Source organism: Hyla sarda, chromosome 4 (assembly GCF_029499605.1).
Source record: "Hyla sarda isolate aHylSar1 chromosome 4, aHylSar1.hap1, whole genome shotgun sequence".
In the NCBI taxonomy this organism is placed as follows: domain Eukaryota; kingdom Metazoa; phylum Chordata; class Amphibia; order Anura; family Hylidae; genus Hyla; species Hyla sarda.
In genome coordinates, this window is record NC_079192.1 from 89,424,364 (window position 1) to 89,488,242 (window position 63,879).

A 63,879-nucleotide genomic window follows, 5' to 3' on the forward strand; every position below is an offset into this window, starting at 1 on the left:
TGCTAGATATATTTGCATAGTTGCGGCATACAGCACGTGCAGCATTTATGTGCCGGCTTTCCGCTGGCATATATGGCTTTCTGTGCTGGTGAATGCAGCGGGCACTTACTGGCGGTTTTTTCCTAGCTGCATAGTTTTGCACCACAACCACTCCGGCTGGGACCAGGCTGACCGATCTAATGACCAAGATGCCGCAGTGAACGGCTTTCTTTCTGTGAAAGTTCTGGCGAACTACAATGCTCAGAAGAGGAGGAGCGCCATTGAGCTTTTGGAAAGAGAATTAGTTTGGAATGGTCAGGGCCATGTGCGTTTACAAAGCCCCCCGTGGTGCCAGAACAGTGGACCCCCCACATGTGACCCCATTTTGGAAACTAAACCCCTCACAGAATTTAATAAGGGGTGCAGTGAGTATTTACACGCCACAGCTCTTTGGAACAGTGGGCTGTGCAAATGAAAAATTTAATTTTTCATTTTTACGGACCACTGTTCCAAAAATCTGTCAGACACCTGTGGGGGTAAATTCTCAATGTACCCCTTATTACATTACGTGGCGGGTGTAGTTTCCAAAATGGGGTCACATGTGTCGGGGGTCCATTGTTCTGGCACTATGGGGGCTTTGTAAACACATGTGGCCTTCAATTCCGGACAAATTTTCTCTACAAAATCCCAATGGCGCTCCTTCTCTTCGGAGCATTGTAGTTCGACCGCAGAGCACTTTAAATTCACATATGGGGTATGTTCTTACTCAGAAGAGATGGGGTTACAAATTTGGGGGAAGCTTTTTTCCTATTTTCCCTTGTGAAAATGAAAAATTTAGGGTAACACCAGCATTTTAGTGAAAAAAAAATTTTTTTTTTCATTTTCCCTTCCAACTTTAATGAAAATTCATCAAACACCTGTGGGGTGTTCAGGCTCATTATACCCCTTGTCACGTTCGGTGAGGGGTGTAGTTTCCAAAATGGGGTCACATATGGGTATTTTTATTTTTTTTGCGTTTGTCAGAACCGCTGTACAATCAGCCACCCCTGTGCAAATCACCAATTTAGGCCTCAAATGTACATGGTGCGCTCTCATTCCTGAGCCTTGTTGTGAGCCCGCAGAGCATTTTACGCTCACATCTGGGGTATTTCCTTACTCAGGAGAAATTGCATTACAAATTTTGGGGGTCTTTTTTTCCTTTTACCGCTTGTGGAAATAAAAAGTATGGGGCAATACAAGCATGTTAGTGTAAACATTTTTATTTTTTTACACTAACAGGCTGGTGTAGCCCCCAACTTTTCCTTTTCACAAGCGGTAAAGGGAAAAAAAGACCACAAAAATTTGTAGTGCAATTTCTCCCGAGTACGGAGATACCCCATATGTGGCCCTAAACTGTTTCCTTGAAATACGACAGGGCTCCGAAGTGAGAGAGCGCCATGCGCATTTGAGGACTAAATTAGGGATTGCACAGAGGTGGACATAGGGGTATTCTACGCCAGTGATTCCTAAACAGGGTGCCTCCAGCTTTTGCTAAACTCCCAGCATGCCTGGACAGTCAGTGGCTGTCCAGAAATGCTGGGAGCTGTTGTTTTGCAACAGCTGGAGGCTCCATTTTGGAAACCCTGCCGTACAAGACGTTTTTAATTTTTTATTGGGGGGGGGGGGGGGACAGTGTAAGGGGGTGTATATGCAGTGTTTTACCCTTTATTATGTGTTAGTGTAGTGTAGTGTTTTTAGGGTAAATTCACACTGGCGTGTTACGGTTAGTTTCCCGCTAGGAGTTTGCGCTGCGGGGAAAAATTTTAAGTAGGAAATTTACTGTAAACCTGTCCGTGTGAATGTACCCTGTACATTCACATGGGGGGCAAACCTCCAGCTGTTTCAAAACTACAACTCCCAGCATGTACTGACAGACCGTGCATGCTGGGAGTTGTACTTTTGCAACAGCTGGAGGCACATTGGTTGGAAAACCTTCAGTTAGGTTATGTTACCTAACTCAGTATTTTCCAACCAGTGTGCCTCCAGCTGTTGCAAAACTACAACTCCCAGCATGTACTAATCACCGAAGGGCATGCTGGGAGATGTAGTTATGCAACAGCTTGAGATACCCAACTACAATTCCCAGCATGCCGAGACAGCTGTTTGCTTTCTGGGCATGCTGGGAATTGCAGTTTTGCAACATCTGGAGAGCTACAGTTTTTAAATCACTGCACAGTGATCTCCAAACTGTGGACCTCTAGATGTTGCAAAACTACAACTCCCAGCATGCCCAGACAACAAACAGCTATATGGGCATACTAGGAGTTGTAGTTTTGCAAGATCTGGAGGGATATAGTTTAGAGACCACTGTATAGTGGTCTCAAACTGCAGCCCTCCAGCTGTTGCAAAACTACATATTCCAGCATGCCCAAACAGCTGTCTGGGCATGCTGGGAGTTGTAGTTTTGCAACATCTGGAGGGCTACAGTTAGAGACCACAGTCTCAGACTGTAGCCCTCCAGATCAACTTACCGGCTTCCATACCATCCCGGGAGCCGTCCTCTTCAGAAGCAAGTGACGGGTAAGTGGACGTCGGCGCCCGGTCCCCTTTGGTTCCCCGTTCTGCCCCGCCTATTGTGGGTGGACAAGACGGGGAAAATGAAAGTTAACCCCCCCCGCCCCCGGTCTGCTATTGGTCGTCCCCTCTGACGATCAATAGCAGACCAATAGCAGGGATAGGAGGGGTGGCAACCCTGCCACCCCACTCCTATGCCTACAGGGGGATCGTGGGTGTCTTAGACAACCACGATCTCCCTTCTATTTCGGGTCACCGGGTCACAATAGACCCGTATGACCCGGAATCTGCGCAAATCGCAAGTGTGAATTCACTTGCGATTTGCGCCGATCACCGATGGGGGGTCATCACAAATGCACCCCTGGGCATTTGTGCGGGGTGCCTGCTGATTCATATCAGCAGTCACCCCGGCCCGGTCCCCGTCCGGCGCGCGGCGGGGACTGAAATTCCCACGGGCGTATGGATACGCCCTGGGTCCTTAAGTACCAGGACGTCAAAGCTTATCCATACGCCCTAGGTCCTTAAGTGGTTAAACACTAACCTTGAGGTTGGGGAAATTTGCCAGATTTGTAAATTATTTCTATTTAAAAATCTTAATCATTCCAATACTTATCAGCTGCTGTAATCTACAGAGGAAGTTATTTTCTTTTTGGATTTCTTTCCAGTCTGACCAAAGTGCTCTCTGCTGACACCTCTGTCCATGTCAGGAACTGTCCGGAGTAGGAGAAGTTTACTATGGAGATTTGCTCCTACTCACAGAGAGCACTGTAGTCAGACCGAAAAGAACTATACAACTTCCTCTATAGCATACGGCAGCTGATAAGTACTGTAAGGATTAAGATTTTTAAGAAGTAATTTACAAATCTGTTTAACTTTCTGGCACCAGTTGATTTAAAAAAAAAAAAAAATGTTTTCCCCCGGAGTACCCCTTTTACGTAACACCTGTAAATTCTGCACTACGAATATCAGCAGCCACTGAAGAGAGAGGTCATCCAACAACTGAAGTCCCCAAAAAATCTGCCACTAAATCCCTCAAGCAACCGTTCAGCCCCAGTCCAGAACCATCTGACCGGACCACAGGGACCAGTGTGGAGGAGAACAGAATGCCCTGGAAGGGAAAGCATTGGACTGTAGGGGCACATGACAGGGGGATTAGGCAGCGAGGAAAGGGTTAATGGGTTAGAGCGGGAGGTTCAAGGGAGGAGCTAGGTACAGGGGTCATAAGTAGGTAGGCAGGTAGTTAGGGCCAGTCGGGACACGAGGAGGAACGTGAGAAGAGCTCCCTACCTGATGGAGGACATGGACGCGATCTTGAGGCGAGTGAGGGAGGAGGCGCTGCTCCGTGGGCCCCAGTGGTTCGCGGAGCAGTTTCCGGGATTCGCGGCGCAGTCGGTGGGGGAGATCGGGCCCTGGTCCAGCAGCCGGCGCTCTCGCCCTCCGGAGCGCCTTTCACCTGCGGCCTCTCCCTCTGCTAGACGCCGGCGGGTGAGCCCTTCGGCCGTTGCCGCTGGCCTGAGGTCCGTGGCGGCCAGCGGTGTGCTGTCGGGGGGGAACGCCTGCCGGTTCGGATGCTGCGCTAGTGGGGACCGCGGGGCGTGCGGGCGGCGCGCCTCGCTCACTGCAACGGGAGCGTGGTGCGGCGGCCTGCTCCATGGGAGTGACAGTGATGGGGGAGCAGGCCAGGGGGAGGAGGACGACACGTGCCCCAGCTGACCCCGCCCCCCAGTCGGGGGGGCGGGCTCCTGCGGGCCTGGCAGTCACCCAGGCCTTGATTCATGCTGCACCTGCAACCTCCTCCTCTAGAGGGGGCAGGCGGCATACTAGATTGTCGCAGGCTGCTGCTGCTGCAGGGGGAGCTGCAGTGTACGGGGGGAATGAAATTAGCCCCGCCCCTAGCGATGCCAGCGGTGATGAGCTGCTGCTGGCTGATGGTCCTGCTGTTGCCCTGGACCCGTTGGCCAATCCCCTGCTTCCCCTCGGGGTCGCAGGCACGGAGGTTAGCGGGGGCCGGAGTTCTTCGGCACATCGCAGACCGGGTTGACAGGTTGCTGGGCGGGGCTGGAGAGGACCCAGCAGTCATGGTACATATTGGCACCAATGACAAAGTAAGAGGTAGGTGGAGTGTCCTTAAAAATGATTCCAAGGACTTAGGCGGCAAGCTTAAGCTTAAGTGTTTTCTGAAATACTACCAGTACCACGAGCCGCACCAGAGAGGCAGCGGGAGATCAGGGAGGTAAACAAGTGGCTCAGAAGCTGGTGTAGGAAGGAAGGGTTTGGGTTCATGGAGAACTGGGCTGACTTCGCTGTCGGTTACCGGCTCTACCGTAGGGACGGGCTGCACCTCAATGGGGAGGGTGCAGCTTTGATTGGGGAGAAGATGGCTAGAAGGGTGGAGGAGTGTTTAAACTAGGGACTTGGGGGGAGGGAACCTACAGCAAAGAGGGGGAAGATAGTGTAGATAGAGAGGTGGGAATTATAAATGTACCTGGGGGTGGAGCGGAGGGAGAGGTTAGAATAGTTAATAGGAATAGGCTTCATAGGAAAATAAAACTTACACTCTTGAATCCCATTAACCCCAATAACATAAAGGATGGAAATGTAAAGTGTATGTTCACAAATGCCAGAAGCCTAGCAAATAAAATGGGGGAGCTTGAGGCCTTGATACTGGAGGAACATATTGATATAGTTGGGGTCTCTGAGACATGGCTGGACTCCTCGCATGACTGGGCTGTCAATCTGCAGGGGTTTACATTGTTTCGCAAGGATAGAATGAACAGAAAAGGTGGTGGAGTCTGTCTGTATGTAAGAAGTGGTATGAAAGTCAGTGTGAACGATGCCATAGTGTGTGATGATTCTGAGGAGGTGGAATCACTGTGGGTAGAATTACAAAAGGAGGGAAATACTGAAAAAATTATATTTGGTGTAATCTACAGACCCCCTAATATCACTGAAGAGATAGAAGGTCGGCTGCATAAACAAATAGAGAGGGCCGCCCGGGCAGGTACAGTGGTAATAATGGGAGATTTTAACTAACCAGATATAGATTGGGGTCCGGGGTTGGCTAAAACTACAAAGGGGCGACAATTCCTAAATTTATTGCAGGATAATTTTATGGGCCAGTTTGTGGAGGACCCAACAAGAAGTGATGCCTTGTTGAATTTGATCATTTCCAACAAAGCAGAGCTGGTTGGTAATGTAACTGTGCGGGAAAACCTTGGTAATAGCGACCACAATATAGTTACTTTTGACTTAAAATGTAGAAAACAAAGACAGGCGGGGAAGGCAAAAACATATAACTTTAAAAAGGCAAACTTCCCTGGGCTGAGGGCTGCACTACAGGACTAGTGTTGCTCGCGAATATTCGCAATTCGAATATTATTCGCGAATATCGCATATTCGCGAATTCGCGAATTTCGCGAATATAGCGCTATATATTCGTAATTACGAATATTCGTTTATTTATTAATTTTTTTCTTCACAGCACACATCACAGTGATCATCCCTCTCTGCTTCCAGCTTGTGTGGTGTAAAGAAGGCTCTAATACTACTGTGCGAGACTGCCGGACGAAAATTTGCATATGCGAAAATTTGCATAAGCTACTTTTCGCATATGCGAATTTTCGCGTATGCTAATTTTGGGTATGCTAATTTTCGCATATGTTAATTTTCGCATACGCGAATGTTCGTATATGCGAAAATAAAACAAGATTATTACGAATATGCGAATATTCGCGAATATATGACGAATATTCGTCCATATATTCGCGAATTCGAATATGGCCTATCCCGCTCAACACTATACAGGACATAGACTGGGGGGAGGTGTTCTCAAATACTGATACAGAAGGTAAATGGGACATCTTTAAATCAACTCTAAATAACTATACAGCTAAATATATACCAAAGGGGAACAAATATAAACGATTAAAACTAAATCCTACATGGCTGACAAATTATGTTAAAAGAGCAATAAACAACAAAAAAATAGACTTCAAAAAATTCAAATCTGATGGGTCAGCTATAACATTTAAACAGTACAAGGAGCTTAATAAAATCTGTAAAAATTTAATAAAAACAGCAAAAATTCAAAACGAGAGACAGGTGGCCAAAGAAAGCAAAACTAATCCTAAATATTTTTTTAGATATATAAATACAAAAAAATCAAGGACATAGCATGTAGGACCCCTTAATAATGATAATGGGAAGGTTGTCACGGGCGATCAAGAGAAGGCGGAGCTACTGAATGGGTTCTTTAGTTCTGTATACACTATGGAAAAAGGAGCTGACATTGGCCAGGTCAGTGCTGGTAACACATCATGTAATGTACTGAACTGGCTTAATGTAGAGATGGTACAAGGTAAGTTAAGTGATATAAATGTAAGCAAATCTCCAGGGCCAGATGGATTGCACCCAAGAGTTCTTAGAGAGGTAAGTTCAGTAATATCTGTACCCCTGTTCATGATATTTAGAGAATCTCTGGTGTCTGGTATTGTGCCAAGGGACTGGCGCAAGGCGAATGTGGTGCCAATCTTCAAAAAGGGCTCTAGGTCTTCCCCAGGAAACTATAGACCGGTAAGTTTAACGTACATTGTGGGTAAATTGTTTGAAGGACTTATAAGGGATTACATACAGGAATACATAGGGGATAATTGTATTATAAGTGATAACCAGCATGGGTTTACTAAGGATAGAAGTTGTCAAACCAATCTAATTTGCTTTTATGAAGAGGTGAGTAGAAGCCTTGACAGAGGAATGGCTGTGGATATAGTGTTTCTGGATTTTGCTAAAGCATTTGATACTGTCCCTCATAGACGTCTGACAGGTAAGTTAAGGTCTTTGGGTTTGGAAATTTTAGTTTGTAACTGGATTGAACACTGGCTCATGGATCGTACCCAGAGAGTGGTGGTCAATAATTCATACTCTGATTGGTTCACGGTTATTAGTGGTGTACCCCAAGGTTCAGTACTGGGACCGCTGTTGTTTAATTTATTTATCAATGATATAGAGGATGGTATTAACAGCTCTGTTTCTATCTTTGCAGATGACACCAAGCTTTGTAGCACGGTACAGTCTATAGAGGATGTGCATAAGTTACAAGATGACTTGGATAGACTAAGTGTCTGGGCATCCACTTGGCAAATGAGGTTCAATGTGGATAAATGTAAAGTTATGCATCTGGGTACTAATAACCTGCATGCGTCATATGTCTTAGGGGGGGATTAAACTGGCAGAGTCACTGGTAGAGAAGAATCTGGGTGTACTTGTAGATCACAGACTACAGAATAGCATGCAATGTCAGGCTGCTGCTTCCAAAGCCAGCAGGATATTGTCATGTATCAAAAGAGGCATGGACTAAAGGGACATGGACATAATACTGCCCCTTTATAAAGCATTGGTACGGCCTCACCTGGAGTATGCTGTTCAGTTTTGGTTGCCTGTACATAAAAGGGACACTGTGGAGCTGGAAAGGGTGCAGAGACGCGCAAATAAACTAATATGGGGCATGGAACATCTTAGCTATGAGGATCGATTAAAGGAGTTACAATTGTTTAGTCTTGAGAAGAGACGTTTAAGGGGGGATATGATAAACGTATTTAAGAATATTAATGGCCCATACAAAAAATATGGAGAAAAACTGTTCCAGGTTAAACCCCCCCAAAGGACGAGGGGGCACTCCCTCCGTCTGGAGAAGAAAAACTTTAGTCTCAAGGGGCGACACGCCTTCTTTACCATGAGAACTGTGAACTTATGGAACAGTCTACCTCAGGAACTGGTCACAGCAGGAAAAATTAACAGCTTTAAAACAGGATTAGATACATTCCTGGAACAAAATAACATTAATGCTTATGAAGAAATATAAAATCCCATCCCTTCTCCAATATCGCGCCACACCCCTACCCCTTAATTCCCTGGTTGAACTTGATGGACATATGTCTTTTTTCGAATGTACTAACTATGTTACTATGTTACTATGATGCCGCTGTTGGGGGTGATTTGACTGGTGTTGCTGCATTCCGCACGGAGGGGGTTCTTCGGGTCCAGCCTCCTGTCGTCGATGTGAGCCGAGTCCGTGATGTCCGGAGCCGTCCCGCAGCTGGAGTTACGGCCGCTGGTCCAGAGCCAGTGAGGTCGGGTGAGTACACCACTGTCTCCACTGCTGCGGGTTCAGGGGGGTGGGGGGGTTGGAGGGTTTGCAATATTTCGTAGATGGGTTGCAAGCGTTGCTGCGCAGTAGCGGGTTGTCTGCGGGTGGGTCGCCGGTACCTGTGTGGGGCGCAGCGACTTTGTCCAAGGGGCTGGCGGATATAGTCGGGGTCCTGGTGTTGCTCGGGCGAGCTCACCCCAGGTGGTGGGGGCGTCGGGATCCGGTGGGGGGGTTCGTTTGGCTGCTTCTGCTCGGGGGGAGGTGTACGTGTGTTTCGAGGGCCCCTTGGGCGCGCACCTTAAGGCTGAGGTGCGGGAAAGGATTTGGAAGCGGGAGTATGTGGATATTTTTTCGCTACTCCTGCTTGAAAAATTTAATCTGGACAGGGTTAGGCCGGATGAGTCGAAGCGTATGGAGAAGGTTGAGGAGGAGGAGCGCCGGCGGTATCGGCTGATACCGCGGACCTTCTCCAACTGGCTTCAGGCGTTCGCTATTTTGGGCAGCGTTGTGGGAGAAAAGTCGCCAGAGCATTGCTCTGGTCTCTTTTGTTATTTGGACGCTGTTGGGGAGGCGTATTGGGTGTATGGGGGTTCGGCGTGGCTTTGGTACGATGAACAGTTTAGGCAGCGGATGGCGGTGCGCCATGATTTGAGGTGGGACCATAAGGACATAGGGCTGTGGATGCGGCTTATGGCGGCTCCACGCAGTGGGGGTGGCCTGCAGTCCTTTCGGGACAGCGCCGGAGGTGCAGGGCCGGGGTCAGGGTGTTTGCTGGCAATTCAATAAAGGGAATTGCAAGTTCGGAGCAGAGTGCCGTTTTAAGCACGAATGCTCCGGGTGCGGAGTGGGTGGCCACGGGCTGTCGTACTGTTTCTGGCGAGGTAAAGGCAAATTGGGGGAGGTTGATGCGAAGAGGGGCGACCCCGGTGCAGGTGGCAAGGATGGAGCCTTTCCTCGCCAAGTACCCAAATAGGGTGGCGGCGGAATTTTTGAGGGCGGGGTTTACGGACGGATTCCGTATCACCTTTGAGGGGGTTCTGGATGGGAATGGGGAGGTTAGGAATTTGGTCTCGGCTCTTGTCCGGCCAGATTTGGTGGAGGAGAAACTGATGAAAGAGGTGTCTTTGGGTCGGATGGCTGGTCCTTTTGACTCGCCTCCGTTGGTGGGCCTAATAAGTTCCGCCTGTTTCACCACCTTTCACATCCTTCTGGAGGGTCGGTGAATGATGGCATTGACCCAGCTATCTGTGCTGTGACTTATACTTCTTTTGATGCGGCATTGGCGTGGGTCCGGAGGTACGGCCAGGGGGCCTTGTTGGCCAAGACGGATATTGAGGCCGCTTTTCGTCTGTTGCCGGTACACCCGGACAGTTTTGCGTTATTGGGGTGCTGTTTGGGAGGGCGTTTTTTTGTAGACATGTGTTTGCCCATGGGCTGCTCAGTTTCATGTGCGTTTTTTGAGCAGTTTAGCTCCTTTTTGGAGTGGGTTGTGCAGGTAGAGTCGGGTTTGGATTCGGTTTTGCACTACCTTGATGACTTCCTGTTTTTGGGCCCGGCGGGGTCTAGGGTGTGTGCTATTTTACTACAGGAAATGGAGAGGGTGTCGGGCTGGTTTGGCGTTCCGTTGGCGCCTGACAAGACTGAGGGCCCGTCTACGTCGGTGAAGTTTTTGGGCATAGTGATCGACACTGTGGCCATGAAGTGCCGGCTGCCAGAAGATAAGCTGGGCGATCTGAGGGAGGAGGTGGCGAGGGCGTGTCGGGTTCGGAAGCTGCAGCTGCGGGAGGTCCAGTCTTTGCTGGGGCGTCTCAATTTTGCGTGCCGGATCATGCCTATGGGGAGGGTTTTTTGCAGACGTCTCGCGGCGGTCACGGTGGGTGTTTCTCGGCCTAATCACTATGTGCGGTTGCCAGTGGGGTTGCGTGAGGACCTGAGGGTGTGGCAGGATTTTTTGGGTCGGTATAATGGGCGCTCTGTGGTGATGGGGAGGCCGGTATCGAGCGTTGACCTGGATCTGTATACCGATGCGGCTGGGGCCTGCGGGTTTGGGGCTTACCTTCAGGGTCAGTGGTGTGTGGAGGTATGACGGGAGACGGGGCTGACTAGAAACCTTGCATTCCTGGAATTGTTCCCGATCGTGGTTGCAGTGTTTGTATGGGGGGAGCTGTTTCGCAATAGGAATGTGTGCTTCCATTGTGACAACCTGGGGGTGGTTTTGGCTATCAACAACCAGACGGCAAGTTCTCCGCCAGTGGTCACGTTGCTGAGGCGATTAGTGTTGAGGGTGCTAGAGCTTAATTCTCAGGTGGTGGCGTTGCATGTGCCTGGGGTGGATAATTCGGTGGCTGACACTCTCTCTCGCTTACAGTGGGACCGTTTCCGGGAACTGGCGCCGGAGGCCGAGGTGACCGGCCTCCCGTGTCCGGAATGGCTGTGGCATCTGGTTTAGAGTTGGCGCTCGCTTTAGTCTGTCGGTCAGTAAGCCAGGCTACTTGGGCTTCTTATCAACGCTGGTGGTCGGACTGGGAGACGCTACTGGGACAGTTGTCGTTTATGGGCGCCCCTGCAGATTGGGAGGCGGCCTTATTGTATTATGTTGGTAGGCCGTTTTGCGAGGACGTGTCTCCGGCGGGGATTGGCCGTCGGATGTCGGCTTTTGCGTTCTGGTTCAAAGTTCGTGGTTTGCCGGACGTCTCTAAGTCGTTTTTGGTGCGTTAGGCACTGCGGGGGTTTCGGAGGGGGGCGGTGTCCAGGGATTCGAGGCGTCCGGTGACTTTTCCGCTTTTGTGTCGGTTGGGGACGGCGTTGGATGGGATTTCTATTTCGGATTACGAGCGTTGTTTGTTTTGATTGGCGTTTGTTTTGGCGTTTTTTGGGGCATTTCGGATGTTAGTTTGGAAGGTGGGGTTTTGCGTTCTTTGCTGCGCCCTTCCAAAACGGATCAGGAGGGTCGTGGGGTTACTGTGCGTTTGGCGGCCTTACGGGGCTCGGCTATGTGTCCGGCTTTTTGCTATGCGGCTTTTTTGGAGGTGAGGGTGGGGGTTGTGGGTCCTTTATTGGTACACGCAGACGGGAGTTTTTTATTGCGTTTTCAATTCGTGGGTTTTTTTTGGAAGTGTTTGGCGGTGGTGGGTTGTGTGGCACGGGATTATAGCTCGCATGCGTTCCGCATTGGGGCGGCTACCGAGGCGTCTCGTTGGGGCTTGGGACCCGAGATCATTAGGCGGATTGGGAGGTGGGAGTCGGAGAGGTTTCAGTTGTATGTTCGTCCTCATTTGCTGTGATTGTTGTGTGTTGGGGCAGTGCGGTTTGTATTTTGTTATTGTTTTTTGTCTTTCAGGTGGCGGCCCGGGACTTGTGTGGATTATCGGCCACTCCTATGTGGTGAGGAGTGGGGTGCGGGCTGGTGTTCGTCCAACGGGCCGGCAGTTGGGCTTGACGAGTTCGGCAGGTCAGGTCCACTGGTTGGGGAAGAGCGGAATGCGGAATTGTTGGCCAGGGTTCAGTTTTTTGTACACTTGGACAGAGCCCCCAACGACCTTGTCATACACCTAGGAGGGAATGATTTGGGTGTGAGGAGATCCCGGGATCTGACCTGGGACATCAAGCTGGACTTGATGCGATTGTGGTCGTCCTTTCCAGGCCTGATCATCGTGTGGTCTGAAATGGTGGCCAGGAGGAAATGGAGGCAGGCCAGGTCTGTGGTTGCCATTAATAGAGCACGGATTAAACTCAATAAGGTGGTGGGCAAATTCGTGGCCCGTAATGGGGGCCTGGTGGTGCGTCATAGAGAATTGGAGGGGAGCTCTTCGGAGTTCTTGGATGATGATGGCGTTCATCTGAATATTTTTGGTATGGATCTGTGGATCTTGGAGATTCGGGAGGTGGTGGAGCGAGCACTTAGTCTGTGGTGGAACGGGGACAAGTGAGGAGTCACTTGTCGCCATTGTGGCGGTGGCAGGAGAGAGACCTGGAGGTACAAGTGGATGGCATGGAGGTGATGGGATACAGTGTGGAGGTGGGCTGGGAGCGGTCCCATTTTCCCGATGGAAAATTCTGCAAGGGAACATGGGTTCCCAGGATTGTTGGGGGGCCTCACAAAATGGTGCTCCTGTGCAGGCGCTAACGGCTAGGAGCAAGTTAGGCCCCATTCTAGCTTGGGCTCGGTAACAGTGCCTTCAGGTCCTCCTCCTGTATTAGGGACATGTTAATTGGTTAACTTATGTTAAGAATGTTTTATTCAGGGCGTGACTGGACTCGCTAGAGAGAGGAAGCATGGTGTGAGAGCTCCCGCCGGACTGGACTGAAAACGGGCTAATCTGAAGGTTATGGGTGGTAGATCTCTTGCCAAACGGAAGAAGAAGCAACCTGCACCCACTGTGCCTCCTCTGAGCGGTATCGCCCGCTATTTCGCATCTCAGCCATCCGATCGGACCGACCAACCTGTGGTGCGGCCTTCAGACGCCATTCCCCAACAACAGCAGTTCGAGGCGGGGAGAAGGAGTGAGCAGGCGCTCCACGCGGCGTCTGCAGCAAGTGACCCCGCTGACAGTGCAGCTCACACGGCCTGCAGACAGAGAGAGACCGGCGACAATACACAGGACTCTGCTCCGGGCTTTGACAACGCGCCGTGCGCGATACTGGAAGTAAGTGCCGCCGCCTCCCTCCAGCACCAGTGCTCGGCTACCTCACGGCCTCCACTGCTGCCATCTCCTGCTGCGCCACAGCGTCCGGCACAGACCTGTGCCGTCCAGCACCCGGTCACCTACTGGTGCGGAACTGCACTTAACTTAGAGACTCCTTCCCCACTTACCTCCATATCCCTACCTGAGTGCTTATCTGCCTCTGTCAGACCACCAATGCCCGGGCATCAACCTGCTAAGAAGCTAGGCCCTGCCATACAGCCTATATCCACCAACCTCTATGTGACACAGATAGGGATGGGATCCTCACAGTCTACTGATGACAAACCAGTAGGGCAGTCTGCAATACCTGCCTCCCCGGCTCCTGACCACAGCTTGATGCCACAACCTGAACATCAGGTACTTCCTGCAACTGAATTTCACCAGGGCTTGCAGCCTGAGTCCCCAACTCCCAATAATACATCACCCGACACAATAGCCTCCTCCATGGCTGCCGGTCCTGCCGCAATGAATCCACAGGCTGCTGGCCCCTCGCCATCCTTGCCGTCTCCTGCCACTGGCCAACACGTTTCACGTGAGATCCAGTATACGAATCCTGCATCTATGACACCTTTATTACCTACCTTCCAGGACTCGGGGAATGCCCAGCAGTCACAAGATGGCGATTGGAGGCTGGTTGAGAAACGACATAAATCGCAAGGGACTTTACGTACACCACCTGTACGCGGAGCGGCTGCGCCACCCCAGCTACCTGTGCTCCCAGAAAAGGTTCCTGGTCCTCCGGCATGCGACATAACTGACTGGGCCAATGAAATGTACTCTGATGGCTCCAACTCTGATAGAGACTCTCAAGACTCATCTGTGGATAGTGACGCCCCTGAGTACTGGGGTAAAAGTCCCCCTGCAAAGAAAAAATTATTCAAGACCCCGATGAAAGTGAGACATAATAAACGCCGCTCCCGTGACCATTCATCCTCTGAGGACTCTCATACTCCAACGGAGGATGCCCCTCATAGGTCTGCACCCTCTAGACAGCAGATGCCAGCCATAACTGCCACGCTTCAGTCACATGTGCCGCCTCCTACCTTTCCACTTACTCCTGAGATGGCGCTCTCGACATTGCAGGGACACCCTGAATTGCAAGCACTCTTGACCCTGATCCCCACTAAAGCTGACTTGGCAACGCTGGCGACCGATCTCAAACTTGCTTGGAACCGTGACCTGGAACCCGTTAAGGCTGAGGTGTCTAACTTACATAAGAAGGTCCAGAGACTGGAGGATTTTTGCTCTACTACTACAACCCACCTCCAGAAACTACAGGAAGCCACAGAGAAATTGACATTACAGCAAATCCACACAATTGATCACTTGGACGTTCTTGATAATAGGAATCGGCGCAATAATCTTAGGATCAAGGGCCTTCCGGAAACAGTTCTACCTCAGAACTTGCCAGATACATTGCAACGTCTCTTTAATGAACTACTAAAGAAACCGCCGTATTCGAACATAGAACTGGATCGTGCTCACAGGGCTCTCAGAGCGAAACATCCTGATCCGAAAAAGCCCCGTGATGTTGTCTGCAGAGTGCATCATTTTCTCCAGAAAGAGGCAATCCTGAGAGGTGCTAGACAGGTTAAAAACCTTTCCTATAATGGTTCCCCTATACAGATATACCCAGATCTTTCTCTACGGACCCTCCGTTTGAGAGCCTCCTTGAAACCGTTGCTGACTCTGTTACAAAATGCTAAAATTGTTTACAGATGGGGCTTCCCCTTCTCTCTGATTGCAAAGTATGGATCCAATATCTCTACGCTCAAGAGACCGGAAGATTTGCCTGCCTTCCTTGAAGCCTTCCGTATCCCCCATGTCAGTCTGCCTGAGTGGGAAGCCTTGTTCTTATATCCCCTTCCTGCTGCACCGCAAAACCGTCCTGATCGATCTCCGAGAGACCGTCCATCCGAGGTCACCACAAGTGTCCCGCTGCAGCAAAGATCGAAACGTAAAACCTGAGCTGCCTATCTGAGATATTAGTGTATTACCTCATATGTAGTTTAACACTGTCAAATGTGGTTGCATTATGTCACCGCAGATAGATTACTGATATTTCTTGTCTTTTATAGCTTGTCCTCATATGGTCACTGTTTCCTGGCCTGTTAGTCTTATATTCTTAACTTGTTTATTTTATGTCTCCTTTGCTCCCATGGTACCCACTCTTCCTAAATATAATTTACTACCTGCACACATAATGCCCATAACCTACCAACTACCATTGTTCCCCTAATTTAGTTGCTACTGTTGTCACACTTAGCCCGTTTCATACTCGCCTCATCCCCTTAAGCGGGGATGAAGCTCTGACCTGTTACTCATAAGTCCAACCCAGGACCACTAAATGCTGTCCTTTCTGGCTTGTCTATCACGTTACCCCACTAGTATGTACATCGGACTGGTTCTGTTGGTACCTCTGACCCTTATGGTCTATTCCTATAGTCCCTTTGCTTCTGTGTCTGTGCAGAAGCTTCTCTTCCCTTGCTTTCCTCCCTTTTCCCTTCCTCCCCACTTACTTGTGCTCTCTTCTATACGCAGACTTGAATCCTCGGACACTTGCCTGACTGATGGGCTGGACCCTCCACCTGTCTACCAACGGTGTGGTGAATATTGGCATTTACACATTACATCTGATGGCGGTTGAACTTCACATTACTACCCTTAATGTCAAGGGTTTCAACACCCCCGAAAAGCGTGCCCAGACGTTGTTCTCCATTCATAAGCAAAGATCCCATATCATAGCTCTACAGGAAACACATTTTAAAAAAGGTCACCTCCCTACCATACCAACCAGGCACTACGATAAATGGATACATAGTGTTAACCCTGATTCCGGGACTAAGGGTGTATCTATAGTTTTTCACAGGACGCTTCCCATTACGATCCAGACCTCCTTAGTTGACACAGACGCTCGATTTGTCTTCGCCAATTGCTTCCTTGCGGGACGTAATCTGACGGTGGCCTCTATATACGCTCCGAACCATAACCAAATTCAGTTCTTACTGAAGACTTTGGAGAGACTCTCCTCCTTTGCCAGGGGTCAGATTCTCCTGTGTGGAGACTTTAACACACCTCTATTCCCTCAGGTGGACACCTCATCAGGACACTCATACATCTCTCATAGTAAACTCAGGGCCCTTAGGCATAAGCTACATCTATTACAATTAATTGATACCTGGAGAGCCTTCCATCCACAAGGACGAGATTATACCTTCTTCTCACACCCTAGACAAACATACAGTAGAATAGACTACATTCTCTGTTCACACTCCCTCCTCCCCTCTTTTACTTCTGTTACGATTGGTGTTGTCTCTATGTCTGATCATGCCCCAGTTCAGGGTACATTTACGCTTCCGACCTTGGCCAAGCCACATGCCTCTTGGAAGCTTAATGAGTCATTGCTTTCTGATGCTCTTTGCATTCAGGAACTGAAATCGACGATTCCCCATTTTATTCAAGACCACTCGTCAGATCCGTCGTCACCGCTAATCAAGTGGGAAACATTGAAATGTGTCTTGAGGGGAGTTTTGATGAGGCATGGGGCTCGGCTGAAAAGGGAAGCCTCAGCTAAGCTGATGACATTATACCGAGAGCTGAACATCCTAGAGACACGGCACAAACAACACCAACAGGACTCAACTTACCGTGAACTCATCAGAGTCAGGAGTGATCTGTTAGAGACGCTCTACAAAAAACACTGCCACTATAGACAACTAACGGGTAGACTGTTCTACGAGTGGAGTAATAAATCGGGGAAGATGCTGGCGAGGGCCCTTAGGGCGACACGCTCGACCCTCTATGTCCCCTCCATTCGCACTCGATCAGGCACCCCTTCTTCCCTCACGCCGGAAATACTGGAAACTTTTCAGAAATATTATACAGACCTATATAACCTCCCTAAACCTACCGCTCTCTCCTCTCACACTGACACTCAACCCTCCTTACAGAATTACTAACATGAAACGGCATTGCCCATCATAACTGCTGAATCTATCTCGGACTTGGAGGCTCAGTTCACCCCTGAGGAACTCCACCTGGCGATATCGGCCCTACCTGCTGGTAAAAGTCCGGGACCAGATGGCTATACTGCCAAGTTCTATAAGACCCTCAGGGATGACCTGTCCTCCACACTCCTGCTGACTTTTAATGCTATCAATGGACAGCTGTCGGCTCCCTTTAGCATTCGCAACGGTACGAGGCAAGGCTGCCCATTATCACCTATCCTTTATGTCCTATGCATGGAGCACTTGCTCAATGCAATACGCTCGAATCCAGATATAAGAGGCCTCTCCTCTCCCTCGTGCAGTTGCAAATGCTCAGCGTTCGCTGACGATGTCCTTCTATTTCTCTCCTCCCCGCTCACTACCCTCCCTTCCCTCCTCTCCACCATAGCACAATATTCGGCTTATAGTAACTATAAACTGAACCCATCCAAAAGCGAAGCTTTGAATATCACACTGCCCTCCCAAATGGTCACTCACATTTCTTCCACTTACCCTTTTAAATGGTAGAGGTCATCACTGAAATATCTTGGGATCCTAGTCCCTAGTGATCTGGCTAGCACTTTTCAATTAAATTTTCCCCCATTGTTCCACACCCTGAGAACTGACTTGTCGAAATGGGACAATAAAAACTTCTCATGGATTGGCAGGGTAAATATTTTTTAAATGAACATCCTACCCCGCTTACTCTATCTCTTTGCCTGTATCCCCTGTCATATCCCCCGTTCTTTCTTTAAGGACCTCTCTGCAATGCAGTCTCACTTTGTTTGGAGTAAGAAACATCCCCGCTTGGCAGGGAAGGTGCTTTATAGACGCAAGAGGGAGGGTGGCTTCGCACTGCCAGACTGCCTATCGTATTACAAGGCGAGCATATTAGCCAGAATACTAGACTGCTACCACAGTCAGACTGCTAAGCAATGGGTTGTCTTTGAAAGAAATCTCTGTGGTGTGGATGCTAGGTCTACCTTGTGGACCAAAAGACTGCCCGCCCCCTTGCACCCACCTGACCATTTACCCCCGGTAACACATTCAATACTGCAAGCACATCAGTCTTACCTGAAAAATACATCTCACTATTTCCCGGATGGCCCCCTTATGCCCCTGTTTGGCAATGTGCTCTTCCCTCCAGCGCAGACTTCTGCCACTTTCTTAACGCGTAAAAAGTCTGATTATGTCCTATTCTCTTCCTTACTGCAACCCACAGGCTTGAAATCCCTCTCCGACCTTTTGGGTGGAACTCAGCCTTCAACTATACATAGGTTCCAATATAGTCAACTTCTACACTTCTATAACACCAACAAAGCCGCACTCCGTCTTCATAGACAACTGACCCCCTTTGAAACCCTTTGTGCGGCCTCCGCTCCTGTCCCCCATGCAATCGGAACTCTCTATGCCCTGATCATAGGGGAACGCTTTGAAATTCCCCTGCCCTATCGAGTGGCATGGGAAAGGGAACTACAATGTTCTATTCCTGACAATGACTGGTCTCGTGCCCTGCTACATTGTCGCAAATCTAGTATCTCATGCAAGGCACAAGAAACTAACTATAAAATCATCACAAGATGGTACAGAGTGCCGTCTCTTTTGGCGCAGATGTTCCCACAGGCTTCTGATGCATGTTGGAGGTGCGGACGCTCAAAAGGGACAATGTCCCATATCTGGGTGACATGCCCGACATTGAATACGTTTTGGACACAAGTTTTATCTACCGTAAATAGGCTGACGACCCTTTCCATCGATAAGGACCCACGACCTATCCTCCCTTAACACATGCCCCCGTCTGTCAGCCACTTTAGCACACTATTTACTTATCTCGGCTAGAGCTGTGATCCCTCGCCTTTGGAAATCTCCACTACCCCCGACCTACTCCTCATGGCTGAGAGAAGTTACCTATACTTGTAGGATGGAAGAACTCCGGGCAGACTCTACCCGACAGTTCGATAAATACCATGCTGTTTGGTCGCCTTGGCTATCCTATGTTGCCTCTCAGGAGTTCACTGATGATAACCTGGATCTGTCACCACGCACGCTCATCCCCCTCTGTCCAACTCCGCAATAGCTCACCCACAGTTGCTGTTTACTGCTTAGACAGGTGGAGAGGTTCAGTCCGAACAGGTAAGACTCTCTGCCATATTACACTAAGTCTGCTGCATCCTATCTCCCCCTCTTCGATTCTTCTACACCCCCCCCTCCTTCCTCTATCCCCCCCTGTATCTTTTCCTCTCTCTCCCTCCTCTCCTATCTTCCAGTTCCCTCTACCGCTATTGTGTTTCCTTTGTCTGCCCTGGTTCGCTGCTTCACTACTGGCGATGTTTGAATTTTCGCTATAGTTATCGAATTTATACGTAGTTCTGAATCCTGTTAGCTACTCACAACCTCTGTTCTCTGCAGTTCATTTATGATGTGAGGCTCGGACTGCTGTAATGTTTAACTTCGCTGAGTGACCCAAACTCCTTGTTTACTTGAGCCATGTGGGCTTTGTTGCCTGACCAGTGTAGACACTTCTCATGTTGTAATTTTCATTTTACCTTGTATGTTGAAAACCTTAATAAAACTTTACTTTGAAAAAAAAAAAGAATGTTTTATTCAATGTTATGTATGATGTTCATACAAGGTTGCCTTACAATGTTTTATTGTTTGATATTTAATAAAGGGGCTGCTGTGGCCTTGTTACCACCAACACTGTGTCTGTCATGTTTAAGGTAAGGGATTCCTCGTTACAAAGGGGGCTTTTGGGGGTTGGTGGATGGTAGGTTTTAGCAGCTATAATATCCCCTAGTCAAGGGTCCAGGCTGTAAAATAGAAGAACACCGGAGCAGCCAGATACACTGACTCTAAGGCTGAGCCTCATACTTCTACCGAAGCTGCAGAGTTATAGGGGAACTGTAAAAATGAAAGTACTACAACCTCCAGTGTGGCCAGTCTGTGCCCCCCTAAGTGTCAGGGTTGGAGGAGGCACAGGTTGAACAGACACACTACAATGGGAGTTGTAGTACTGTAGTTGTTAAAGAAAAAAAAAATGTTTTCATCAGGTTGCCCATAGCAACCAATCAGATTGCTTCTTTCATTCTTGAGAAGACCTCTGAAAAATAAAAGAAGTGATCTGATTGGTTGCTAAGAGCAACTGGACAACATTTCCTCTCCACAGGTACATTTCCCCGATTGTCTTCATATTTAGGATGAGAATCTACTGACAAAGTGAGTAGCCAACCATTTCTGGGCATAAAACTCTGTAAGAGACAGCAGTCTGGGGGCGTCTGTGGTGGACATGAAGGAAGGGGGGGATCCAGGGAAATTGAGATTTGACGTCTGCAGCGAGCACTTCTCACTGAGCGACGGGTCTCATCCCAGGTATTGCAGGGGGACCCCCCACGATCAGCTACTTATCCCATAACCCATGGATAGGGTGATAAGTTAATTTTTGCCATAGTTCTCCTTTAATTGGCCAGAACACACCCAAAATCAGTCCCAGCCAAACATTGCTTTGTGTCCTGTCATTTCTCCCAGCTGTTCTTTTTCTACCTGCTTGTAAGGCATGCCTACACTCTCTAATTCCTTAAAGTGGTACTCCGCCCCTAGATATCTTATCCCCTACCTTAAGGATAGGACAAAAATGACTGATCACTGGGACCCCCGCAATCTTCATGCAGCACCCGGCGTTCCAAATAATATATTTAGAACTCTGGGTTCTCGTGGTGCGGGTCGTGACCTCCCGCCACGCCCTTTCCATTTATGTCTATGGGAGGTGGTGTGATGTCACAAGAAGGTGTGGCATGATGTCACGAATCCCACCACAGGAACCAGTGATCTAAACATACTATTTAGAATTTTGGTTGCTGCATAGAGATTGCTGGGGTCCCAGCAGCAGGATCCCCTTGATCAGACATCTTATCCCCTATCCTTTACATAGGGGATAAGATATCTAGAGGCGGAGTACCCCTTTAAGGGACAGTTCATGTACCCAAAAGTTGATCCTTTGCAACCGTATGACCCCTAGCAAGTTCCCTGCATGAGTCCCATTCATCAGAAAAAGGCTTGTGCATGGAACTTGCTGGGTGTTCTACGTTTGCCTCATAAACTGCACCACCCAGCACCAGTTGCCTCTCTCCGCACCGCATTATGCAGATCGTGCAGGAGAGCAACTTTGGTCATCCATGTTTTGCTAACTCTATTTTCACACACAGAAATAAATAAATGAGTCGAACAAGTCAAAGAACAGTTTAAAAAAAGGGGAACTTTATTTATTATTTATTAAAATGTTTGTGTAGGGGACTTTTTGTAACCTCCCATCACTCACAAAGAGCGTACAGTAACTAATACTCAGGACAGGAAAAACCTCCAGAGGGGAGGAAACCTGTAGGGAATCCATGGCTACTGTATGGCCCTTCCTCTGGGCATACTAAAGGAGGTTACCTCTAGAATTTGGGCAAATGTTTCTGTGTATGTGCATGATTCCTAGGCCTGTGCCTTCATCCAACGTCTTGCTGTAGGTCCCGAAATGCTACTCCATGTCCTGGAAATAGTGCATCTAAGATAGGGGACAAAAAAAGATAGATTATTTACATGTTTATCATAGAAATACACATGGAACTGCACTAAAGACCTTTTGGACAAAACAATGTAACACTTACCAGTCACAGTCATGTGCATGACTTTGCATTCCCGTGTCCCTACACAATGTCCAGCACCGGCCCCTCACTGATGAACAGGACCAGTGTTATTTCTGGGGCTATGCCTTCATCCAACGTCTTGCTGTAGGTCCGGAAATGCTACTCCATGTCCTGGAGATAGTGCATCTAAGATAAGAAAAAAAAGATAAATCATTTACATGTTTATCATAGAAATACACATGGAACTGCACTAAAGACCTTTTGGACACAACAATGTAACACTTACCAGTCACAGTCATGTGTATGACTTTGCATTCCCGCGTCCCTACACAGTGTCCAGCACCGGCCCCTCACTGATGGAGAATGAACAGGAGCCGTGTTATTTCTGCTCAGTGCTGCCCTTTGGTGGACAATGGTTATGACATCACATGTGTGACACGCTGTTACCTCCTGGGAGTTCTATTTCAGTAGTGCTGCTCTCTGATTGGCTGAAAATCAAAAAAGCTTTCTAATATATTCTGTATGACTGTTATCTAAGGTTTTTGACAATTTTTATTAAAATGGCGCCACTCCCTGTGGGTGCGTTATATTTGTTTCTCCTAACCAGACATTCTGTATATGTAATATCATTTGGTGGCCCCAACAGCCTGGGCCCATAGGTTTCTTACATAGATCAATGCTACTCCGGTAGGCTCAATGAGCAGCGCTGGCCGCCGGGACGTCTGACGAGTGACGTCCCTGACGTTGCGGTCTGGAGCGAAGGATGTCACTAGTCAGACGTCCCAGCAGCCATTGATTTAAAGTGGTCGTGGCTCCTGCTGCCAGTTCAAGATCAGACACCATGGCCCTAGATTGACATACTGCAAAACCGATCCCCTGTGGCTGCCCACCTGTTGCAAAACTACAACTCTCAGCCTTCGGCTGTCAGGGCATGCTGGGAGTTGTAGCTTTGCAATAGCTGGACAGACGTCTGTCGAAAGGGGGGGAAAGGCACCAGAAATAAAGCAATGTGGGCTTTGAAAAACACCATTTATATGTTGTTTTTAATCACAGCCTAAGCCTAGGAACAAACACAATTCTTGTTTGATGTTTTTTTTTCTTTTTGCAAAAAACAAACAAACATCAAAATCTTCCCCCTCATTTCTTTTCTCAGCTATCTTTGTGTTATTTTTGCTAAAAGCACTGGGGTGGGGGGGGGGGAGGGGGAGGGGTTGTCTTAGAGATTTATCAAAACCAGGGATGAGGGAAACTGGACCAGTTGCCCATAGCAACCAATCAGGTAGTTTCTTTCTTTTTTAAAAAGGCCTCTGAAAAGTGAAAGAAGCGATCTGATTGGTTGCTATGGGCAACTGGTCCACTTGACCTCTGCACAGGTTTTTATACATCTGTCCCAATGTGTATTATAATTATTATTGTCATCATCATCATCATCATCATCATCATCATCATCATCATCATCATCATTATTATTATTATTATAGGAAGTGTTTTTTCTTTGGTGTTTTTTTTCCCTCTGGCTTTTCTCATTTCAAGTCATGTGATTCTTTCTTCATTTGACTGAAGGATTTCTATAAAAAAAAATTGTGAGAAAATACCCCCCCCCCCAAAAAAAAAAAAAACATGCTCTCGGCATCCCACAGATTTGATGGCCAAAAAACACCATAAAAGGATGAAGAAACCCCCATTAGTGTCTGGTGTTTCATATTACCCTATTGATTCCAACCTAACATGTGCCCGCAGCGAGCATGGTGTTTTTTATGACAAACACGCCAAGTGTAATCCCAGCTGAAATGAATGTTTTCACAATAGGTGTGAACAGACTGCAGGATGTGCTAGATATATTTGCATAGTTGCGGCATACAGCACGTGCAGCATTTATGTGGCGGCTTTCTGCTGGCATATATGGCTTTCTGTGCTGGTGAATGCAGCGGGCACTTACTGGCGGTTTTTTCCTAGCTGCACAGTTTTGCACCACAACCACTCCGGCTGGGACCAGGCTGACCGATCTAATGACCAAGATGCCGCAGTGAACGGCTTTCTTTCTGTGAAAGTTCTGGTGAACTACAATGCTCAGAAGAGGAGGAGCGCCATTGAGCTTTTGGAAAGTGAATTAGTTTGGAATGGTCAGGGCCATGTGCGTTTACAAACCCCCCGTGGTGCCAGAACATTGAACCCCCCCCACATGTGACCCCATTTTGGAAACTACACCCCTCACAGAATTTAATAAGGAGTGCAGTGAGTATTTACACCCCACAGATCTTTGGAACAGTGGGCTGTTCAAATGAAAAATTTAATTTTTCATTTTTACGGACCACTGTTCCAAAAATCTGTCAGACACCTGTGGGGCGTAAATTCTCAATGTCCCCATTATTACATTATGTGAGGGGTGTAGTTTCCAAAATGGGGTCACATGTGTCGTGGGTCCATTGTTCTGGCACTATGGGGGCTTTGTAAACACATATGGCCTTCAATTCCGAACAAATTTTCTCTACAAAATCCCAATGGCGCTCCTTCTCTTCTGAGCATTGTAGTTAGCCCGCAGAGCACTTTAAATTCACATATGGGGTATGTTCTTTCTCAGAAGAGATGGGGTTACAAATTTGGGGGGGGGCTTTTTTTCCTATTTTCCCTTGTGAAAATGAAAAATTTAGGGTAACACCAGCATTTTAGTGAAAAAATATATATTTTTTCATTTTCCCATCCAACTTTAATGAAAATTCGTCAAACACCTGTTGGGTGTTCAGGCTCATTATACCCCTTGTCAAGTTCGGTGAGGGGTGTAGTTTCCAAAATAGGGTCACATGTGGGTATTTCTTTTTTTGCGTTTGTCAGAACCGCTGTACAATCAGCCACCCCTGTGCAAATCACCAATTTAGGCCTCAAATGTACATGGTGCGCTCTCATTCCTGAGCCTTGTTGTGAGCCCGCAGAGCATTTTACGCTCACATCTGGGGTATTTCCGTACTCAGGAGAAATTGCGTTACAACTTTTGGGGGTCTTATTTTCCTTTTACCGCTTGTGGAAATAAAAAGTATGGGGCAACACCAGCATGTTAGTGTAAATTTTTTTATTTTTTTTTACACTAACAGGCTGGTGTAGCCCCCAACTTTTCCCTTTCACAAGCGGTAAAAGGAAAAAAAGACCCCCAAAATTTGTAGTGCAATTTCTCCCGAGTACGGAGATACCCCATATGTGGCCCTAAACTGTTTCCTTGAAATACGACAGGGCTCCGAAGTGAGAGAGCGCCATGCGCATTTGAGGACTAAATTAGGGATTGCACAGGGGTGAACATAGGGGTATTCTACGCCAGTGATTCCCAAACAGGGTGCCTCCAGCTGTTGCTAAACTCCCAGCATGCCTGGACAGTCAGTGGCTGTCCAGAAATGCTGGGAGTTGTTGTTTTGCAACAGCTGGAGGCTCCGTTTTGGAAACCCTGCCGTACAAGACGTTTTACATTTTTTATTGGGGGGGGGGGGGGGGCAGTGTAAGGGGTGTATATGTAGTGTTTTACCCTTTATTATGTATTAGTGTAGTGTGTTGTAGTGTTTTTAGGGTACATTCACACTGGCGTGCTACGGTGAATTTCCCGCTAGGAGTTTGCGCTGCAGGGAAAAATTTGCCGCAGCCCAAACTTGAACTAGGAAATTTACTGTAAACCTTTCCGTGTGAATGTACCCTGTACATTCACATGGGGGGCAAACCTCCAGCTGTTTCAAAACTACAACTCCCAGCATGTACTGACAGACCGTGCATGCTGGGAGTTGTACTTTTGCAACAGCTGGAGGCACACTGGTTGGAAAACCTTCAGTTAGGTTCTGTTACCTAACTCAGTATTTTCCAACCAGTGTGCCTCCAGCTGTTGCAAAACTACAACTCCCAGAATGTACTAATCACCGAAGGGCATGCTGGGAGATGTAGTTATGCAACAGCTTGAGATACCCAACTACAATTCCCAGCATGCCGAGACAGCTGTTTGCTTTCTGGGCATGCTGGGAATTGCAGTTTTGCAACATCTGGAGAGCTACAGTTTTTAAATCACTGCACAGTGATCTCCAAACTGTGGACCTCTAGATGTTGCAAAACTACAACTCCCAGCATGCCCAGACAACAAACAGCTATGTGGGCATACTAGGAGTTGTAGTTTTGCAAGATCTGGAGGGATATAGTTTAGAGACCACTGTATAGAGGCACACTGGTTGGAAAACCTTCAGTTAGGTTCTGTTACCTAACTCAGTATTTTCCAACCAGTGTGCCTCCAGCTGTCTGGGCATGCTGGGAGTTGTAGTTTTGCAACATCTGGAGGGCTACAGTTAGAGACCACAGTCTCAGACTGTAGCCCTCCAGATCAACTTACCGGCTTCCATACCATCCCGGGAGCCGTCCTCTTCAGAAGCAAGTGACGGGTAAGTGGACGTCGGGTGACGAAACGCACGTTGGGACGGTGGTTACAGGCTTCCATTATGGGTAAGTGAGGTTTTTTTCACTAATCATTATTGTTATACTTTGGGCCCATTCTCTATACCAATCATGTGATATAGCAGTTAGCTTCTCATTACTACTGGGGCCCTTTCTGGACCCCTGTTACTTCTTTTTGAATAGGAGCCATATTACATAATTTGCTGACCTCACTATATATACATCCATTGTGATTTTTACTTCTACTGTACCTGATCCACCTACGTGTTTTCTGGTTGTATCTGAGACATCTCATTTTGTATTGCTTTATACATACACACCTGGTATTTTATCCTTATTGAAATTAGTCACATATGTGTGACGCTTTTTAACATTTTGGATATAATAATAAAATGTTGCATATTTATCAGTAGCAATTGCTCTTTGTTTGAGTTTTTTCTCTTTCTTGTATAAAATAGTTTATGGAGCTATACTGATTTACGACTTATAGACCCCTTGCACCTAGTACATATCATGAAAAACAGAGTACAATATATACCTATTTGGTGCAGTTTATCCTTTTTGTGTTTAATTACCTTTTATTCTGTGGTTTCCACAGCTGAAAAAGTTGGGTCAGAGATGGATTTTAAAGCACGTGAGTTGGTGTGGCTCACTCAGATTAATGAGGTGTTCAGTGACAACCCTGTGATTTTAAACGCAAATGGTCAGAATGTACAAAAACAAATTATAAAGTTGAAAAACCTGCTGTATAAGAGAACGAAATTATGGTGGAACAAAAATTTTCTAGAGAACTATCTTTCTAAAGGTATTATCCCTCGAGGACTGAGAGTCCAGGTGTTCCCGTCCTACCCAGTGGATGACCCGATCTTTAAGAACAAATGGGAGGAACATGCCAACAAATGCTCTAGAGGGTTCATGAAACTCCTGGTACTCGCTAACTCATCCTCATTGAATGACTTGGAGAAAGAAATAGAAGTACTCCAAAACGACATTAAAAAGAACCTATCTTCGGCTGAATTAGAGAAAGTTAACATCGAATTAGAACAACAATATCTCAAATGGGAAACTGAAATTAGTGCCATGAAAAAGAAAAAATATCAAAGAGATAACATGGATGTACAACAAAATAGAGTATATAGATGGCGACAAGTTAGAGATAGAACACAAATACCACTGAGGTCAAGATCATCATCTGTTGTCTCTCTGTCGTCAACTGACGAGTCACAGAGTTCTGTGGATATAAGACCTAGAGTCAAAACCAACTACAGACAACATAACCCCCAACATCGGGCTGCTGAACTACGCAGGGAAAAAAGGAAAATGTCCCCACCAACCACAAGGGGCAAAAAAACAAAAAATAATGAGCTAATTAACCTTTCTACCCATATTCTCTCCGAGGAGCAACAGTACATACTAAGTAAAGGTCTTAATTTCTCACCAACTAATAGTTTTGATTATTTTACAGCTTTAAAGGACCTAAATTTATTTTCATGCAAATTACTATTGAGGAGACTGCATGCAAAGAGGGATCAATTACTTTCTACCCCAGAGGAAAGAGAAGCGATCCAAATTTTGGAGGAGCTTCTGGCAGAGCAGGGGGGAGAACAAGGTAAGCCATCATACGTAGTGCCTACGAAATCTACCACGTTTCCTCCCTTGTCATTATGTCCAGCCATCGAGGTCTTCACTAAAGCGTCAAGTGAGGACCTCAAACAGATATCATCCATAGTTGTCCAGGACAATCTAACCAAAAAACAGAGAGGAGCTTTAAATGAACTTATGGAATTGAAAGATGTAGTATTTAAACCAGCAGATAAGGGGGGAAACGTGGTAGTGTGGCCCATCAGTAAATATGAACGTGAGGTATTCAGACAATTAAAGGATAAGGACACATATGCTAAATTAACCTCTAACCCCATTACCCAGTTCTCTATAAGGCTTGGCCAGATACTTGATTCGGCTTTCAAATCCGGCATCATTGACAAAAAAACACATAGTGGTTTGATGTTACCATATCCTCAAACCCCTACCTTTTATATAATTCCTAAAATACACAAGGATCCCCTCAATCCTCCGGGGCGCCCGATCGTGTCAGGCATTGATGGTATATGCGATCCTATATGTAAATTTATTGACTACTATTTACAACCGCTAGTAGAATGTTTACCCTCTTTCATCAAAGACACGACGGGAGCCCTGGCACGGATTGATGGAATCTCCTTGGAACCAGATATGTGTCTGGTAACTGCAGATGTAGAGAGTCTTTATACATGCATAGACCATGTGGACGGCTTGAGGGCTATCAAATTTTATCTAGACTCTGGTCCGTGGGATGCCGACACCTGCCAATTAATCCTCGAATTATTGGAGTTTGTTTTAACTCATAATTTCTTTACGTTTAAAAACCAATTTTACCTTCAGAAACGCGGCACTGCCATGGGGGCCGCCTGCGCCCCTTCGTACGCAAACCTCTTCCTAGGGTACTGGGAGAGGGGTTTGTTTCAGTGCGGAGGGGCGGAGGCGGGCTCCCATGTGCAGTGCTGGATTAGATATATCGATGATATTCTCTTCGTTTGGCAGGGGTCGGCTTCCCAATTGAAGGACTTCATGACAATACTCAACACTAACAATATTAATGTGAAACTTACCTATAAGACAAGTAGAGAATGCATAGAATTTTTGGATATACTTATAAAATGTAACACCCATGGTTCTCTGTCAACAGACGTATACCGTAAGCCCACTGCCACCAACCTTCTTTTGCATGCAGCCTCCTCACACACTCCATCAACTATCAAAGCCATACCAACAGGACAATTCCTGAGAATACGTAGAATTTGCTCCTCGGATGATGATTTCAAGAAACAAAGTGCAATACTTACGGAACGTTTCCTCCAGCGTGGTTACAGCAGACGATCTCTCAAAAAGGCCTATCAGAAAGCTCAACATGTACATAGAGAGGACCTCTTACAAGGTAGGAAAAAGGTCACAAATAAACAAAGTGACAATGTGAGATTTATCTCTACATATAATTGTAGGTGGGAACAAATGAGATCTTGTATTCAAAAAAATTGGGCTATCTTACAGACAGATTCTTTAGTGGCAGCGACTTTCCCCCCCCGGGTCCAAATGACAGCTAGACGTAGTCGCAACTTACGCGACATGTTGGTTAGAAGTCACTATATAGCTAATACCCCCAATCTTTTTGGGTCAAAAGGACCCAGAGTTGGATGTTATCCCTGTGGCTCCTGCCGAGCCTGTACAAACATACAGCGAGCCACAGATTTCCTGTCTGCAGATGGTTCTCGTCGCTATCAAATTCGCCAGTATATCTCGTGCACCAGTACCTTTGTGATCTATTATGCCACATGTGGCTGTTCAAAAATTTATATTAGACTTACGTCCAGAGAATTACGTATAAGAACAAGGGAACATGTACGAGATATACTGGCAACAAAAGAAGAGGATGATGTTACGCATCTGAAAACGCTCCCTAGGCACTTTAAGGTATCCCATAATTCAGATCCAATGACCTTGAAAATTAAAGGGATAGAAAGATTGAATATGAACATCAGAGGGGGCAACTATAAAAAACTCCTGGCTCAAAAAGAAGCCAGATGGATAGTTAAATTGGGCACAATGGTGCCCAATGGTTTAAACGAACAACTTAGTTTTGCACCATTTTTGTAGGATCCTCTTGTCTCTGTACCAATATTTGGCTTGATTTTAATGCTATCTTTTCTTTTTCTAAGATTTTAACAGTTGGGAATTTTTTCCAGTAACATCAGTCAGCTCCCTTTATACCTCGCACAACAGCTGATGCACCTACTTCATGAAGCACTATACGTTGGTGAAAGATGAAGCCAATAAATAGTATTATTATATAATGCTATTCTAGTTGTTATTATGATTTTGCTAACATTGTTTATTATTTTTTGATATCTATCTTTTGACTTATCTATATACTAATTGAGGAATATACCTATATAGCTACTAGGAGATACTTTGTATTTATGCAATATAATTAGCGCCTTTGATATACAGTGTACATGCTGTTACTATATAGGTTATTGAATAATTCCCTGCTACACCATACATGGCTACTTTCATTGTCACTTTATTTACAGGAATAATTTGTTTGTTTTTAAGTACACTCCTCACTTTTTGTTATTATTTCACACTTTTTAGTTGTTACCATCCCTAAGATGGTCCTAATATTATTTTTATTTATTCACAATTATTTTTATATTAAATTGAGGGTCACATTATTATTATTATCACTATTTACACACCATCACCAGTGTCACTTTAACTTCACAAAATGTATATATTTATTTGTATACATATATATTCCATATATATATTCACTATATCGATTTTTTATTATTTACTTATTTTAGTATTTTTTATCTATTCTCATACACTTTACCAATAATTTTTAATTCTTAATCTTTCATATATCACACTTACTGTTATGATCATGGTAATGAGTACACTCCATTTACACTTGATGCTTTTTATTATTATTATGCTAATTCCCCAAGTGTATACACTTTTAAATAGCAACCACGTGTGGCTATATGCAGGGGCCTATAACCAATAAGTGCATATAGATTGAGCACCTTTATTCATCATTTAAATTAACGCTGTAATTATTTTCCCATCTATACCTTATGAGTTGCTGTTTGTCATTATAAGTACATTCGTCTATATGTATATCATGACGCATGTTATTGGTTGCTATTAGTGTTGCTCGCGAATATTCGCAATTCGAATATTATTCGCGAATATCGCATATTCGCGAATTCGCGAATTTCGCGAATATAGCGCTATATATTCGTAATTACGAATATTCGTTTTTTTTTTTTGTTTTTTTTTTCTTCACAGTACACATCACAGTGATCACCCCTCTCTGCTTCCAGCTTGTGTGGTGTAAAGAAGGCTGTAATACTACTGTGTGAGACTGGCGTACGAAAATTCGCATATACGAAAATTCGCATATGCTACTTTTCGCATATGCGAAGTTTCGCGTGCATTCGTTTTGTATTTGCTGATATTTCACATATGCTAATTTTCGCATATGTGAATATTCGCATATGCGAAAATAAAACGAGACTATAACGAATATGCGAATATTCGCGAATATATGACGAATATTCGTCCATATATTCGCGAATATTCGCGAATTCGAATATGGCCTATGCCGCTCAACACTAGTTGCTATGTGAGGCTATATTGATGTCAGGATATTGATGTCATAAGGCTCGTTTGGTTATATTGCTAAGTATAGGTGCAGACAGGGTTATATACATATTGTCTATTGACTTTGTGCAATTTCTAATGCAAGGCGCCGATTTCTGATTGTGCGCATGCGCGGGGCCCTTTTCCTGGCACGGACTCCCCGGGCGTCAATAGGCCGTGCGCGCAGGTCCGGAAGTGATGCTTTCGTGACCTGCGGGTATTGGCTGTGACGCGGCGGTGAGCGCCGATTCCATCCGGGTCGGGACCCTGCGCATGCGCCGCACGGCACAAATCGGCGCACAATATCCATAACAAACACAGTATAAAAGGGAGCCACATACATAGTCGGGTAGCGTCCCTTGAGAAAGTCGGGTGACGAAACGCACGTTGGGACGGTGGTTACAGGCTTCCATTATGGGTAAGTGAGGTTTTTTTCACTAATCATTATTGTTATACTTTGGGCCCATTCTCTATACCAATCATGTGATATAGCAGTTAGCTTCTCATTACTACTGGGGCCCTTTCTGGATCCCTGGTTACTTCTTTTTGAATAGGAGCCATATTACATCATTTGCTGACCTCACTATATATACATCCATTGTGATTTTTACTTCTACTGTACCTGATCCACCTACGTGTTTTCTGGTTGTATCTGAGACATCTCATTTTGTATTGCTTTATACATACACACCTGGTATTTTATCCTTATTGAAATTAGTCACATATGTGTGACGCTTTTTAACATTTTGGATATAATAATAAAATTTTGCATATTTATCAGTAGCAATTGCTCTTTGTTTGAGTTTTTTCTCTTTCTTTGTATAAAATAGTTTATGGAGCTATACTGATTTACGACTTATAGACCCCTTGCACCTGTTACGCCGAGCGCTCCGGGTCCCCGCTCCTCCCCGGAGCGCTCGCTACACTCCTCTCACTGCAGCGCTCCGGTCGGTTCCACGGACCCGGGGCGCTGCGATACCGCCTCTGGCCGGGATGCGATTCGCGATGCGGGTAGCGCCCGCTCGCGATGCGCACCCCGGCTCCCGTACCTGACTCGCTCTCCGTCAGTTCTGTCCCGGCGCGCGCGGCCCCGCTCCCTAGGGCGCGCGCGCGCCGGGTCTTTGCGATTTAAAGGGCCACTGCGCCGCTGATTGGCGCAGTGGTTCCAATTAGTGTTACACCTGTGCACTTCCCTATATCACCTCACTTCCCCTTCACTCCCTCGCCGGATCTTGTTGCCTTAGTGCCAGTGAAAGCGTTTCCTTGTGTGTTCCTAGCCTGTGTTCCAGACCTCCTGCCGTTACCCCTGACTACGATCCTTGCTGCCTGCCCCGACCTTCTGCTACGTCCGACCTTGCTTCTGTCTACTCCCTTGTACCGCGCCTATCTTCAGCAGCCAGAGAGGTTGAGCCGTTGCTAGGGGATACGACCTGGTCACTACCGCCGCAGCAAGACCATCCCGCTTTGCGGCGGGCTCTGGTGAAAACCAGTAGTGACTTAGAACCGATCCTCTAGCACGGTCCACGCCAATCCCTCTCTGGCACAGAGGATCCACTACCTGCCAGCCGGCATCGTGACAGTAGATCCGGCCATGGATCCCGCTGAAGTTCCTCTGCCAGTTGTCGCTGACCTCACCACGGTGGTCGCCCAGCAGTCACAACAGATTGCGCAACAAGGCCAACAGCTGTCTCAACTGACTGTTATGCTACAACAGTTACTACCACAGCTCCAGCAACCATCTCCTCCGCCAGCTCCTGTACCTCCTCCGCAGCGAGTGGCCGCTTCTGGACTACGACTATCCTTGCCGGATAAATTTGATGGGGACTCTAAGCTTTGCCGTGGCTTCCTTTCCCAATGTTCATTACACTTGGAGATGATGTCGGACCAGTTCCCCACTGAAAGGTCTAAGGTGGCTTTCGTAGTCAGCCTGCTGTCTGGAAAAGCCCTAGCTTGGGCCACACCGCTCTGGGACCGCAATGACCCCGTCACTGCCTCTGTACACTCCTTCTTCTCGGAAATTCGAAGTGTCTTTGAGGAACCTGCCCGAGCCTCTTCTGCTGAGACTGCCCTGTTGAACCTGGTCCAGGGTAAATCTTCCGTTGGCGAGTATGCCGTACAATTCCGTACTCTTGCTTCTGAATTATCCTGGAACAATGAGGCCCTCTGCGCGACCTTTAAAAAAGGCCTATCCAGCAACATTAAAGATGTTCTGGCCGCACGAGAAATGCCTGCTAATCTTCATGAACTTATTCACCTAGCCACTCGCATTGACATGCGTTTTTCCGAAAGGCGTCAGGAGCTCCGCCAAGATATGGACTCTGTTCGCACGAGGCGTTTCTTCTCCTCGGCTCCTCTCTCCTCTGGTTCCCTGCAATCTGTTCCTGTGCCTCCCGCCGTGGAGGCTATGCAGGTCGACCGGTCTCGCCTGACATCTCAAGAGAGGACACGACGCCGCATGGAGAACCTCTGCCTGTACTGTGCTAGTACCGAACACTTCCTGAGGGATTGTCCTATCCGCCCTCCCCGCCTGGAAAGACGTACCCTGACTCCGCACAAAGGTGAGACAATCCTTGATGTCCACTCTGCTTCTCCACGTCTTACTGTGCCTGTGCGGATGTCTGCCTCTGCCTTCTCCTTCTCTTCTGTGGCCTTCTTAGACTCTGGATCTGCAGGAAATTTTATTTTGGCCTCTCTCGTCAACAGGTTCAACATCCCAGTGACCAGTCTCACCAGACCCCTTTACATCAATTGTATAAACAATGAAAGATTGGACTGTTCCATACGTTTCCGCACGGAGCCCCTTCTAATGAGCATCGGATCTCATCACGAGAGGATTGAACTTTTGGTCCTCCCCAATTGCACCTCGGAAATTCTCCTTGGACTTCCCTGGCTTCAACTTCATTCCCCAACCCTGGATTGGTCCACTGGGGAGATCAAGAGTTGGGGGCCCTCTTGTTCCAAGGACTGTCTAAAACCGGTTCCCAGTAACCCTTGCCGTAACTCTGTGCTTCCTCCAGTAACCGGTCTCCCTAAGGCCTATATGGACTTCGCGGATGTTTTCTGCAAAAAACAAGCGGAGACTCTACCTCCTCACAGGCCTTATGATTGTCCTATCGACCTCCTCCCGGGCACTACTCCACCCCGGGGCAGAATTTATCCTCTCTCTGCCCCAGAGACTCTTGCCATGTCTGAATACGTCCAGGAGAATCTAAAAAAGGGCTTTATCCGTAAATCCTCCTCTCCTGCCGGAGCCGGATTTTTCTTTGTGTCCAAAAAAGATGGCTCTCTACGTCCTTGCATTGACTACCGCGGACTTAATAAAATCACGGTTAAGAACCGCTACCCCTTACCCCTCATCTCTGAACTCTTTGATCGCCTCCAAGGTGCCCACATCTTTACTAAATTGGACTTAAGAGGCGCCTATAACCTCATCCGCATCAGAAAGGGGGATGAGTGGAAAACAGCATTTAACACCAGAGATGGACACTTTGAGTATCTGGTCATGCCCTTTGGCCTGTGCAACGCCCCTGCTGTCTTCCAAGACTTTGTTAATGAAATTTTTCGTGATCTGTTATACTCCTGTGTTGTTGTATATCTTGATGATATCCTAATTTTTTCGGCCAATCTAGAAGAACACCGCCAGCATGTCCGTATGGTTCTTCAGAGACTTCGTGACAATCAACTCTATGCTAAAATTGAGAAATGTCTGTTTGAATGCCAATCTCTTCCTTTTCTAGGATACTTGGTCTCTGGCCAGGGACTACAAATGGATCCAGATAAACTCTCTGCCGTCTTAGATTGGCCACGCCCCTCCGGACTCCGTGCCATCCAACGTTTTTTGGGGTTCGCCAATTATTACAGGCAATTTATTCCACATTTTTCTACCATTGTGGCTCCTATTGTGGCTTTAACCAAAAAAAATGCCGATCCCAAGTCTTGGCCTCCTCAAGCGGAAGACGCCTTTAAACGACTCAAGTCCGCCTTCTCTTCGGCTCCCGTGCTCTCCAGACCTGACCCATCTAAACCCTTCCTATTGGAGGTTGATGCCTCCTCAGTGGGAGCTGGAGCTGTCCTTCTACAAAAAAACTCTTCCGGGCATGCTGTTACTTGTGGGTTTTTTTCTAGGACCTTCTCTCCGGCGGAGAGGAACTACTCCATCGGGGATCGAGAGCTTCTAGCCATTAAATTAGCACTTGAGGAATGGAGGCATCTGCTGGAGGGATCAAGATTTCCAGTTATTATTTACACCGATCACAAGAACCTCTCATACCTCGAGTCTGCCCAACGGCTGAATCCTCGTCAGGCCAGGTGGTCTCTGTTCTTTGCCCGATTTAATTTTGAAATTCACTTTCGGCCTGCTGATAAGAACATTAGGGCCGATGCTCTCTCTCGTTCCTCAGATGCTTCTGAAATTGAACTCTCTCCTCAACACATCATTCCTCCTGACTGCCTGATTTCCACTTCTCCAGCCTCCATCAGGCAAACTCCACCAGGAAAGACCTTTGTTTCTCCACGCCAACGCCTCGGAATCCTCAAATGGGGTCACTCCTCCCATCTCGCAGGTCATGCGGGCATCAAGAAATCTGTGCAACTCATCTCTCGCTTCTATTGGTGGCCGACTCTAGAGACTGATGTGGTGGACTTTGTGCGAGCCTGCACTATCTGTGCCCGGGATAAGACTCCTCGCCAGAAGCCCGCTGGTTTTCTTCTTCCTCTGCCTGTTCCCGAACAACCTTGGTCTCTGATTGGTATGGATTTTATTACTGACTTACCCCCATCCCATGGCAACACTGTTATTTGGGTGGTCGTTGATCGATTCTCCAAAATGGCACATTTCATCCCTCTTCCTGGTCTTCCTTCAGCGCCTCAGTTGGCTAAACAATTTTTTGTACACATTTTTCGTCTTCACGGGTTGCCTACGCAGATCGTCTCGGATAGAGGCGTCCAATTTGTGTCTAAATTCTGGAGGGCTCTCTGTAAACAACTCAAGATTAAATTAAATTTTTCTTCTGCATACCATCCTCAATCCAATGGACAAGTAGAAAGAATTAACCAGATCTTGGGTGACTATTTACGACATTTTGTTTCCTCCCGCCAGGATGACTGGGCAGATCTTCTACCTTGGGCCGAATTCTCGTATAATTTCAGAATCTCTGAATCTTCCTCCAAATCCCCGTTTTTCGTGGTGTACGGCCGTCACCCTCTTCCCCCCCTCCCTACCCCCTTGCCCTCTGGTCTGCCCGCTGTGGATGAAATTTCTCGTGATCTCTCCATCATATGGAGAGAGACCCAAAATTCTCTCTTACAGGCTTCTTCACGCATGAAGAGATTCGCGGATAAGAAAAGAAGAGCTCCTCCCATTTTTTCCCCTGGAGACAAGGTATGGCTCTCCGCCAAATATGTCCGCTTCCGTGTCCCTAGCTATAAGTTGGGACCACGCTATCTTGGTCCTTTCAAGATTTTGCGCCAGATTAATCCTGTCTCTTACAAACTTCTTCTTCCTCCTTCTCTTCGTATTCCTAATGCCTTTCATGTTTCTCTTCTTAAACCACTTATCATTAACCGTTTCTCTCCCAAATCTGTTCCCCCCACTCCTGTCTCCGGCTCCTCGGACATCTTCTCCGTCAAAGAAATTTTAGCATCTAAAAAGGTCAGAGGGAAAACCTTCTTTTTAGTGGATTGGGAGGGTTGTGGTCCAGAAGAGAGGTCCTGGGAACCTGAGGACAATATCCTGGACAAAAGTCTGGTCCTCAGGTTCTCAGGCTCCAAGAAGAGGGGGAGACCCAAGGGGGGGGGTACTGTTACGCCGAGCGCTCCGGGTCCCCGCTCCTCCCCGGAGCGCTCGCTACACTCCTCTCACTGCAGCGCTCCGGTCGGTTCCACGGACCCGGGGCGCTGCGATACCGCCTCTGGCCGGGATGCGATTCGCGATGCGGGTAGCGCCCGCTCGCGATGCGCACCCCGGCTCCCGTACCTGACTCGCTCTCCGTCAGTTCTGTCCCGGCGCGCGCGGCCCCGCTCCCTAGGGCGCGCGCGCGCCGGGTCTTTGCGATTTAAAGGGCCACTGCGCCGCTGATTGGCGCAGTGGTTCCAATTAGTGTTACACCTGTGCACTTCCCTATATCACCTCACTTCCCCTTCACTCCCTCGCCGGATCTTGTTGCCTTAGTGCCAGTGAAAGCGTTTCCTTGTGTGTTCCTAGCCTGTGTTCCAGACCTCCTGCCGTTACCCCTGACTACGATCCTTGCTGCCTGCCCCGACCTTCTGCTACGTCCGACCTTGCTTCTGTCTACTCCCTTGTACCGCGCCTATCTTCAGCAGCCAGAGAGGTTGAGCCGTTGCTAGGGGATACGACCTGGTCACTACCGCCGCAGCAAGACCATCCCGCTTTGCGGCGGGCTCTGGTGAAAACCAGTAGTGACTTAGAACCGATCCTCTAGCACGGTCCACGCCAATCCCTCTCTGGCACAGAGGATCCACTACCTGCCAGCCGGCATCGTGACAGCACCTAGTACATATCATGAAAAACAGAGTACAATATATACCTATTTGGTGCAGTTTATCCTTTTTGTGTTTAATTGTATTCTACAGAGGAAGTTATTTTCTTTTTGGAATTCTTTCCAGTCTGACCACAGTGCTCTCTGCTGACACCTCTGTCCATGTCAGGAACTGTCCGGACTAGGAGAAGTTTACTATGGAGATTTGCTCCTACTCACAGAGAGCACTGTAGTCAGACCGAAAAGAACTATACAACTTCCTCTATAGCATACGGCAGCTGATAAGTACTGTAAGGATTAAGATTTTTAAGAAGTAATTTACAAATCTGTTTAACTTTCTTGCACCAGTTGATTTAAAAAAATAAAATAAAAAAATGTTTTCCCCCGGAGTACCCCTTTTACGTAACACCTGTAAATTCTGCACTACCAATATCAGCAGCCACTGAAAAGAGAGGTCATCCAACAACTGAAGTCCCAAAAAAATCTGCCACTAAATCCCTCAAGCAACCGTTCAGCCCCAGTCCAGAACCATCTGACCGGACCAGTGATGGGACCAGTGTGGAGGAGAACAGGGTCCAGGCTGTAAAATAGAAGAACACCGGAGCAGCCAGATACACTGACTCTAAGGCTGAGCCTCATACTTCTACCATAGCTGCAGAGTTATAGGGGAACTGTAAAAATGAAAGAACTACAACCCCCAGTGTGGTCCGTCTGTGCCCCCCTAAGGGGCAGGGTTGGAGGAGGCACAGGTTGAACAGACACACTACAATGGGAGTTGTAGTACTGTAGTTGTTATAGAAAAAATATATGTTTTCATCAGGTTGCCCATAGCAACCAATCAGATTGCTTCTTTCATTCTTGAGAAGACCTCTGAAAAATAAAAGAAGTGATCTGATTGGTTGCGAAGAGCAACTGGACAACATTTCCTCTCCACAGGTACATTTCCCTGATTGTCTTCATATTTAGGATGAGAATCTACTGACAAAGTGAGTAGCCAACCATTTCTGGGCATAAAACTCTGTAAGAGACAGCAGTCTGGGGGCGTCTGTGGTGGACATGAAGGAAGGGGGTCCAGGGAAATTGAGATTTGACGTCTGCAGCGCGCGCTTCTCACTGAGCGACGGGTCTCATCCCAGGTATTGCAGGGGGACCCCCCACGATCAGCTACTTATCCCATAACCCATGGATAGGGGATAAGTAAATTTTTGCCATAGTTCTCCTTTAATTGGCCAGAACAAACCCAAAATCGGTCCCAGCCAAATATTGCTTCGTGTCCTGTCATTTCTCCCAGCTGTTCTTTTTCTACCTGCTTGTAAGGCATGCCTACACTCTCTAATTCCTTAAAGTGGTACTCCGCCCCTAGATATCTTATCCCCTACCTTAAAGATAGGACAAAAGATGACTGATCACTGGGATCCCCGTGATCTTCATGCAGCACCCGGCGTTCTGAATAATATATTTAGAACTCTGGGTTCTCGTGGTGCGGGTCGTGACCTCACGCCACGCCCTTTCCATTTATGTCTATGGGAGGTGGTGTGATGTCACAAGAAGGTGTGGCATGATGTCACGAATCCCACCACAGGAACCAGTGATCTAAACATACTATTTAGAATTTTGGTTACTGCATGGAGATTGCTGGGGTCCCAGCAGCAGGATCCCCTTGATCAGACATCTTATCCCCTATCCTTTACATAGGGGATAAGATATCTAGAGGCGGAGTACCCCTTTAAGGGACAGTTCATGTACCCAAAAGTTGATCCTTTGCAACCGTATGACCCCTAGCAAGTTCCCTGCATGAGTCCCATTCATCAGAAAAAGGCTTGTGCATGGAACTTGCTGGGTGTTCGCTTCTCGGCCTTTTGGCTAAGATCAAGTGTAGTATCTGTTCTTATCAGTTTTTCATGTCGGTGTACGGTGACGCCGGTATGGGGCTGGTGGGGATGGGTGCTGCATGAAGGATGCAGGTGTACCAGGGCTTTCCGGGGCTGGTTCTGAGGAATCAGCTCGACGGCTGCCCCGATGTGACCTGTTCCCTCCGGGTCTCGCCATGAGGCTGAGAGGGTCTAGAGCCGAGGTACTTTTGTGCCTCGGGGAGTGGTGACCCCGAGGTGCCGAAGCTCACTGGGAGGATAGGCTCACTGAGTTGAAGCACGGGCACCATAATCTCTTCACCTTGTGGTAGACATGTGCAATTCGGTTCGGCACGAATGTCTAATTTACCGAATTTTACCGTTTTCGTGCATTCGGACCGATCCGAATGCACGAAAACATATTTTGAACATTCCCGAATTGCCACGACAATACGAATAGCAAAGTAACGAATACATTCGTTATTTCCAGAACATTCGGTAAATCTTTTTATTCTTTTTTTGGACTTTAGCGATCCTAAAAAATTATGGAGATACCTTTTTTTATTAAAATTTCGTAGGGTATCATAAAAAAATCATAATAAAAAAGATACAGTAGTGATGAAAAAAATTGTATCTAACGAAATGTATCATTTTTATTATGAAATGTTTATTCATTTTTAAACAGGGATCAATTTATGTGAGCGGGTAAAGCACTAAAAATGTAGCCGACAATAGTAAAAATGTAGTGTGTGCGTGTTTTTCACTTTAAAAAAAAATATTTTTTAGGTAGTACTACTACTCCCAGCATGGAACACACTGTTCCATGATGGGAGTAGTAGTTACCTGTACTAATTGACAGATCGCAGGGGTCCCTTGCGATCCTCTTGTATAATGTATAGATGCGGCGGCTGCTCTTCTATGGTCCCCTGCACTCACGTATATATACCCATATATACCCATAGTGGGTGTCAGAAGTTACACTTGCTGCGATATGTCTATTAATGCAGGTACTACAGCTCCCAGCATGGAGCAGAGTGTTCTCCATGTTGGGAGTATTAGTACCTGCAGTAAGGGACAGATCCCAGGGATGTCACTCCTCCTGACACCCGCTGCGATCCTCCTGATGTGAATGTCGGGATCAGCTGTTCTCAGGGCTACAGAGCCGGGAGAACAGCTGACGCTGAGCCGTAGGTATACATCGTATATCTACTGCCCAGCAAAAACTTACAGTGAGCCTGCAATGTGTATATAGTATACACATTGCTGGCTCACTTAACCCCTTGCTGAGCTGTGCACTATGCGCAAGCCCAGCAAGGGAAGAGTTAACTTACACTGCTGGACAGTGTAGGTTAACCCTTTGGGCGGTATACACTATATACAGCTATCTATAGATAGCTGTATACAGAAGACGAAGTCCAGCTTACTTCCCTCGAGTCCCGGGCATACTGGGAGTTGTAGTTTTGCACCAATTGGTGGCTCCCTGTTTGGGTAGACATTGCATCATGGGTGCTCTCCCCAGCAGACAGCGCCAGAAATGTCATAACCATTTTTTTTGTGTTTTTTTTCGTTTCAGATCCGTGTATGCAGAGGATTACTGCGGATTCCATGGATTATGGCGGATTATTTTTTTTTCCTTTAATAAAATGGTTAACGAGGGCTGTGGGGGAGTGCTTTTTTAAATAAAATTATTTTTCCAATGTGTTGTGTTTTTTTTTTTTTTATTGGATTTTCAGGGTTAGTAGTGGAAGCTGTCTTATTGACGGAATCCATTACTAGGCCAGGGCTTAGTGCTCGCCACAAAAACAGCTAGCGCTAACCCCCAATTATTACCCCGGTACCCACCGCCACAGGGGTGCCGGGAAGAGTCGGTACCAACAGGCCCGGAGCGTCAAAAATGGCGCTCCTGGGCCTAGGCGGTAACAGGCTGGCGTTATTTAGGCTGGGGAGGGCCAGTAACAATGGTCCTCGCCCACACTGGTAACGTCAGGCTGTTGCTGTTTGGTTGGTATTGTGCTGAGAATGAAAATACGGGGAACCCTATGCGTTTTTATTTTTTATTTTTTTTTATTTAAATAAAAAAAAAAACGCATAGGGTTCCCCATATTTTCATTCTCAGCACAATACCAACCAAACAGCAACAGCCTGACGTTACCAGGGTGGGCGAGGACCATTGTTACTGGCCCTCCCCAGCCTAAATAACGCCAGCCTGTTACCGCCTAGGTCCAGGAGCACCATTTTGGATGCTCCGGGCCTGTTGGTACTGGCTCTTCCCGGCACCCCTGTGGCGGTGGGTACCGGGGTAATAATTGGGGGTTAGCACTAAGCCCTGGCCTAGTAATGGATTCAGTCAATAAGACAGCTTCCACTACTAACCCTGAAAATTCAATAAAAATAAAAAAAAACACAACACATTGGAAAAATTATTTTATTTAAAAAAAACACTCCCCCACAGCCCTCGTTAACCATTTTATTAAAGGAAAAAAAAAAAAAAATCCACCGTAATCCATCGAATCCGCAGTAATCCTCTGCATACACGGATCTGAAACGAGAAGAAAAAAAACACAAAAAATTGGTTATGACATTTTTGGCGCTGTCCGCTGGGGAGAGCACCCATGATGCAATGTCTACCCAAACAGGGAGCCACCAATTGGTGCACAACTACAACTCCCAGCATGCCCAGACAGCCTTTGGCTGTCTGGGCATGCTGGTAGTTGTAGTTTAGCAACAGCTGGAGTCTCCCTGTCTGGGTAGACACTGCCAGAAGGGTCTGTTCACATTATACAAAACGTACAATGTGAACAGAGCTTCAGATAAACTAGCCCTGTTCCCTTCTGTAGCTCCGCCCCCTAATGACGTCATCACTAGGGGGCGGAGCTACACGGACCTGCCCGGGACTCGAGGGAAGTAAGCTGGACTTCGTCTTCTGTATACACTGTATACAGCTATCTATAGATAGCTGTATATAGTGTATACCGCCCAAAGGGTTAACCTACACTGTCCAGCAGTGTAAGTTAACTCTTCCCTTGCTGGGCTTGCGCATAGCGCACAGCTCAGCAAGGGGTTAAGTGAGCCAGCAATGTGTATACTGTATACACATTGCAGGCTCACTGTAAGTTCTTGCTGGGCAGTAGATATACGATGTATACCTACGGCTCAGCGTCAGCTGTTCTCCCGGCTCTGTAGCCCTGAGAACAGCTGATCCCGACATTCACATCAGGAGGATCGCAGCGGGTGTCATGAGAAGTGACATCCCTGGGATCTGTTCCTTACTACAAGTACTACCACTCCCAACATGGAGTACACTCTGCTCCATGCTGGGAGCTGTAGTACCTGCATTAATAGACATATCGCAGCAAGTGTAACTTCTGACACCCGCTGCGATCTGTCTATTAATGCAGGTACTACAGCTCCCAGCATGGAGCAGAGTGTACTCCATGTTGGGAGTGGTAGTACTTGTAGTAAAGGAAAGATCACTGCGGGTATCAATCCTGACAGCCGCTGCGATCCTCCAGTATAATGTATGAATGCGGCGGCCGTTCTCCTATGGTCCCCTGCACGGCCGTATATATACACATATTCCTATTTCTCACAGAGAGCTGTGATTGGCTGGAACCATTTGGCCAATCACAGCTCTGCGGGAAATATGAATATGTGTATATATACGTGAGTGCAGGGGACCATAGAAGAGCAGCCGCCGCATCTATACATTATACAAGAGGATCGCAAGGGACCCCTGCGATCTGTCAATTAGTACAGGTAACTACTACTCCCATCATGGAAGAGTGTGTTCCATGCTGAGAGTAGTAGTACTACCTAAAAAATGTTTTATAAAAAAGTGAAAAACACGCACACACTACATTTTTACTATTGTCGGCTGCATTTTTAGTGCTTTACCCGCTCACATAAATTGATCCCTGTTTAAAAATGAATAAACATTTCATAATAAAAAAGATACATTTCGTTAGATACAATTTTTTCCATCACTACTGTATCTTTTTTATTATGATTTTTTTATGGTACCCTACAAAATTTTAATAAAAAAGGTATGGCCATATTTTTTTAGGATCGCTAAAGTCCAAAAAAAAAATAAAAAATTTACCGAATGTACCCGAATACCGAATGTATCTGAAAAAAATCAACCCGAATACCCGAATACCGAATGTATCCGAAAAATCTAAACCGAAAATATTGCCGAACCAAAATTTTTTTCCAAAACGAAAAAACGAAACGAAATGAAACAAAACTTTTTCTAGTGCACAAGTCTACCTTGTGGCACTCACCTCTTGATTCCCGGCCTTCTGGCTAGGATCAGAGAAATTTTTATAGATCCGGCCGGATGTCCGGGCAGTATATCTGCACACATTCACTTATTTATTTCTTTTTGTCTCACTGTGTCACTTTTTGCGTGTTGTGTGTTCACAGGATTTGTCAGGATGCGGTAGCCCTTCTGGGTGTCCCTCCTGGCGGTCTAGGGGAGGTGTGTGGCCATTAGGTTCCACACCTCCCTGCAAACACCCCGGGTACTACTGCTTTGGCAGGGTACCTACCGTTATCGGCTCTGCGGGCAAATACCTTGGCTAACGCCAAGGGGGATGCCGGGAGCATTTGTGGTCCCCTAGTAGCTTCGGCGAAAAGGGACATTGAACCTGGAACGTCGCAGGTACCTTTTGGTCCGGAGGCGAAGGGTAAGGTTTGTTGGGGGGCCTCTCTCCTATCGGAGAAGGGCTTGCGATAGACCGCATCCTTTGTGCACGTTTTTTTAGTGTAACACGTTTGCACTTTTTCTTGCACTTTGGGTGAATCGAGAGCACGTTCCTCGGCTTTAAAAAAAAAAAAAGTAAGGCATGCCTACACTCTCTAATTCCTTAAAGTGGTACTCCGCCCCTAGATATCTTATCCCCTACCTTAAGGATAGGACAAAAGATGACTGATCACTGGGACCCCCGCGATCTTCATGCAGCACCCGGCGTTCCAAATAATATATTTAGAACTCTGGGTTCTCGTGGTGCGGGTCGTGACCTCACACCACGCCCTTTCCATTTATGTCTATGGGAGGTGGTGTGATGTCACAAGAAGGTGTGGCATGATGTCACGAATTCTGCCACAGGAACCAGTGATCTAAACATACTATTTAGAATTTTGGTTGCTGCATAGAGATTGCTGGGGTCCCAGCAGCAGGATCCCCTTGATCAGACATCTTATCCCCTATCCTTTACATAGGGGATAAGATATCTAGAGGCGGAGTACCCCTTTAAGGGACAGTTCATGTACCCAAAAGTTGATCCTTTGCAACCGTATGACCCCTAGCAAGTTCCCTGCATGAGTCCCATTCATCAGAAAAAGGCTTGTGCATGGAACTTGCTGGGTGTTCTACGTTTGCCTCATAAACTGCACCACCCAGCACCAGTTGCCTCTCTCTGCACCACATTATGCAGATCGTGCAGGAGAGCAGCTTTGGTCATCCATGTTTTGCTAACTCTATTTTCACACACAGAAATAAATAAATGAGTCGAACAAGTCAAAGAACAGTTTAAAAAAAAGGGGAACTTTATTTATAATTTATTAAAATGTTTGTGTAGGGGATTTTTTGTAACCTCCCATCACTCACAAAGAGCGTACAGTAACTAATACTCAGGACAGGAAAAACCTCCAGAGGGGAGGAAACCTGTAGGGAATCCATGGCTACTGTATGGCCCTTCCTCTGGGCATACTAAAGGAGGTTACCTCTATAATTTGGGCAAATGTTTCTGTGTATGTGCATGATTCCTAGGCCTGTGCCGTCATCCAACGTCTTGCTGTAGGTCCCGAAATGCTACTCCATGTCCTGGAAATAGTGCATCTAAGATAGGGGACAAAAAAAGATAGATTATTTACATGTTTATCATAGAAATACACATGGAACTGCAATAAAGACCTTTTGGACAAAACAATGTAACACTTACCAGTCACAGTCATGTGCATGACTTTGCATTCCCGTGTCCCTACACAGTGTCCAGCACCGGCCCCTCACTGATGAACAGGACCAGTGTTATTTCTGGGGCTATGCCTTCATCCAACGTCTTGCTGTAGGTCCGGAAATGCTACTCCATGTCCTGGAGATAGTGCATCTAAGATAAGAAAAAAAAGATAAATTATTTACATGTTTATCATAGAAATACACATGGAACTGCACTAAAGATCTTTTGGACACAACAATGTAACACTTACCAGTCACAGTCATGTGTATGACTTTGCATTCCCGCGTCCCTACACAGTGTCCAGCACCGGCCCCTCACTGATGGAGAATGAACAGGAGCAGTGTTATTTCTGCTCAGTGCTGCTCTTTGGTGGACAATGGTTATGACATCACATGTGTGACACGCTGTTACCTCCTGGGAGTTCTATTTCAGTATTGCTGCTCTCTGATTGGCTGAAAATCAAAAAAGCTTTCTAATATATTCTGTATGACTGTTATCTAAGGTTTTTGACAAATTTTATTAAAATGGCGCCACTCCCTGTGGGTGCGTTATATTTGTTTCTCCTAACCAGACATTCTGTATATGTAATATCATTTGGTGGCCCCAACAGCCTGGGCCCATAGGTTTCTTACATAGATCAATGCTACTCCGGTAGGCTCAATGAGCAGCGCTGGCCGCCGGGACGTCTGACGAGTGACGTCCCTGACGTTGCGGTCTGGAGCGAAGGATGTCACTAGCCAGACGTCCCGGCAGCCATTGATTTAAAGTGGTCGTGGTCGTAGAGATTTATCAAAACCAGGGAAGAGGGAAAGTGGACCAGTTGCCCATAGCAACCAATTAGGTAGTTTCTTTCATTTTTAAAAAGGCCTCTGAAAAGTGAAAGAAGCAATCTGATTGGTTGCTATGGGCAACTGGTCCACTTGACCCTTGCACAGGTTTTCATACATCTGTCCCAATGTGTATTATTATTATCATCATCATCATCATTATTATTATTATTATTATAGGAAGTGTTTTTTCTTTGGTGTTTTTTTCCCCTCTGGCTTTTCTAATTACAAGTCATGTGATTCTTTCATCATTTGACTGAAGGATTTCTATAGAAAAAAAATAGTGAGAAAATACCCCCCCCCCCCCCCCCCCAAAAAAAAAAACAAAAAAAACATGCTCTCGGCATCCCACAGATTTGATAGCCTAAAAACACCATAAAAGGATGAAGAAACCCCCATTAGTGTCTGGTGTTTCATATTACCCTATTGATTCCAACCTAATCTGTGCCCGCAGCGAGCATGGTGTTTTTTATGACAAACACGCCAAGTGTAATCCCAGCTGAAATGAATGTTTTCACAATAGGTGTGAACAGGCTGCAGGCTGTGCTAGATATATTTGCATAGTTGCGGCATACAGCACGTGCAGCATTTATGTGGCAGCTTTCCGCTGGCATATATGGCTTTCTGTGCTGGTGAATGCAGCGGGCACTTACTGGCGTTTTTTTCCTAGCTGCACAGTTTTGCACCACAACCACTCCGGCTGGGACCAGGCTGACCGATCTAATGACCAAGATGCCGCAGTGAACGGCTTTCTTTCTGTGAAAGTTCTGGTGAACTACAATGCTCAGAAGAGGAGGAGCGCCATTGAGCTTTTGGAAAGAGAATTAGTTTGGAATGGTCAGGGCTATGTGCGTTTACAAAGCCCCCCGTGGTGCCAGAACAGTGGACCCCCCCACATGCGACCCCATTTTGGAAACTACACCCCTCACAGAATTTAATAAGGGGTGCAGTGAGTATTTACACCCCACAGATCTTTGGAACAGTGGGCTGTGCAAATGAAAAATTTAATTTTTCATTTTTACGGACCACTGTTCCAAAAATCTGTCAGACACCTGTGGGGCGTAAATTCTCAATGTACCCCTTATTACATTACGTGAGGGGTGTAGTTTCCAAAATGGAAATCACATGTGTCGGGGGTCCATTGTTCTGGCACTATGGGGGCTTTGTAAACACATGTGGCCTTCAATTCCGGACAAATTTTCTCTACAAAATACCAATGGCGCTCCTTCTCTTCTGAGCATTGTAGTTCACCCGCAGAGCACTTTAAATTCACATATGGGGTGTGTTCTTACTCAGAAGAGATGGGGTTACAAATTTGGGGGGGCTTTCTTCCTATTTTCCCTTGTGAAAATGAAAATTTTAGGGTAACACCAGCATTTTAGTGAAAAAATATATATTTTTTCATTTTCCCATCCAACTTTAATGAAAATTCGTCAAACACCTGTGGGGTGTTCATGCTCATTATACCCCTTGTCACGTTCGGTGAGGGGTGTAGTTTCCAAAATAGGGTCACATGTGGGTATTTATTTTATTGCGTTTGTCAGAACCGCTGTACAATCAGCCACCCCTGTGCAAATCACCAATTTAGGCCTCAAATGTACATGGTGCGCTCTCATTCCTGAGCCTTGTTGTGAGCCCGCAGAGCATTTTACGCTCACATCTGGGGTATTTCCGTACTTAGGAGAAATTGCGTTACAAATTTTGGGGGTCTTTTTTTCCTTTTACCGCTTGTGGAAATAAAAAGTATGGGGCAACACCAGCATGTTAGTGTAATTTTTATTTTTTTTTTTACACTAACAGGCTGGTGTAGCCCCCAACTTTTCCTTTTCACAAGCGGTAAAAGGAAAGAAAGACCCGCAAAATTTGTAGTGCAATTTCTCCCGAGTACGGAGATACCCCATATGTGGCCCTAAACTGTTTCCTTGAAATACGACAGGGCTCCGAAGTGAGAGAGCGCCATGCGCATTTGAGGACTAAATTAGGGATTGCACAGGGGTGGACATAGGGGTATTCTACGCCCGTGATTCCCAAACAGGGTGCCTCCAGCTGTTGCTAAACTCTCAGCATGCCTGGACAGTTAGTGGCTGTCCAGAAATGCTGGGAGTTGTTGTTTTGCAACAGCTGGAGGCTCCGTTTTGGAAACCCTGCCGTACAAGACGTTTTTAATTTTTTATTGGGGGGGGGACAGTGTAAGGGGGTGTACATGTAGTGTTTTACCCTTTATTATGTGTTAGTGTAGTGTAGTGTTTTTAGGGTACATTCACACTGGCGTGCTACGGTGAATTTCCCGCTAGGAGTTTGCGCTGCAGCGAAAAATTTGCCGCAGCCCAAACTTGAAGCAGGAAATTTACTGTAAACCTGTTTGTGTGAATGTACCCTGTACATTCACATGGGGGGGGGCAAACCTCCAGCTGTTTCAAAACTACAACTCCCAGCATGTACTGACAGACCGTGCATGCTGGTAGTTGTACTTTTGCAACAGCTGGAGGCACACTGGTTGGAAAACCTTCAGTTAGGTTCTGTTACCTAACTCAGTATTTTCCAATCAGTGTGCCTCAAGCTGTTGCAAAACTACAACTCCCAGCATGTACTAATCACCGAAGGGCATGCTGGGAGATGTAGTTATGCAACAGCTGGAGGTACCCAACTACAATTCCCAGCATGCCGAGACAGCTGTTTGCTTTCTGGGCATGCTGGGGATTGCAGTTTTGCAACATCTGGAGAGCTACAGTTTTTAAACCACTGCACAGTGATCTCCAAACTGTGGACCTCCAGATGTTGCAAAACTACAACTCCCAGCATGCCCAGACAACAAACAGCTATGTGGGCATGCTAGGAGTTGTAGCTTTGCAAGATCTGGAGGGATATAATTTAGAGACCACTGTATAGTGGTCTCAAACTGCAGCCCTCCAGCTGTTGCAAAACTACATATTCCAGCATGCTCAAACAGCTGTCTGGGCATGCTGGGAGTTGCAGTTTTGCAACATCTGGAGGGCTACAGTTAGAGACCACAGTCTCAGACTGTAGCCCTCCAGATCAACTTACCGGCTTCTGTAGGATCCCGGGAGCCGTCCTCTTCAGAAGCACGTTACGCCGCCCGCCGATCAACGTCGCCGCAGCCTCCGGACGGGTAGGTGGACGTCGGCGCCCGGTCCCCTTCGGTTCCCCGTTCTGGGTGGGCAGGACGGGGAAAACGAAAGTTAACCCCCCTGCCCCCGGTCTGCTATTGGTCGTCGCCTCTGACGATCAATAGCAGACCAATAGCAGGGATAGGAGGGGTGGCAACCCTGCCACCTCACTCCTATGCCTACAGGGGGATCGTGGGTGTCTTAGACAACCGCAATCCCCCTTCTATTCCGGGTCACCGGGTCACAATAGACCCGTATGACCCGGAATCGGCGCAAATCGCAAGTGTGAATTCACTTGCGATTTGCGCCTATCACCGATGGAGGGGGTCTGATGACCCCCCTTGGCATTTGCGCGGGGTGCCTGCTGATTCATATCAGCAGTCAACCCGGCCCGGTCCCCGCCCGGCGCGCGGCGGGGACTGAAATTCCCACGGGCGTATGGATACGCCCTGGGTCCTTAAGTACCAGGACGTCAAAGCTTATCCATACGCCCTAGGTCCTTAAGTGGTTAAACACTAACCTTGAGGTTGGGGAAATTTGCCAGATTTGTAAATTATTTCTATTTAAAAATCTTAATCATTCCAATACTTATCAGCTGCTGTATTCTACAGAGGAAGTTATTTTCTTTTTGGATTTCTTTCCAGTCTGACCACAGTGCTCTCTGCTGACACTCTTTTTATTAGAAAAATACAAAACTTATTAAATACAAAACACAAAGCAAGCTTAACCAGCTATAACATAAATAAGAAATACTCTAGAACCAAAAACAAAACCTCATAAACAAAACCCTGCCTAACCGGCCAGCCCAGCTTTACTAAGATACTAAAATACTAAGATATTAACCCCTTCCCGCAGAATGTCATATACAAACGTCGGGTTGTGCAGTGCGTTCGCGCATCCCAACGTTTATAAATGACATTCAGTTAACCCGGCGATGCGCAGCATTGCACGGGTTAACTGGCAGAAGTCCCGCTGTTTCCAGCAGGGGACAACTTCTGCTTCACCCCCAGGACCATCCATTGATGGTCCTGGTCAGCGATCACTGTGATTGGTCCAATGTGGACCAATCACAGTGATCTAGGGTGAAAGTTCAGATCCCCCGCGGCATTGGTGGGGGTACACGCGGGGACCGGCGGCCTTACCCGAACCAGCAGCGGGACCGAGGAGCAGCGCGGGACCGGCCACGTGGACGAGCAGCGACAGGACCGGCAGGTAAGTACATGGTCCTCAGAAGCAGCAGTGAAGATCTTCACTGCTGCTTCTAGGAGTCTGAAAACTACAACTCCCAGCATGCCTAGACAGCCTTTGGCTGTCTGGGCATGCTGGGAGTTGTAGTTTTGCAACATCTGGAGGGCCCCAGTTTGGAGACCATTGTATAATGGTCTCCAATCTGTGCTCTTCCAGCTGTTGCAAAACTACAACTCCCAGTATGCACTGACTGTCCATGAATGCTGGGAGTTTTAGTTCAGCAACATCTGGCCCTTCAGATGTTGCCGAACTACAACTCCCAGCATGCCCTTCAGCTGTCTGGGCATGCTGGGAGTTGTAGTTTTGCAACAACTGGAGACACACTGGTTGGGAAACATTGTCTGTTTCTAACTCAGTGTTTCCTAACCTGTGTGCCTCCAGCTGTTGCAAAACTATAACTCCCAGCATGCAGTATGCAACAGACCATGCATGCTGGGAGTTGTGGTTTTGCAACAGCTGGTGCACCCCCCCCCCCCCCCCAGTGGGTTTCTCGCTGCAAGTTTGAGATGCAGCAAATTTTGTGCTGGGAAACTCGCTGTAATCCCCCGCCCATGTGACTGTACCCTAAAAACACTACACTACACCAACACAAAATAAAATAAAAAGTTAAAAACACTACATATACACATACCCCTACACAGCCCCCCTCCCCCGATAAGAACGTCCAGTACACCACTGTTTCCAAAGCAGAGCCTCCAGCTGTTGAAAAACAACAACTCTCAGTATTGCCGGACAGCCGTTGACTGTCCACGCATGCTGGGAGTTTTGCAACAGCTGGAGGCACCCTGTTTGGGAATCACTGGCGTAGAATACCCTATGTCCACCCCTATGCAAATCCCTAATTTAGGCCTCAAATGCACATGGCACTCTCACTTTTGAGCCCTGTCGTATTTCAAGGCAACAGTTTAGGGTCACATATGGGGTATCGCCGTACTCGGGAGAAATTGCGTTACAAGGTTTGGGGGGTATTTTCTTCTTTAACCCTTCATGAAAAGGAAATGTTGGGGTCTACACCAGAATGTTAGTGTAAAAATTTTTAATTTTTTACACTAACATGCTGATGTTGCCCTATACTTTACATTTTAGAGGTAAAAGGGAAAAAAAAAAACCAAAATTTGTAACTCAATTTCTCCTGACTACGGAGATACTCCATATGTGGGCGCAAAGTGCTCTGGGGGCGCACAACAAGGCCCAGAAGGGAGAGCGCACCATGTACATTTGAGGTGATTTGCACAGGGGTGGCTGATTGTTACAGCGGTTTTGACAAAGGCAAAAAAAACAAAACCCCACATGTGACCCCATTTCGGAAACGACACCCCTTAGGGAATGTAATGAGGGCTGCAGTGAGAATTTACCCCCCACAGGTGTCTGACGGATCTTTGGAACAGTGGTCCGTGAAAATGAAAACTTGTACAGCCCACTGTTCCAAAGATCTGTCAGACACCAGTGGGGGGCAAATGCTCACTGTACCCCTTGTTACGTTCCTCAAGGGGTCTAGTTTCCAAAATGGTATGCCATGTGTTTTTTTTTTTGCTGTCCTGGCACCATAGGGGCTTCCTAAATGCGACATGCTCCCCGAGCAAAATTTGCTCTCAAAAAGCCAAATATAACTCCTTCTCTTCTGAGCATTGTAGTTCGCCCATAGTGCACTTCAGGTCAACTTATGGGGTACCTCCATACTCAGAAGAGATGGGGTTACAAATTGTGGGGGGTATTTTCACATATTAACCCTTGCAAAAATGTGAAATTTGGGGGGAAACACATATTTTAGTGTCAAATTTTTTTTTTTTACATATGCAAAAGTCGTGAAACACCTGTGGGGTATTAAGGCTCACTTTATTCCTTATTACGTTCCTCAAGGGGTCTAGTTTCCAAGATGGTATGCCATGTGTTATATATTTTTTGCTGTTCTGGCACCATAGGGGCTTCCTAAATGCAACATGCCCCCCGAGCAAAATTTGCTCTCAAAAAGCCAAATATGACTCCTTCTCTTCTGAGCATTGTAGTTCGCCCGTAGTGTACTTCAGGTCAACTTATGTGGTACCTCCATACTCAGAAGAGAAGGGGTTACAAATATTGGGGGTTATTTCCTGCTATTAACCCTTGGGAAAATGTGAAATTTGGGGGGGAAACACACATTTTAGTGAAAATTATTATTTTTTTTTTTACATATGCAAAAGTCGTGAAACACCTGTGGGGTATAAAGGCTCGCTTTATTCCTTATTACGTTCCTCAAGGGGTCTAGTTTCCAAAATGGTATGCCATGTGTTTTTTGGAAAAATTAGAAATTTTGGGGGAAATACACATTTTAGTGATAAAAAATTATAATTTTTTTACATATGCAAAAGTCGTGAAACACCTGTGGGGTATTAAGGCTCACTTTATTCCTTGTTATGTTCCTCAAGGGGTCTAGTTTCCAAAATGGTATGCCATGTGAGGGTTTTTTGCTCTTCTGGCACCATAGGGGCTTCCTAAATGCAACATGCCCCCCAAAAACCATTTCAGAAAAACATACTCTCCAAAATCCCCTTGTCGCTCTTTCCCTTCTGAGCCCTCTACTGCGCCCGCCGAACACTTTACATAGACATATGAGGTATGTGCTTACTCAAGAGAAATTGGGCTACAAATATAAGTATACATTTTCTCCTTTTACCCCTTGTAAAAATTCAAAAATTGGGTCTACAAGAACATGCGAGTGTAAAAAATGAAGATTGTGAATTTTCTCCTTCACTTTGCTTCTATTCCTGTGAAACACCTAAAGGGTTAAAATGATGACTGAATGTCATTTTGAATACTTTGGGGGATGCAGTTTTTATAATGGGGTCTTTTGTGGGGTATTTCTAATATGAAGACCCTTCAAATCCACTTCAAACCTGAACTGGTCCCTGAAAAATAGTGAGTTTGAAAATTTTGGGAAAAATTGGAAAATTGCTGCTGAACTTTGAAGTCCTCTGGTGTCTTCCAAAAGTAAAAACTCGTCACTTTTATGATGCAAACATAAAGTAGAGATATTGTATATGTGAATAAAAATTTTTTTTATTTGTAATATACATTTTCCTTACAAGCAGAGAGCTTCAAAGTTAGAAAAATGCAAAATTTTCAAATTTTTCATCAAATTTTAGGATTTTTTCACAAGGAAAGGATGCAAGTTACCACAAAAATTTACCACCATGTTAAAGTAGAATATGTCACGAAAACACAATCTCAGAATCAGAATGATAACTAAAAGCATTCCAGAGTTATTAATGTTTAAAGTGACAGTGGTCAGATATGCAAAAAACGCTCTGGTCCTTAAGGCCAAAATGGGCTTGGTCCTGAAGGGGTTAAAATATGCCCAAAATATCTAATCAAACACTCACACGCTTACCGAAAATGAACATAAGAAAAATAAATAAATAAATAAAATAGCACAACTTGGCTTGTCAAAATATAAACATACAAGTTATCATTACCCGACTATAACTCAAAACCATCTATACTTGGGAACACGCAACAAGAAAACTAAACAGAAAAGTAGCAAGCACACCTAAAAAATAAATAAATAAATAAATAAAATAAAAAAGAATTATTATATGTTTTTTTACATTTTATTTTTTTATATATTTTTAATTTATTTTTTACATTTTTTATATTTTTTTAATCTATATATATATATATTTTTTTTATCTTCTCATATATTAAAATAAAAAATAAATAAATAAATTTAAAAAATTACAAACATTTTTTTTTTATATCGTAATAATAATAAAAATAATCAAAATAATCATATCACACATACATTCACTTACAAAACGTCCAAATTAACTGTATCCTCTATCCAGGACTAATGAAAATACCAAAGAAAACATAAAACAGACCAAATAACTGAAATAAACAAAAGAAACCACATATCAACACAACAACTGATCCGGCTACCATAACGGTATAACATGAAACAATATAGATATAACACAATATAGGTACAAAATTACTAAATCTACTATATAAATAAAATATAATATAAACAAAATATATGCAATACAGAAAACACCTACAAAATCAATAGAAAACCCTAGGAAAAACCCTACACTAAAACTGTACCCTCACCCACACCACCCCTCCTGTACATTGGTCAGAGTCCATACCGTTCTTACAGTTCACAAAGTCCAGTCCTTAACTGACCCATGTCAGGTCCCCCAAAGATGAACACCACCACCCACAAGCACACCCTCCCCACCTAGCACTCCTCCCAACCAACTTATACACAAACTTATACTCACTGAACCACAACCCACTTTAGGCCCAAGTTTGGTCGCCTGTAAGCCCTTCATACCATATCAGCTTAAAAACAAAACAAAAAGCTAGCGTGCACATGCATTAGCCCTCCACCAGGAAGAAGGATGGCAGACTTGATACATTCAAAATAATTTTACACTCTTTCCCTAACTCCCCCTACAATTCTCCCTAATCCTATCCCTCCATTCTCATCCTATCTCTATCCCTATAACACTGTCCCTAACCAAAATAAAGGTACTCTACCTAAAAGGTCTAGTACCTAGGGCACATCAAAAGAAAAACCTCTCCATAGGAGAGAAGCCCTACTGGTACCAAGACTGCCATACTCCAAAGACCTGATCTTCCCGAGGTCACCGGTGATATTCCTACAGACCTCCACCTCGGAGAGGATTTTCTGTTGGGTCGACACTAAACACCGTGCACTCCACGTGTAGTACCTAACCACTAAGCTAACTAAGAATAAAGTGCCCCGGTCTCGGCCACCCAGGGACCTGAATGCCCCATAAGCCCACTCCGGATATGTAAGGCCGGCAAGTTGACTCCAGCCGATGGAAGCGCCCACCCGGTTGTAAACCCCTATATTAAAGGGACAATGAAGCAGGAAGTGGTCCATGCTTTCCAGCGTGTCCCCGCACTCATCTCGGGGACATTCCCGGTCATCAGAGTTCCTACACTTCAGGTTGTCCCTTACATATAGCTTCCCCTGAAAGCAGCGCCAGGCCAAGTCCCAAAACTTCTGGGGGATCCTTTTCATGTTCAAAAGATACAACCCCACCCTCAGATCCCGACCTGGGCAGTCCCTGAGCGCCAGAGGCTTCTGAAAGTGGGTCAACAGAACCCGTTTGTCAAAGAACTGCCTTGACTGGGTCCTGATCTCCCACACTCCCAGACCCCACCGACGTATCGCCTTCAGAGTCGGGGTAGCGTAAGCCGGAAGATATCCATGGGGCGTACGGAGGTCCTTCACTTGCCCTCCTGTCTCCCATTCCTGGAAGAAAGGCCGAAACCATTCCCTGCAGGAGAGTACCCACGGAGGAGCCCTCTCTGACCAGAGGTTTGCGATGTTGGCTTTCAAGAAGGTGTTCGTAAAGAACACCACAGGGTTTACCATAGATAAACCCCCTAGTCTCCTCGTGCGGTACGTAACCTCCCTCTTGACTAGGTTCATCCTGTTCCCCCATAACAGTTGGAAAAACAGGCTGTAGATCCTAGTATAGTAAGCCTCTGGCAAGATACATACGCTGCCCAGATAGATAAACAAGGGGAGCAGGTACGATTTGATCAGGTGTACCCTTTCCCTGAGGGTCATAGACCAACCCTTCCACTGGTTCACCCTCTGAGTGGCATCCTGGAGCTTACCATCCCAGTTTTTGGTGGGATAATTATCCTGGCCGAATGTGATGCCTAAGACTTTTGCTGATTCTTGGGGCCCTGGAAGGGTGTCCGGGAGATCAAACGTGGGATCTCCCCCTCCCAGCCAGAGACTCTCACACTTATCCCGGTTGATCTTAGACCCGGATGCCTCCGAGTAGCGTTCCACCTCCGACATCACCACATCGACCTCCTCTCTCGAGGAGACGAAAATAGTGACATCATCAGCGTACGCCACCACTCTCTGGGTGACAGGCGGTTCCGCCAGACTCATCCCGACCCCCGCCAATGGCCCACAATCTACCCTCCGGACGAAGGGATCGATTGCGAACACGTATAAAAGCGGGCTCAAAGGACAACCCTGACGGACTCCGGACCCCACCTCAAAAGAGCGGCCAGACCACCCGTTCACAAGCGGGAAACTCTCTGCCCCTGCATACAAGATCTTAAGCCAATTAACAAAAGTAGTTGGTAAGCCATATCTCAGGAGGACGGACCAGAGGTACTCGTGGTTCACCCGATCAAATGCTTTGGCCTGATCCAAGGACAGCAAGTACCCCTTCCAGAGACCTGCACTACTCCGCTCCACTGCCTCCCTGACACTAAGGACAGCACTTAAGGTGTTTCGGCCTGGAACAGAGCAGTGCTGAGCCCCCGAAAGGAGCCGGGGTGCAAACTTCACCAGCCGATTAAACAATATCTTGGCCAGAAGCTTCCTGTCCGTATTGAGAAGAGCTATGGGCCTCCAATTCTCAACACGGCTAGGATCTTTACCCTTTGACAGAAGAATCAGGGCTGACCTCCTCATTGACTTCGGCAGAGTGCCCGAGGAGAGACACTCATTAAATACCTCAGTCAAGAGGGGAGCTAAAGACTCCTTAAAGGTCCTGTACCACTCAGATGTTAAGCCATCCGGGCCTGGCGACTTCTTGGGGGCGAGCCCCTCGATCGCCAGTCTCACTTCCTCTTCCCTGATTTCTTCTGCCAAAACATCAAGAGAGGGGTCTACCCCTGGCTCAGGAATGGTTTCAGTCAGGAAAACCGACATCCTGTCTCGATCTAGATCCTTCCTCCCCAAGAGGTGCGAGTAGAAGGATCTGACGACCTCCAAGATCCCTGATCTGGACCGATTCAGAGATCCTGTACTATCAATCAGTCCTGAAATGACTTTACTACTCACTGACATCTTGCAGTTCCTGTAAGGGTCGGGCGAGCGGTACTTCCCGAAATCCCTCTCAAAAACCAAAGATGCGTGCCTATCGTACTGACACCTCATCAGCAAGGATTTCACTCTGGAGATATCCTCTCGGCTACCTCCAGTCGAGACAAGAAGCTCGAGTTTCCTCCTCAGACCCTGATACAGGCGCTACCTGTTCAGGGACCTGAGGCTCGAGAGCTGGCGGAAGAACCCCGCAACCCTCTTTTTGAATATCTCCCACCACTCTGACTTACTACTACATAGGTCCAGTAAAGGTACCTGACTCTGAAGAAAATCCTCAAAGGACTGTCTTACCTCCACTTCCTCCAGGAGGGACGAATTCAGCTTCCAATAACCTTTTCCCATCCGGGGAGTCTCTGAAACATTCAGGGAAAACAAAATCATACAGTGATCGGAGAATTCCACCTCAACCACGGACACTGCGGAAGAGACGGCTTCCTCCTTCAAATAAAACCTATCTATCCTAGACCTGCGACTACCTTGATGATAGGTGAAACCCGCGTGGCCCGAGGGGCTCCGGATGTGGGCGTCCTCTAAGCGAGCTTCTCTAGTTATGCTAATCAGTGCCACACTATCACAAGTCAGCGGACCATTGGAGCCTCTCCGATCTTGGGACCTCGTGACATTATTGAAGTCCCCTCCAAAGATCACTTGCCGACTCGTAAAAAGAAAGGGCTTAATCCTCATAAAGAGATCTTTACGGCCCCGCTTAGTTTGCGGGGCGTAGATGTTAATGAGCCGAAGCTCTTGTCCCTTCATGAAGACATCTAAGATCAGGCACCTCCCCATTTCTAATTCAATAACCCGTCGGCATTCAACAGGAGTGGTAAAAAGTACCGCCACCCCACTATACGGCTCAGCCGCAAGAGACCAGTGGGAGGGACCACACCTCCACTCTCTTCTGGCTCTTACTCAACCTGGTCTCCTGTAAAAAGAAAATGTCAGCTTCAACGCGGCCGAGAAAATCAAAGGCTGCGAATCTAGCCGTATCTGACTTTATGCTGGCACAGTTAATAGATGCCAGCGTCAATGGGGTGAGTGCCGCCATACAGGGTGATTAAATTAGACGACCACACCCTTTACTTTTTCTTTCCCTTCTTTTTAGCCCCCTCATCCCCCGAAGAAGATGAGAGGGCAGGACCACTCTTAGTTCTTTTTTTTTATTCAGTTTGGTCCATTTGATCCCCATCTACGTCCGGCCCCGGTCTAGCCCTGCCCTCCAAGGAAGGAGCCTCAATAGGACAGGGCCCAGTTCCCCCTGGAGGCTCCTTCTTCCTAGGCACCTGGCCCTCACCTTCCCCCTTCAAGGAGGGGGAGGAGATGGTATCGAGGACGAGGTACCGGTTTGACAGGTCAATCAGAGGGGGGGCAATCAGGCTTCCGTTTTGGACCTGGCCCGTAGTACAGGGAACAGAGGGCTCTGACCTCTTCTTTCTCCCTTTTCTTTTGCCCTTGTCTTTCTTTTTAGGCCTCTCTCCACTCTCCTCATCAACACTTTCATAGTGGGAGGAATCGAAAGTGTCGGCCATATTGCCCTCCTCTTTGCGCAGCCTCCTGACCTCCTCATCCAGCACGTCCTCCTCCTGGGCTTCAGTGGTTACAGGGCCAGCTTCAGGAGCAGGGGCCGGAGCTACCCCCGCCACCTGGGCACTCTCCAGCTCCCTACTCCTCCTCCGATTTTCCTCCCGCCTTAGTTTGGCGGGGCCCTTTTTCCTCCTCACTAGCCCTGTTGCACCCCCATCCCTGCCCGTGCCCTCCCCAGCCGAGGCAACTTCACAGCTCTCCTCAGCCGGAGCGGCCGCTGCACGGGCGAAGGTGCTAGGACAACGGCTGAAAGGGTGCCCGAGGACACCACACAGGTGGCACCGGATCTGCCTACAGGATGCGGCCAGATGACCCACCCCACCACACAAAGCGCAGACCTGCACAGTACAGGCTGCGCTAAAGTGGGTGGGGCTGCCACACCTGTGACAGACCTTAGGCTGCCCCTGGTAGAAGACCTGGATCCTATCATGTCCAAGGAAGGCGGCTGACGGAATGTGGGCAACTGTACTCCCTGAACGCTTGAGTTTGATGGAAAACGTCCAGGCCCCGGACCAGATCCCGTGCTCATCAAAGTTTTTCTTGGGCATGTCCGTCACATCCCCATACCGTCCGAGCCAGGTCATGATGTCATAACAAGAAAGCGACTCGTTACGGGTCAAAACGGTCACTTTCTTGACAGAGTTCTGACGGGAAATCGCCTTTACGGCGAAATCCCGCCAGCCGGGCTCGTTCTTCGCCACTTCGTAGTTCGACCAGAAGAGTTCAAGACCCTCTGGCCGAACGAAACTGACGTCAAACTCAGACGAACCATAGGGGTGAATCAGGGCAAAGATGTCGCTCGCCCTGAATTCCATCTGAAGGAGGAGCTCAACCACTTTTGCGCGAGGTGGGCACGCATCCTCGCCCCTCCAAATCAGACGGACCACATTCCTACGGTTATTGTCCTGCCCGGATGTCGGGAGGGACCAGACCACCTCCCCTTTCCTCTCTCGAAAAGCCCCCAAACCGTGCCTCTCTATCCAGAAAGACAGGTCGACCTCACCCCTTCCCTCTACCTGGATCGACCTGTCACCCCTGCGTAGAGCCTCCAGGAGGCGCTGTTGCAAGAGGCCTCCAGAGCCGGACGGAGACGGGGACCCCCCTGAACCCCCGGCAGCAACATTGGCATAGCTCCTAGGAGCAGTCACTACCGGGGGGGCAGCCGGACCAGACCCAGAACCAAACCCAGAACCACTAATAACACCATTCACACCACTCCTCTCATCATCTTTCTTCCCATTCATACCACTACTACTCCCACCATCATTCACTCCACTGACTCTCCCACATACACTCCTCTCATCCACAACACTTCCACACTCAGCATTCTCACATCCAGCACTCTTATCCTGACTAACATTTTCTGGGCTGGCTGGGACTTGTAGTGTTGCAGGTTTTATTACACTCTTTTTTTCTGGCTTAGCTGCCGGGGTCGATGCTGATAGTTCCTTCTCCATAGCTGAAGTCACTTCTGGAGTCTGGGGCTGCCCCTCCGGGTGCACCCCAGCTCCTCCCACAGTGCCAGCACCTACTTTTCCCAACCACACGGGTTCTGTGGATGATGCCGGCGCCCGGACACTCCCCCCCCTCACAGAGGAGTGCCCCGCAGCGCCCACAGAATACACAGTACTCGGAGGACCGCCCCCCGAGCACACAGACCTACCACTCTCCTCCACCGGCACCCGGACACTCCCCCCCTCACAGGGGAGTGCCCCGCAGTGCCGGTAATGCCCATAGCACTCGGGGAACCGCCCCCCGAGCACACGGCAGCATAGCTTGCCTCGCCACTGCCCACCATCAGCCCATCCTGCCCCTCCCTACCGGCAAGATGGGTGGGCTTCACATCTATTGCGCCCTCTGCCTTTTCTGACGCCATACTGTACCCCCCATGCTGGCTCCGTTCCACCACAGAAACGGGGTCTGGCAGTCTGGGGGGCCCAGCAGCCTGAACCAGCTTTGCAGCTGGCCCAGACTGCTGGAAGGGAACAAACACATATTGTACTGTTTCCTGAATCTTTTGTTTCTTAGCTTTTCGCTTCACCACCACATCCTCACACTGATCTTCTCCAAAGGTAAAATTCTGGAGGTGGGCTGGGGACTCCTGCATTATGATCGCCCTCAACAATCCCCCAGCCTCACTTTCCACATCCTCCTCACTATCGCTTGATGGTAGTGCCACCTGTGCTGGCTCAATGTAGCTGTCCTGTGTTTTGGTGTCATAGGGAGTAGCCACAGGAACAGCATCCATCTCCACAACTTGTGCACTTTCTTCCACCTTCTCCTCCTCCTTTACAGCTTCACCACCATCCTCGCTATCTTCACCGCCACTACTCTCCCCAACATCCACCTCCACCTTACCTGGGGATTTCGTGGCGGCAAACCGGCTGTCGTTCTCAAGCTTTTCCTTAAAGAGACCGCTCCCCTCCAAGATCTCTGCTCTCCTCTCCTCCAGCTGCACAATCTCAGCTTTCAGTGCTGCGATCTTTTTCCTTAACTCTGGCCTGTTCTTTTTTGGTGCAGTGTTCACCAGATTCTGAGCGCCTCGCAGATCTTCTCTGGCCAACTTCAGATCCTTGCCGCACCGATCATACTCAGCAAACCTCGCGGCCAGACGGGAGCAGTAGTTGGCACTGGACTCCTTGGGCCCTCGCTCTACCCACAACTCCACACTTCTCCTCCTCGTCTTTTGTCCACCAGATCTCTGGCTGGTACCTGTTGCCGGGGGAGCAGAGCCTGCATTGCTGCAGACTCTGCCAGATCTTCTACCCCGGGCCAGAATGGCTGTTGCTGTTTGCTCTCCACCCCCCGCCAGCCTTGAAGAACGGGAGGTGGAGGCCAGGGACGCCATGCAGGGAGGCTCTCCCGAGGAGGCTGCCACACTCCTGGGGAGGCTGATGAAACACCTGCTCTGGTCTGCTGGAAGTCTCTGGAGCACACAAAGAGACACACCCGAATGAGCTGCACACCAAACTGCTCAGGACTACAGGAAGTGCTCTCTGCTGACACTTCTGTCCATGTCAGGAACTGTCCGGAGTAGGAGAAGTTTACTATGGAGATTTGCTCCTACTCACAGAGAGCACTGTAGTCAGACCGAAAAGAACTATACAACTTCCTCTGTAGCATACGGCAGCTGATAAGTACTGTAAGGATTAAGATTTTTAAGAAGTAATTTACAAATCTGTTTAACTTTCTGGCACCAGTTGATTTAAAAAAATAAAATAAAATAATGTTTCCCCCCGGAGTACCCCTTTTACGTAACACCTGTAAATTCTGCACTACGAATATCAGCAGCCACTGAAGAGAGAGGTCATCCAACAACTGAAGTCCCAAAAAAATCTGCCACTAAATCCCTCAAGCAACCGTTCAGCCCCAGTCCAGAACCATCTGACCGGACCACAGGGACCAGTGTGGAGGAGAACAGTGTCCAGGCTGTAAAAGAGAAGAACACTGGAGCAGCCAGATACACTGACTCTAAGGCTGAGCCTCATACTTCTACCGAAGCTGTAGAGTTATAGGGGAACTGTAAAAATGAAAGTACTACAACCCCCAGTGTGGTCCGTCTATGCCCCCCTAAGGGTCAGGGTTGGAGGAGGCACAGGTTGAACAGACACACTACAATGGGAGTTGTAGTACTGTAGTTGTTAAAGAAAAAAAAGATGTTTTCATCAGGTTGCCCATAGCAACCAATCAGATTGCTTCTTTCATTCTTGAGAAGACCTCTGAAAAATAAAAGAAGTAATCTGATTGGTTGCTAAGAGCAACTGGACAACATTTCCTCTCCACAGGTACATTTCCCCGATTGTCTTCATATTTAGGATGAGAATCTACTGACAAAGTGAGTAGCCAACCATTTCTGGGCATAAAACTCTGTAAGAGACAGCAGTCTGGGGGCGTCTGTGGTGGACATGAAGGAAGGGGGGGGGGGGGTCCAGGGAAATTGAGATTTGACGTCTGCAGCGAGCGCTTCTCACTGAGCGACGGGTCTCATCCCAGGTATTGCAGGGGGACCCCCCACGATCAGCTACTTATCCCATAAACCATGGATAGGGGATAAGTAAATTTTTGCCATAGTTCTCCTTTAACCCCTTAAGGACTCAGCCCATTTTGGCCTTAAGGACTCAGACAATTTAATTTTTACGTTTTCATTTTTTCCTCCTCGCCTTCTAAAAATCATAACTCTTTTATATTTTCATCCACAGACTAGTATGAGGGCTTGTTTTTTGCGCGACCAGTTGTCCTTTGTAAAGACATCACTCATTATATCATAAAATGTATGGCGCAACCAAAAAA

At 47.1% G+C, this 63,879-nt stretch overlaps 1 protein-coding gene, 1 long non-coding RNA gene and 1 other non-coding gene across 3 annotated transcripts; 2 read left to right on the forward strand and 1 right to left on the reverse strand.

The window, feature by feature from the left end:
* Positions 1 to 20,501: 20,501 nt before the first annotated feature.
* Positions 20,502 to 30,212, forward strand: LOC130367380 (uncharacterized). Its single transcript, XM_056569796.1, has 4 exons — positions 20,502 to 20,564; positions 26,991 to 28,001; positions 29,118 to 29,366; positions 30,145 to 30,212. Exons 2-4 carry the CDS (start codon positions 27,011 to 27,013, stop codon positions 30,210 to 30,212), a joined length of 1,308 nt encoding a protein of 435 aa, XP_056425771.1. The 5' UTR covers positions 20,502 to 20,564; positions 26,991 to 27,010.
* Positions 30,213 to 39,973: 9,761 nt separating this feature from the next.
* LOC130267866 (U2 spliceosomal RNA) lies at positions 39,974 to 40,161 on the forward strand. The gene has a single exon (XR_008843313.1). It is a non-coding gene; the product is annotated as a U2 spliceosomal RNA (small nuclear RNA).
* A 5,364-nt stretch (positions 40,162 to 45,525) lies between these two features.
* On the reverse strand, positions 45,526 to 46,325 carry LOC130368187 (uncharacterized). The gene is made up of 3 exons (XR_008892333.1): positions 46,188 to 46,325; positions 45,923 to 46,087; positions 45,526 to 45,819 (listed from the first exon to the last, which is right to left on the reverse strand). It is a non-coding gene; the product is annotated as an uncharacterized LOC130368187 (long non-coding RNA).
* Positions 46,326 to 63,879: the final 17,554 nt, after the last annotated feature.

Bases quoted from the DNA above. Each gene is read 5' to 3' on its own strand.
- LOC130367380 (XM_056569796.1), top strand. From the start codon at position 27,011: ATGGATTTTAAAGCACGTGAGTTGGTGTGGCTCACTCAGATTAATGAG. The intron at 28,002-29,117 runs GTAAGCCATCAT...CTCTGTCAACAG, and splicing joins AGAGCAGGGGGGAGAACAAG to ACGTATACCGTAAGCCCACT. The intron at 29,367-30,144 runs GTAGGAAAAAGG...TCTTTTTCTAAG, and splicing joins TAGAGAGGACCTCTTACAAG to ATTTTAACAGTTGGGAATTT.